Consider the following 68,921-nt stretch of genomic DNA (forward strand, 5'->3'; position numbering starts at 1 on the left):
TACCTGTGGAGCGTTCAAGAGGAACAGGCATACACCTTTCCCCCTAAGTCCCTTCTGCTTTCTTTTTATCAGAGAAGCAAGGTCCTGAGAACCTACATGCTGAACTTTGGGTTCCCTGTACACATGTCTCCTGCCTGGGGACCATGGCCATGACAAGGTACTGAGACCCAAGTAAAAAGCAGCTGCTCTGCATGCACACTGAACATACATGTGCATGCTCCACATACATGTGTGCATGCCCCAGGTGCCACTGCGTGCAGCCATATATGGGTTTGCATGTGAGTGCAGCCCCACACAGAAGCCATGCGTGCACATGCATGTACCCACCACTGCCACAATACCGTGATGCCGTGAACTGAAATGTTGCCCGCTGAAGAGGTGGGGAGAGGGGATCAGATCCCAGGCTGGGAAGTAATTAACAGATGTGACAGGGTCATAATGTCAGGTTGTTTTTGAGAGATGGGGCCTAGTTGGGGGAAGAGGGTAGAAGCATGCTGGAGACATGCCCTGGGAAGGTATCTTCATCCCTGCCTGGCCCCTTTCTGTTGCTTTCTCTGCTTCCAGGTTGCAGTGAAGTAAGCAGCTGTGTGTAATGCATTCCAACCACCTTGCCCGAAGCAGCAGAGCTGTGTAACTATGAAACAATGTAACCATGCAGCCATGTAGCCATGCAACCATGTAACCATGCAACTCTGCAACCATGCAGTCATGTAACCACGTAACCAGGCAGCCATGTAATCATGTAGTAATATAACCATGTAGCCATGCAGCCATGTAACCCTGCAACCATGCAGCCATGTAACCATGCAACTCTGCAAACATGCAGCCATGTAACCCTGCAACCATGCAGCCATGTAACCATGCAGCAGTGCAGCCATGACCACATAACCATGGACTGAATTCTCTGAAACCAGTCTTCCCTCTTCAAGTTGTTTGTATCAGGTCCACTGTTGTAGCAAAACAAAACCAAAAATCAAACAAACAAAAAACAACAAAATACACACGTGCTGCTTGTACACAGTCAAGTAGTTAGACATGTGTACACACTAGCATTTGTATTGCTGCACGTACCTAGATCACATTGCCATGCAGACCCAGGATGGGCCACATGTACACATACTGCAAGTCATTTTCGGTACCACTCTTGGGGCCCTTGCTTCCCTGTGTGCAACAGTGACTGCTCTTGTGGGGAGCAACCGCATGATTAGCCTGACTGGCAGCTCTGAAGCTGCAAACTGCAATTACTTTCCCATTTTATAGATAGGTAGGGACGCTGACACTTCTGGATGTAACCAGGAGAGAAAGCCAATGGTGGGTGGTGGTGTTGGGTGAAAGGGGTCAGAGGAACCATAGGGTCAGGGCTGACGGCAGGATGTCATTATATGAGGTGAAGAGCTGGGCTGAGGATGGAGGCTGATGGAGCTGGGTGGAGCCACACCCACAGCAGATTGCTGAAAACAGAAGGCAAGGGATCAGACTTCAGGGAGCAGAGGAACTGAACCCCCAAAGGCTCCTGGCACTGTCGTCTACCTTGACCTGACTGTAAGAAAGAATTTAAATACCTTCAAGGTCACAGTGAGACTGCCGCAGGTGCCCAGCCCCAGCTCCCTCTCCACAAGGCTGTTCTTGAGGACAGTGTCCAGTGTCCAGGCTTCCAAGTCAGACTCGCAAAGCCCTGGTTGCTGTTCCATTTTGTACCTCAAGTTTGGGAACATCCAGCAGATGCACAGGGTTGGGAGGCTCACAAAGGGCTGAGTGCATTTTGGCCTCTGCAGCAAGCACCTGAGGCTGGGAGGCTCACCAACCACAGACATCCATTGCTCACAGTTTTGGCCTACCCACTCTCCACGGCTTCCACAGGGGAATGATGTCCTAGCTGAGAGAATTAGGTCACATCAAAATACTTTCTATATGTGTATAAAAATATCCTCTTAAAACCCAGTGCAATGAATATACACCTATAGAATTAAAAAAAAGAAATAAAATTCACAGATGGCATCATCCTATACATATAAATTTTTTTACATATAAAATTCTAAGGTGTACACACACACACACATATACCATATAATGGAATAGTATTCAGCCGTTAAAAGGAATGAAGCATTGATATGTGTGTGGCAACATAGACAAACTTTGTAAACCTCACACTCAGTGAAAGGAGCCAGCTACAAAGGGCCACAGAGTGCATAATTACACAGAGAGGAAATGTCCAGAATAAGAAAACCACAGGGGTAGGAAGCAAACCGGTGGTTGCCAGGGGCACCGCGTAATGGGTTTGGGGTTTCCTTTTGAGATGATGAAAATATTTTGGAATTAGAAGAGGTGCTGTCGCAATTCTGTGGGTGTGCTAAGTGTGCTGAGATTGTATGTTCTAAAGAGGTTTAAATTATAGGATTTTCCTCTCTCTCTCTCTCTCTCTCTCTCTCTCTCTCTCTCTCTCTCTCTCTCTCTCTCTCTCTTTTAAGGCAAGAAAGCTTTCATTTGGTGTGTGTTCTCTCCCCTTCTGCCCCCGATCCTCCTCCATGTCTTTGTTTCTCCTTCTCTTGGTCTCTCTGATTCTGCCTCTCTGCCTCTGTCCTGAGTCTCAGAAGCCACAGAAAGAAGTATTGGCCCTGTTCAGAGCCCTCTCTTGCACCTGGTGCTGAGCCAGCCTCACATGGACTTGCATGTGGATGGAACGCACCGCACCGGGAAGCAGAGACAGCCCAGCCCCTGACCCCCGGCAGCAGGAGGTCAACACATGGTAATTATTGCCTTAACCACTACACTTTAGGATAATTTGCTCTTTGCTAGCAGGCTAACCAACACCCAGCCCTCCTGCCGTGTTCTCCTTTCCAAGTCAGCCGAGAAGCACCAAATCCTGCTAGCTGGCATACCTTCCCATCACACTCCAAGCCTCTCCCACCCTAGTCCCCCCCCCCCCACCAGAGGCCCTCCTGAAGCATTGGTTGGGAGGAGGAGGAGGGCTGAAACCCAGCCAGGTGGAGTTTGGAAGGCCTTGTGATGCCCACATAGAGATGATCCTAACTGCCCAGGTTACCTTTGTCCAGAACAGGGCCAAAGATTGCCAGGCTGTTGCTGACGGTAGTGCAGTTCCAACGCCGGCCTCGGAACTGGTGCTGGCACTCCTGAATGCCAGCCTTGACACCTTCAGCCACGCTGGGCATGATTTCCACATAGTTCCTGCAGAAGCGCAGCTGCTTGGGCACCAGGCCTGGGATGCTGGCGCACAGGATGGGCTGAGTGCTCAGGGAGGAGTACTGGGGTCCCACAGCCAAGGACCTGGTGGGAAGACAAGGCGGTTAGTGAGGGCAACAGACACTTGGCCATGTACATACCGTGCTGGGACTGGTGCTGCTTCTACCATGAAGGACACCTGGAGACAAGATGCTGCTGACCGTGTAACTAAGATGGGGATCAGATGTCAAGCTGTCACAGTTTACTGTGTGCAGAAACCAGCCCAGCATTCCTACTCTGTAGAGGTCCAGGGAGCCTGAGCCTGTGGCACTGGAGGATGCAGAGACGGATGAGGATGGTGGCTAAGGGGTCTCAGTGGATCCCAGAGCAGATGGCACTGACTAGTTCAGGGTCTTCCCCAAGGAGGGGAACGGTCAGATCTGGGGCAGGGAAGACACCAGCTTCCAAGGCAAGGTATGAAATTTGCACTAAATGAACTCCTTCCCACTTTGGACTATTCACCCCAAGACATAAAAACAGATGTCCTCAAAATGTGAGTAGGGTATGGGTAGAAGGCTGGAGGTAAAGGCCAGGCAGGCATGAGGTCCTGAGACAGGATTCTTAGCATCCATGTAAAAACCAGATTGGTGCATATCTATAACCATAGCACCAAGGGTGAGGGGGCAGAGAGACAGCCAGTCTAGACAGTCAGCTCTGGGTTCAGTGACAGACCCTGTCTCCAAAACAAGGGTTTAGAGTGACAGAGGAAGACACCCTCCAGCAACCTTTGGCCTACATACACACACACACACACACACACACACACACACACACACACACACGTGTGCACGCACACACACGTGCACTATGCAAGCAGATATTAAGGTCTTTTGTATGAAATAGCACAGTATTTGCACACAGTCTGCACACCCTTCTGTACATGCCAAACCTAGATGACAATGTTCCTAACACAGTGGGGTCACACTATACTGCAGGTTGTTGTGGGAGCTGCGAGGCCAGCCTGGGCTACCCCTACAGCAGGGAATGCCGATGCAGGAAGACCACACACACATTCAGCACACGTGCAGGGATTTCTCCAAATACTTTCTCTTTTTTCCCTGTTTTTGCTTGGTTTTGCTTTGTTTGTTTGTTTTGTTTTTCAAGATAGGGTTTCTCTGGGTAGGCCTGGCTGTTCTGGAACTCACTCCGTAGATCATGCTGTTCTCGAACTCACAGAGATCCACCTGCCTCTGCCTCCTGAATGCTGGGATTGAAGCTGTGGGCCACCACACCCGGCTATCATCACCTCTTTTTAGAAACACTCACTATTAGGACTCATTCTGTAGCTGAGGCTAGCCTGGGACTGGCTATGTAGTCCAGGCTGGAACTTAATGATCCTTAGACTCCTACTGCTGGGATTGTAGGCATCACCACAGCCATCTTTTTTTTTTCTTTTTCTTTTTTTCCTGTCCTAGAACTAGCTCTTGTAAACCAGGCTGGCCTTGAACTCACAGAGATCCACCCACCTCTGCCTCCCAAGTGCTAGAATTAAAGGCGTGCGCCACCACCGCCCAGCTTAGCCATCTTTTTTTGAACCACAAATTAAAACAAAGATTGGTTAGGTCTTTGGGTACTGGTCATGAGAGAAGAGCAGAGTTTTCTCCTAGCTATGGCTTCCCTAAATGATGCTTACATCCCATAAAGTACCTCCAGTCCCAATTCATGGTTTTCATATTCCCAACACATCCATCTCTGGGGTCTACTCCACATAGTGCTGGCCTCTTCTATCTCTGGAAGCACTCAAGGAACCTGTGCAGTCTGTGTCCCTGTGTTCTCCTCATGACAGGGAGGGCCTGCTCTTTGCTCCTTCGTCCTCTCTGTCTTTGGTATGGATAAGGCCTGTGGGCTAGGTGGGTAGGTTTCTTACATGCCCATCTGCTTATGATAGGCATGTTCACAGGAAGGCAGGCCTGGTGCAGGCAGGGACTGTTCTCAGTAGCTTTGAGTCTTATGTATTTAGACTGGTACAAAGGTGTCCCCTTCCCTGCCTAGAGTAGGAATTAGCTTGTATTATCCTCTCGAGGTACAGATCACCATGGCTGTCTGTGTGCCCCAGCTGGCGCTAGATGGACCATATGGGCACCTTTGAGAATGGGGAGAGCAGACACTTGGCAGAACCAAGGGATCACTGTCCAAGGTCCTGGCTTGAGGGTTGCCATGCAGGCATATGGAGTGGACTGGGATCTGTGCTTCTTACCCTCAAGGATGGCAGAGAGAAAGGGCTTGGTCAGGTTTCCAGAGGAGAGAGAGACTAGACCGAGGAGTAAAACCACTGCCAAGCCTTTTCACTGTGCCACTTCTGGCTGAACACCTTAAAGCCAGACGGTCCCAACATGTCTTGTCAGGCCCCTCTGCTTTCCTCCTACTACAGTAGGTCCGGAAGGACTTTGTCTCGCCTTCCACCAGTCCTCGCTGTCCTCCGCACCCGCACTCACCCCGAGTCTCTCCTCTCCTCTCCTCTCCTCTCCTCTCCTCTCCTCTCCTCTCCTCTCCTCTCCCCCTTCCTTCCTTCCTTCCTTCCTTCCTTCCTTCCTTCCTTCCTTCCTTTTTTTGTTTTTTGAGACAGGGTCTCTCTATATATCCCTGACTGTCATGGACCTTGCTATGTACACCAGGCTGACTTAAAACTCACAGAGATCTGTCTGCATCTGCCTCTTGAGTGCTATTTCTTTCTTTTCTTTTTTCTTTTAAAGCATTTATTTTTATTTTATCTTATGGTCTGGGTGCTTTCCCTGTGTGTCTGTGCACCACCACACTTGTTTCTGCAGTACTGTGGATCGAACGTAGGGCTTCATCCATGCTAGGCAGTCTTTCTACCCACTGAGCTGTGGCCATGGCTCCCAGAGAAGGGGTAAGGGCCTCTGCCTATTCTCCCAAAAGAGGGGACATCCTCATTTCCAAATGCAGTTAACTAGGAGACTTAGAGTAGGAGTTTCTTAAATAGCAGAAATCAAGAACCTGGCCAGGCCCGTTTTCACAATGGGAATTGCCCAGGACCAGCGGCCAGTTCCCAAGAGTGGGTAGTCTCCTTTCTTAGATGCCAGATGTCAGGGCTCATTCAGGATGCTGATGTTGTGGGGCTAGGAGATGAGCTAAAGAAGAAGAGGATGCGGCAGAGGCACATAGCCGTGAAACTGCTGCAGGTGGCATGGAGCTGTCAGACAGACCTCAGCCCCCTTCTCACCCCAGGGAAGGCACAGAGGGGACTTCCCAGGTCCATGGCTGCTCCCAGCCCACTTCCTGGGGATGCTGAGTCAGCCTGTTCTACTTCCCCTCCTCTGGGCAGGTCCCTGCTTGCCACCTCTCCTGGTAGGCCAGGGTGTGGGCTTCTCCAGCAGGATCCTCCTGCTTTCCTTCATGGATTTAAGGAGGCAGATGAGAGCCTTCTCTGAACCCAAGGGCTCCTTAAGTCTCTCGAATCATAGCCTGGATCATTTCTTGTTCCCTGAGAGCTAGACCATCAGGAAAGCCCAGGCAAGATTTGTGGGAAGAACACCGAGGGCTGAGCAAGGGGTAGGGTACCTATTGTATGACGGAAAGGCGGGGGCAAAAGAGTCATTAATATCAGGATTTCAACTGGGTTGTGATTTTTTTGATGGTCAATCTAATTTTGTTTTAGTTTGTTTAATTACTTCCTCCTCCCTTCCTCCCTCCCCCTCTCTCTGTTTTTTGTTTTCTGAGACAGGGTCTCATGCATCTCAGACTAACTTCCAATTTGTCAAGTTGCTAAGGGTGACCTTGAAATCTTCATCCTCCTGCCTCCACCTCTTGAGTGCTAAGATCGCAGGTGTGGATTTTATGTGTACCAGCAATCCCTCTACTAACCAAACTACATCCTCGATCTCACCCTGTCGACCAGGCTAGCCTCAGGTTCACAGAGCTCCATCTGCCTCTGCCTCCCAAGTGCTGGGATGAGGGATAGCTGTACAAAGCTAAACATCAATTTACTAATTTATTTTTCTTTGTGCTTTTTTTAAAAAAATATTTATTTATTTATTTATTATGTATACAGTATTTATTCTGTCTGCATGTATGCCTGCAGGCCAGAAGAGAGTATCAGGCCTCATTACAGATGGTTGTGAGCCACCATGTGGTTGCTGGGAATTGAACTCAGGACCTTTGGAAGAGCAGGCAATGCTCTTAACCACTGAGCCATCTCTCCAGCCCTTCTTTGTGCTTTTTGAGACAGGGTCTCATGTATCTCAGAATGGTCTCTAACTCTGTATGTAGCAAAGGATGACCTTAAGCTGCTGATTCTCTCCAGTGCTATTTCAAGTGTCCTCCCAGACATTTGGCCAGCTTACCATTTACTGAGTGTCTCCTCCTTCCCCTTCTTGGCTAATGCCCGGCCAGGCAACTATTACTGAGCAACACGCTCTTGCTAGGTAGCCCAGGCTAGCCTCAAACTCATGATTCTCTAGGCTCAGCCGCCCTAATCTGGGATCCCAAATGTGTACCACCACACCTGATTTATTCTTTCTTAACACTAGCATGAGGGGAGACTGACTACAACGTAAGAGCCAAGAGCACTTCATCTGCTTTATCAGTGGGTAAAGGGGCCTACTGCCAAGTCTGACAAACGTCAATTTGATCCTTAGAATCCACACCATGGAAAGAGAGAACAGACTTCTGACATTATCCTCTGACACCCCATAAGCATGTTGTGGCATGTGCACAAATACAAGTAGACACATACAATAAATACATAAATAAATAAATAGAATAGAATAAAAATTAAAAATTAAAATAGCCCAGATGGAAAAGTGGAGACAATACAACCATGAGGAACCACACCAATTGAGCTACAGGAAGGACAGCAAGTTTGTATTGTGTAGGGTTCATGCTACGATGTGTGCTGGACGTCGATATACTGTACACAGCAAGAGTATCTGTAATTTCTTCTCCAGCTATCATCACCCACCATGAAGGTAGCTCCAGTCCCTCCGTGGTGTTAGAAACCATGGCTGTAAAGGCATCGTGTTGCCCCCACGGCAATCAGCAGAACTGGGAATGAGAACTCCATTTCCCATCCCGTTTGGAATATGAACATGGAGGCCACACTGGAATATGACTCCGGGGTTCGAATGTCCACCAGTCTCTACCACTGTAGACTGAGAGGCTGGACCACTCCACACCCAGAGGAGGTAGATGCTTACTAGGACAAACAGCTTCCTGCTTGAGTCCTCTCTCTCCAGAACTTCTCCAAACCCAGAATCTGGCAGCATCCCAAACTCTGAGGTGTTCCCATAGTTCTGAGGTCCAGAAGTAAGCCTAGAACCTCCTACTGGGACTTTGAAGGCATACACGAAGGTCTGGAGGTCTAAGTTTGTCTAGCCATGTGTGCTTTCAGAAGTTGGGTCTGACGTATGGAGTTTGCCTCAAAGTTTCTGGCTACGAAACTGAGTGGTCCTGTTCCAAGACCATAGAAAGACTGACAGGGGTTGCCCCCAAACCACAGCCAGCAAGTCCTGGAAAACTCAGCCCTATACTGAGTGGTGGCACACACCTTTAATCCCAGCATTCAGGAGGCAGAGGCAGGTGGATCTCTGTGAGTTCAAGGCCAGCCTGGTCTACAGAGCTAGTTTCAGGACAGGCTCCAAAGTTACACAAGGAAAACACCTGTCTCTAAAAAACAAACAAACAAAAACACAGTCCTACAAACATACAAAATGACCCTCTCAACAATGTGAGTGAGGTGAGAAGTGTCGTCCCGTCCTGGGTCTGGCTGACGCCCGTGAACTGCAAAAATTTATTGATTCTGTGGGCATCTGTTCTACTTTGACAAGAATCAAAGAGCACATCACTGTCCTTCTCATTTACACCAGATTCTCCTACCTTACCCTGAATCCTGGCACCCAGCCAAAAGAAAGAAGAAGGAGGATGAGGGGGAGGAGGAAGAAGAAGAAGAGGAAGAAGGAGGAAGAGGAGGAAGAAGGAAAAGGAGGAGGAGGAAGAAAAGGAAGAGGGAGGAGGAAGAAGAAGAGGAAGAGGGAGGAGGAGGGAGAAGAGGAAGAGGGAGGAGGAGGAAGAAGAGGAAGAGGGAGGAGGAGGGAGAAGAAGAGGAAGAAGAAGAGGAGGAGGAGGAGGAGGAGGAGGAGGAAGAAGAAGAAGAAGAAGAAGAAGAAGAAGAAGAAGAAGAAGAAGAAGAAGAAGAAGAAGAAGAAGAAGAAGAAGAAGAAGAAAGATGCCCACATGCCACTACCTCGTTGAGCTAGCCTGTGGACATCTGTTCCTTTCCGCTGCTTCTCAGGACCTTTCTTTGCACAGATCACCTTACAGTGCATTTGCTTTTCATTACTCCTGCCCTGTTTCTGCCTGTGCTCTGCTCCAGGTCTCCTGGGCCCCCTGGGTGGAAGCTCATGGATGATGTCTTTGTAGAGCCTGTGTGTGATTCCCTCCAGCTAGACAAACTAGGACAGGTACAACCCAAGACCCCCTGGGACAAGAAGCCAAGGCCAAGATTTCAGGTTAATATGGCAAAAACAGCAAAGACAGTAGTTCCATTACATTGGCTCCCAAGGGGTCAATCTTGTGCCTTGTATTTTGTTACAGGGCCTCTCATTGGAACTTCTGGCTCACTGACTAGGCTAGGCTGGCTGGTCAGTGAGCCCCAGGGGCCTGCCTGTCTCTGCCTCCTCAATACTCGTATTTCAAAACTATGCCACTATATTCCGTCCACATTTTGTGTGTGTTCCAAGGATCAAACATAGCAGGTTGTATAGCAGGTACCTCAGTTACTGACTCAGCTATCTTCTTGGCCCTAATACACTATGATGCTCTTAAAATGTATTAAGCTCCAATCCAAGCTAAATAACATTTCTGAATGAATCCAATACAAAGACACACATCAAACAGAGTTCATGTGCAGCCACCATAGCACAATGACATAGAATTACAAAGGTGGACTGCTTCCCCTATATAGCAATAGCACCACTTTCACCAAGGGAGATGAGTGTGGTGGCCACAACCATTATGTCTCATCTCACGCACTGTGCTGGTCTAGCCTGATCTGCCCTTTGAGACTCTTGTAGTGTCTGTAGCTGAATGGGAGGTGACTGGGCTAGAGCATGATGGGCCCAGTGCCAGAAACATGTTTTTGTCTGTTTGTTTTGTTTTGTTTTGTTTTTGAGACAAGGTCTCTCTGTGTGGCTGCTCTGGAACTTGCTCTGTAGATCAGGATGTTCTCGAACTCACAGAGATCTGCCTGACTCTGCCTCTCAAGTGCTGGAATTAAAGACACACCACCGCCAGGCTGGAAACATGGCTTTTGAACTGTTTATCGGAGGCTTCTTCCAGCTTGATTGTTCCATGGCTCTAAAGACGCTGCGCAGACAAGGAACCTTCTAAGGCATAAGTTCAAATGCAAAGCATCGGAGCATCTTTGTCGGGTCTGAAAGGCCTTTACCACCTGCTCTTTCTACCCCATTCTCCTCAGAGTTATCAATGGATACAATTTCCCCTAGACTCCTTCATCTGGAATCCCATTGGCCTCTCTGGAGTCCTCGATCCTTCTTAAAGGCCAAGACATATCAGGTCTAAACTCCCAAGAGATACCAGGAGTTGAAGAAGAGACAGGAACCAATGAAACCTGAGCCCTGGCAGTAAGCCAGTCACACTTGCCTGCTCATAAGCCCCTAAGAGATGGCCACAAGCTAAACAGACAAGCTGGTGGTCCTCACCCTGGCCAGCATGAACCTAGTCTTTATTAAGCCCCCCCTAGTGCCCACCCTGAACTCCCAGACCTTTCACGGAGATGCTCCTGATATGTGAAAACCAGTGTCCCAACAAAGACAAAGAGCCCTGTGACCCCATCTTTCACCCAGGAGAGAATTGAGACTAGGATCTCATAATCAGTCCCTCCCAATCCATATTCAGCTCCTCTGGTTGGGAGGTCACTGTAAGGTCTGAACCCTGCCTTGGGGTGACGGAAACAGCTAGGGCAGGAGGGCCCTGCCTGGGCCTGGGGAGAAGTTGGGAGGCCGGCACGCCCTCACTGCACCCATTTCTCTGCACCTGGCCTTGGTGATTCACTACAGGAGGAATTCATTCCATTTCCCCTCTCTCTGCCAACCAGGGTGGAGGACAGCCTCTTGGGAGAAGCCTCCAGTCTCGACTTCCAGATAGAATTTTAACTGTCCAACTGGATGTCACATTACAAAGTCCTCTGGACACCCCCCCCCCAAGTCAGAGGATTCCCCCACCATTCCTATGAGAAGTCTGGCCATATTTCCTCACAAGCCTTCCCTGGGATCTCAGCAGAAGAACTGACAGCCACAGTCAGGCTGAGGACTACAGACCCCATGCAACTGCCAAGGCCACCATCAAAAAGTTCCCAAAATGCAGGTGTTTAAACCAAGCCGTAGGAAGCAGTACTGAAACTTTTTAACTTTGCAAAAGCATGTATCTGTGGGTCAAACAAGAACAACCCACACCAATGAAAATACCTGTGTCATGCCGATCAGATCACAGACTCCTCTTGCCTTTACTTTCATTAACGCTGTTAATTTTTTTTTATTATTACTTAATCATGGTTTGTTTTTAAAGGAGTAGGCATCGCCTTCAACTTGGAGCATGCAGAACTCCGTTTTGGAATAAAGCCCCATCCCTAGACTCAAGGTTTCATCCTGTGGCTGCAGCCACGTGAGCCACGCCTGCAGCCGGCAAACACTAATGGTTTTTCTCCCTCCTCCTTCCCTTGCTCCTGTTGAAAGGCCGGGCACCTGGCCAGGGATATAGCAGAGACGCTGGCTGTGACATGCAGGGGAGGAAGGAGGCTGGTCCAGGACTGTGAGATGGGCAGCAGGCCAGCCTAGCCTGGGCCAGCACTGGCCTCCCTGGGCCAAGGGTCTCCAGCTTCTATTTGATCTCGAGTGAATTTTCCCATCCTTGTGCCATGGCACTGGTTCCATGTTAGCTAGTGTTGAGCCTCCAAGAACAAGCAGGGGACCCACTGCCATTGATGATGGAAACTTGTGGGCAGACACAGAGGGGCTGCGTGAGGAGGCAACTTGGCAAGGGTGCTGATGCTGTTTGCATTTGGACAGGCTTAGGTGAGGGACCCAGGTTACAGTGTTTACGATCCACCCATCCACTTACTTACTATGACACTCTTTCGTGTCCTGGGCCTCAGTTTCCTATCTATCCAACAAGGTGGGCAGACTTTATTTTAAGTGTAACTTTTTTTTTCAAGACAGGGTTTCTCTGTAGCTATGGAGCCTGTCCTGGAACTAGCTCTTGTAGACCAGGCTGGCATCGAACTCACAGAGATCCGCCTGCCTCTGCCTCCTGAATGCTGAGATTATCGGCGTGTGCCAACACTGCCTGGCTTATTTTCACTGTAGCTTTAGAATAGGAGTGGGGCATATAAACTGTCTACTCCAAAGTCTCTATTGCTTTTCTGAATTTAGAGGGACTGAGCCATATCCCAGGGGCAGAGCCTCTGAGGCCTCTCTCCTGGGGTAGCCCCGTACACTGGTGGTCCTGCTACCTGCCTGTCTGGGACCGTCTACCTCTCCCTGCATCTGTATCTGATGCAGGGGGCGCCTCACTTGTCTGACTTCTCTGGTTCTCTGCTGGAATGGAATCAGGTACAGTAAACACTGAGTTGGATCCTGGCAGGTGGGAGTCCCAAGGCTCTGCCCAGGCCTGGAGGGAACAAGGAGGATCATGGGTAGAGAGGACTCTGCTGTTAAGGGTCCTGGGCTAGTAAGTTGTGGGTTGATGGAGTATCCATGCTATTTGGGCCTTTTTCTCTGGAGTACTGAGTCTCTCGGTGACATCACCAGGCTCCCACTCATACCCGAGACCTAGGGTATGAGACTCACTCTCTCACGGACAACCAAAGCACACTCCTTTTTTGAATGAGCTGCCCAGGAATCAACGGGATGGAAAGCTGCCCCCAGGGTACCTGTGTTCCTGAGATTCCTCAAGGATCAGTGATCTTGTCAAAAATGGACAGCATCTCCAGAAAGTAGGAGCCCTCCTTGAGATTCCAGCACTCTCTGAGTTGGGGAGGGGTCCCACGTCCTCACTCCAGGCTGCACAGGGCCCTGCCTGAAGCCTCCCCAGCCAGCGCCTGTCCTGCCCCGCCGGGCCAGCAGGATTACTGACACATACTTTGAGCGAGTCCTGGCAGGCGGGAGGCTCCCGCGCCGGCGGCCATGTGTTTGCCAGCCTCCCTGGGCGGCAGCGGCACGTTCTGCTACCGAAGGAATGTGGAAGCCCCAATGGATCAGACACCTCCAGGGTGTCACCTGAGGAGCCCTGGAGGGAGACCTAGGTCTCAGGGCTGCAGGGCTGTCATGTGGTGGGATGGGGGAAGGTATTAGGAATATTAAAACGTGTCCCTGTGTCCTCTTGTGCTCAGGTGCAGCCTTCGGTTGACACAGGAAGGACTCCGTCCATTCAACACAGCCTTACCGATTGGCTGCAGAGGGCAAAAAGCAAGGCCAGGAAAACCACCCTGACAGCTTGACCAGTGAATCTGCTTGATGGTGTCACAGTCCTGATGGTAGATGTAGGGAGTGTGCTGTTTGCAGAGGAAGAGGAATGCTCCTGGGGACAGGTGGCCTATGTGGCCGAGGCCTCTCTGGTCATGGGCCTGTGCCTCGTTGAGATTTAGTCCCAGGACTCTTCCCAGTATGTGTCCATCAGCTCACCACAAGGACATAGTTCCTTCAGGTGCACATGGTGGAGTTGGGGGCTTTTGTAGACGCTAAGGAGGGCTGCGCCATGCGGCCCTTGCACTATTAGCAGCCTACTGGAAGTTTCGGCCTTTGCAAGTGCAGGAGGGTGGCCAGCTCCCTTCCTCAGCTTCGAATTCTGCAGCTCATCATCTCCCAGATTGCAAGACTGGTGCCAGGTTAAACCCTCGGGAAGCCTTTTCGCACCATGAAGCTATGACAGCCTCCTGTCCGTTAGCTACTCCCTTGGGCGCGGTTACTGGGGCCAGACAGAAGGCAGAACCTCCTTCTCCAGAGGACCATCAGAGATCCACCAAAGCCTCACCAAAGCCTCTCAGCCAAATAGCCTAATTCTTCAGCTTTCCAGAAAAGAAGGCAATGCAGAAACCCCCAAGGCTGGGCCGACAGTCCTCACACCTGGGTCCCCGGAGTAGAGGTGGGGAGAAACTCTGTTCATGAGTGATTTCAGGCTGGCACACAGGGCTAGATGCCTCCTAGAACAACCAGAGGAGACTCGGGCTTGTGGGTGCACTGACACTAAGCTGCTGTGCTATCATGAACCTCTCCCTCCACCACACACACACACACACACGCATACACACACACATGCATGCACACACATGCACGCACACACATGCATACACACATGCATGCACATACGTGCTATCATGAACCTCTCCCTCCACCACACACATGCACACACACATGCATGCATGAGCACACACATGCATACACACATGCATGCACACATATGCATGCACACACATGCATGCACATACGTGCGCGGGCTTCTAATTCCAGGTTCCATTTCTTCACAGACAAGTGGTTGATCTTTCACAGGTAGGCTCTGGTTATACATCAAGAAACACTGATGATATTCTGAGGACCAAGGTGACAAATCTGAGTTTGGTTTCCTGAATTCTGGACCACACCAAAAAGAAGGATGGTTGGGTTGCCAAGGAACTGAAATTTTCTGACCCTCCAGGCTAAAGGTTTATACAAGGGACCAAATGTCTGTTATGTGGGGGATGTTTCCAGGACATTAACAATGGCCTAAGAGTCTACTCACTGCTACTGTATTGACCCACCCTCTGCTCTGGCCACAAAGGTTATCTAGGAAGCTTTATGCAAATGAGATTAAAAGTAATTTTAAATGGACGTGAAGCCTGGTGAAAGAAAGACACCCAGCCTTGGAGACCCCCCCCATAGCATTTGGAGGGTGTCAGAACCAGTGTCTGGAGAAGCTGGGCAAGCTGGGCAAGCTGGGCACTGGAAAGGGCTGACCTTGAATATTTCTTTTGGGATCAATGACGAACGTTTGATGATTGGCAGCTCTGGGGAGACTACACCCAGTCCAGTGCCCTAGGAGCTACAGTACTCGTGGTGGTGGCAATTCGCTTAATGTCTTGCTTTCCCCTGCTTTGTGAGTCTTATGTTAGTTACTGATCAAGAGAGGTGATAGAAGGAAGAAGGGGGAAGGGAAGGAGGGAGAGAGAAAGATAGAGAACCGAGAGACAGAGGTGGGCAGAAGAGGAAGAAGCAAGAAGGTGAAGGAGAAGGCAGGCTTCGTGGGCTGGACTGGGGTGAAGGCTCATAAATAACGTCAGCTCTGGGAATAGAGTCTGCACACCTGCCCGTAACAAGCCAAGAAATTTAGCTTGACTCTTCCTCAGTCTACCTGTCTCAGCCCAGCTAAGCTTTCTCAACTCTTTCTCTGTGCCATCCAGCAGCCTGCTCACCATGGCAACCTAATGATTCTACATGTACCACCCCCCTCATCTGTATCCTTCCCTCTACCTTAGACCCACTCCCAGGGCCACAGTACCCCCTCCCGTTACTCCATCTCTCACCTACCCTGTGTGTTCCACCAGGAAATTTTGTCCCCACAGTGGGGAATACTGCTGGCCAAGGGGGATAGAAAGAGAGCTAAGGGCACTGGCTCCTAGGAGGCTGTCTGCCCAGCAGTGCATGGGAGCGGGGCTGCAGAAGTGTGAAAAGCCAGAGGGACCCATGAGCTGAGGAGAGGAATTAGAGTTGGTCCTAAAGAGATGGGTCTCCCTAAAATGTCCTTGGGACACAGCACACAGCCTCAGAGGTACCCGGGAGAACCTCAGAAAGGACACTGTTAGAAGCTATTGAGGAACTGTGAGAGATCTGGGCACTGGCCCCACCGACTCTGCAGTGTCAGGAGAGGAGCCCCGATGAAGGGAGAAAGAGGAGCTGAGACACAGGCTTTTCCCGCCAGCAGAGGAGCAAGGAGGAGGGAAGCAGCTCCTAAACAGGAAATCTGCGTGGCAGTGAGGGCACGGGGTAAGCGTGGGCTGAGAATTGAGAATGAAGGTAAGAAATGGCCAACGAGGGTGGGAATGCAGAAGAGCGGCTGTGGGGGTAGGGGCGGGCACAGCGGAATTTGTAAGTTTCAATAAAGTCAATTCGCAGCCATGAGATTAGCTCAGAGTCTAGGGAGAAGCCGGGAGCCAGCCACAAGGCTGACCTCTTGGACAGGAGATGGTAAGAGCAGAAGGGGGGGGGGGGACGACATCTTAGAGTTCTTCCAGTGTCTTTGGGGACTATCCTCTGAAAGAATCTACATCTTTTAGCCCTCATGGAATCTCTTCTCTTCCCTTGGGCTTTTTCCAATCAGTGCTAATAATGTGAGAAAAGAAACTAGCAAGATGGATAGGAAAGTCAGAGACCTTCTGTGGGACTTGGTCAAGTCTGCTTGCCTGCCCCTTGCCCCAGCACCTGAAGATCCCAGAAGAGACAGTCTTGGAGGTCATAACTTGATGGGCCTGCCTCTCTGTGGTATCAGGACTGGCATTGGTAAACACACCATCCCCCAAAAGCAGGTCTTGGGGAGGTGGTGGACATTCCTGGTCCCACATGGAGCAGAGCCAGAGCAGAGGGGAGGTTAACTTTCTCCTCTCTCCCTCCTTCCCCCTAAGAGTCACACCAGCTTCAAAAGCCTAGTTACTCCTGATTTGAGATTTCCAGGTATGGTTCCTTCAGGTGAGGAGGTCTCTGTCATTCACTTTCATTTTTCATAGGTGAAGGGAGCTGGGGACCAGAAGAAGTGGGGAGGGAGGCACAGACTAGGTGGAAGGTGAAGTAAACCAATCAATGTTGAGGGTAAATGTAACAAATCATAGGGGGGAGAGAAAGAGAGAGGGGAGAGAGAGAGAGAGAGCCTGCCTCTGTGTGGAGCTCACCAGTAGCCCACTCAGCAGTGACCAAGATGTCCTCCGCCCCCACCACTCCCCCGCTTCTCGGGCTATGTCTCATCTAAACCCAGAGTGTAGGCAGGAGAAAAGAGGAGACACTTAAAACTTGGATAGGTAGAAAACGCAAAGCAACCTTTATTAAAGAGCCAGCTATCACGCTGAATAAAGTGACCGCAGCCACTGCTCCTCTTTAGGGGACCTCCTCTCCATTCTGCAAGCAAGCCCCATACAGCTGACACTTCGAGACTGCCGGGGCGGGGAGGCAGGATGGGAACTCGGTCTTGTTCCCAGGAAGCCAGCATCCCTGAGTGAGGGGGGCTGCTTCTCAGGAAGCAGAATTGTTAAGTGTGAGAATCCTACCGAGAACAAAGTGGGAGTAGGGGTGGGCGGAGAGGTGACTCTTGTCACCCATCTCTATGAATACCAGGTGGACTTCCGCATCACTTTCTGAGGCCAAAGGGCTGCCCCAGTCCTTTGATGGGAGGGGTGAGGAGGCTAGGGACCTCACTTTTTTCACACCCCTCCCCTCTCACCTAGAGAATGCCAGGCGCACCCGAGGGGGGCTAACAGCTCAGGTGAAAAGGAAGCTATGCTTCTCTTGGGCTGGGTGGACCCGACTAGAGACCCCCCACGACCTCAGGGACAAAAATCCCAAGGTAGCCAGCAGGCTGGCGACAAGGCCCTTCTTTATGGGAGTAGAGCGGGGGCGAAGGCGCTTCCTCTTGAGCCCAGGAATTCAGCAGCGGCGGGTTCTAATTAGAAGCCTGATGTACGAGCGGGCAGCCCGCGGGGCTCTCTCGGACGCGCTGCCCCTGGCTCCCAGCGACCGGCGGGACGCGTCCCAAAGTGTCCGCGCTCCTAGACGCGCCGGTCGCAGCCCGCGCTCCAGAAGGCCATAGGGCTCCACAGGTGCGGCTCCGGGTCGTAAAAACTCACGAGAGCCGAGGCTCAGCAAGATCCCCGTAGAGCGCGTCTGCTGCCCCAGCAGCTTCTCCAGCCCCTAGCCGATTCCCGGCTGCTCACCCTCCATGCCTGCAGCGGCGCTGGCCCTGCATCCCCACCCCGGGCTCCTCAGCTCCTCTCCTGAAGCATCTCGAAGAGAAAAATGATTATCGGATTAGATGTACTTCGGCTCGCTGGGTCCCCCCTTCCCCTCGGCGTAATTATTATAATTCCAGGCAAGCTGTCGGAGAGTGTTCCTGGGGGGTGGTGCGCATGTTTGTGGGGAGGCTTCTGTCCAACTGAGTCTCCACCAGCGGCGCGCCCCGGCCCCTTGGCGCCCGCATTCTTCTAGCGCTGTGTTCGAGGGATCTGCACATCTGATCGTGGCCTTAAGTCTGAGCTCCATGCATGGAGGGGGACTGTCACACCCCGAGGAATGGGTGCCCCAACTTATCCTCCTCTCAGGGTATGTGAGGAGGACATGGGGCCTGCGAACCAGGATCTTTCCTTTCCTTAATCTCTCTCCATCCCCAGGCTGAGAAGGGTCTCCTCGTGGTGTGCCCAGTCTGGAGTGGAGGATGCTGTCCAGCTTCTCCAGGACCGGGTGTCACTCCGGGACACTCAAATCCCTTGCTTTACCTACTTCACATCCCTCCCCGCAGCAGCGTTTCCTTGCCAAGCAGATACAGGTTGTGGACAGCAGATGAACCCCTACACCCACCCCGACAGTCACGAAGAAGCGACGGTGACGGCGTTGGGGAAGCGCGCAGGGCTTCCCAGCTGGCCCCGGTGCGCCTTGCCGCAGGCTCCGCGCCACTCCCCGCCCGGTCTCGGACTGTCTTTACGTAACTGCGCTGCCCCGAGCTGTTCGGTCTTGTCTCGCCGACTTTGTTTTAAAGTGTGTGTGTGTGTGTGTGTGTGTGTGTGTGTGTAAGATGCGGTGCCTAAGAAGAGTCTCCCTCTTCATCGCGCTGCCTCCCTTCTACACTCTTTCCTCGACCATCGCCTCGGCATTAGTGTCATGTGCTGACCCGCTTTCTATCGTCCTTGTTCGACGCCAGGGACAGCATGGACCGTCACTGCCCTCCCTCCCCGCCTGCCAGGGGAATCAATGTCCCCGGAAGCTCCGCCACCCGCGTCCCAGCTGCGGCCCGAACAGGTCCAAGTGGCAGCCAAGAAAAACAACCAGCCCGCAGCCTGTGCGCAAAGCAACGGTGGGGGCCCTGCCCCAGGGGGGCGGCTGCCCTAGGGTGACACTGGGGACGGGGCGAACGCAAATAGACTCACTCACCACCAGATCGGGTAGCTGCCCAGCGCCTGCTTCAGGCTGCAGAGCACTAAGAGGTATCCGAGAGGAGCCATCGCGGGCTTGAGCGCGCAGGGCGGAGAGTCCGCCCCGAGAGCGCGGGCGCCGGGGCTGGCCCGGCCCTGGGAAGTGGCGCGGCTGCAGTGGCGCTGGGCCCTCTGTGGCAGCGGGGTGCGCGGGGTTCCCGGGTGTGCACCGGTACGCGGGCTCCGAGGGCGGCGCTGCGCCAGGTGGGCCGGCGGCCGGGCGGCGGGCCGAGGCCCTGGGCGGCGCGGGGCGGCGGGGGCGGGGCAGCGCCGCGGGGGGCGCCCGCCGGGGCTAGGGTTGGGGCCGGGGCGGGGCGGGGCGGGCGGGGGGCGGGCGGGGCCCTGGGGATTTGGAGCCTCGCGGCGCTGGCCCCTCCCGCGGCCGTGGGTGCGCGACGTCCTAGGGTGAATGAGAGCGCGCCCGGCACTGAGGTGTTGAAGGTGTGTGCACTGTGTCAGAGTGCGTTGGTGTTCGTGGAGGGGTACTGGGGTGAGCGCGGGGTGCTGGGTATGTGCCAGTGTACAAAGCGCGCCAGGGTGCCCAGGGTGTTGGATCTGCCCAGGTGTGCATGGGGTGTTCTTGTGCATGGGGTTATTGGCCTTCCAAGGCCGCGCTATGCCAGCGGGGAATCCCATGGCATAGTCCTCGGTCTTGGTTCTTCCTGGATCGCAACCCATCGGGGTCACTCTGCCAGGCTCTGGATCTCCAACCCTGGGCGCCCGGAGCTCACGGCAAGAAAGACACACAGCCACCACTCCAGCGCTTTTTTTAAAAAATTTATTTATTTTTTAATGCTCTGCTACATCATGTCTCTTGTTCTTGGCAGCGTGGAAGCTCCTCTCGTCCATGACTCCTACTCCTCTTCTCAGGAGTAGGAGTCAGTCTGTAGCCACCTGCCCGGATCAGGGACCACTGCGGAACCCTCTGGGCAGGTCGCAGTTAGGGATTCCAAGCCCAAGAACGGATCCCTCAACACTCTCCCTCATATCCAACCAGGGAAGGGAACACAGAAGCCCACTGGAAGGAAGCTGCTGTTCTTGGGCTCAGATTCTGGAACCACCACTTCTAGTTCTGTTCAAGGCAATATCGGCCTATTCAGGAAAAAAAAAAAAAAAAAAAAAGAAAGAAAGAAAAGAAAAGAAAAACCCAAACTGACGATTTTGGCAAGCCTTATTATTTTGTCGACTGGACAGGCAAAGAGAATTTTCCAAAGTCACACACTCTGATTCCTCCTGACTGAGCCGTGTGCAGAATTTTGTAGCCCAGGGAAAGACCCTAAGGAGTTTTGTAATTTGAGAATAAAGTACGAGTTTGGATGCGCCCAGCTTCTCCCTAGGGCACCTGGGGTATGACAGGTAAGAAACCCCTCCCACCAGGCACTTGAGGCTATAAAGGAAGGAAGCTCAGCAGGAATTTCGCGACATTTCAGATTGAAGAAAGAGCCACCACGGCCCAGCAAGTTTCGGGCTTGTTAATGGTGTACTGTCCATTGCTAGAACCCTTGGTATTGAGTTATGACTCACCCTGGGGCTTGGGGTTGGGAGCATAAAGTGGTCTCCAGTGGTGGTGGTGTGGGATGGGGGGGAGCACCCTGTGCAGCGTTGTTTCTCAGAGCGGGAGGTGGCCTGCTATTTCTGTCAGTTTAGTACAGACTGAAGAAACAGGCTGCTCCCCGGGGCCCGCCCACCCAAAGTCCATATTTGGTTACCGTCAGTAAAGGGAGGTCATTATGTTGAGGATGCCATCCACGGTTTTATAGACCCTGGCTCCAGGAGTCACCTGGAGATGGCACCAGGAAACCCAAGTTTATTGTGAGGCCACTTGGTTGAAGTAAGTCTGGCCTCCGTCTACCCTTCCTAGTCTGAGTCACTGCTAGACCCCTATCCTCAGAGGGAAGGAGGGAAGAACTCTGGAATGAGGCAGAAGGAGAGCTGGCTCATCAGTACTTTGAACTGTCCCATTTTCAGTGAAAATCCCACCCAATTATCGAATCGCTGGGAGAATCGCTGTGGATGGTGTGGAAACCTGAGTCTAATCAGAAAACTCCCGGAGCCTCCACCTTCCCAGTGCTGTGGTCTGGGGATTAGAGCATTGGTGAGGAGCGTTCCAGAGGTTGCTGGCTCTCCAGACACAGGGTTACCCTAAGTATCCACCAGCAGGGTGCATCCTTGTTCTCCAGAGAACTTTTTCAGATTCCACCGAAGGAGGCATGTAGGTACTCTTTCCTCAGGCCCCCCTTCTCACTCATGTCTACAAAGGTTTCTCGGCACCTTCTGTAAGAGACCACCTGTGTTCCACCTGTGAAGGGCCAGTACCCCACCTCCTATCAGTACAGGGAGAGCTGGAACTGAGAGCCCATGTGAGGATTGAGCTCCACCCCCTCCAGGGCTTGCAGGTAGGGCTCTGTCCTGCTGGACTTTTGCTGGGGAGCTGAATGATCACACCATGTCTTCAGGACGATGGAGCAGAGCCAGCCAGGGCAGGTGGGAGTTGTTTTGGGACCGGGACATCAAGGGCAGTGCAGGGAGAGGCTCTTCTTGACCCTCTGCAGTAGTGTTGGCCCCTACACAACCAGCTAGAGGGAGGGGGAGAACACCTTGGCTTCCCAGGTAGGGGGAGAAGGACCCCATGCCAGGTTTGCTCAGCTAGTATGCAACCACCAAGATATGAGAGACCCTGCCCTTTTCTGGATCTCATCACTGGGCAGCAGAATGGCAGCCTCAGTGGAGCCTGGGAGATGGCTTCCCGGTTGGTGTGGACCATTGCAGTAGAGGGTTTTTCTACTACACCAGAACCTCTGGGATTCTCTCTTCCACCCCTCCATATCTGCATTCCTCCTTCCCCGGCTCACCACTGCCTTTTCCTTCCTGTCTATCTTCCCTTTTGGGTCTGGAACTCACTATCTAACTCAGTCTGGCCTTGGACTTTTGCCTCAGCCTCTGTTTTGCAGAAGCTCTGTGTCATTACTCCCAGTGTTTCTTGCTTGCTCTTTGACTAGCAGTCTGGCTTTGGGGGCTGTGCAGTCCACAACACACCTGCATTTTGTCTCACTTACTGGATGCACTTGCATTGCCTGTGGTTTCCTTCTTGTCTGGGGGTCAGGGTGTTCCTAGGAGCGCCCTCTGCTGTCTCAGAAGCAGCTATCACTTAACCAGCCAGTATGCTGCCAAACCAAGAAAGTAAGGGGATAGAACAGCATCTGTACCCTGGTCACAAGGGTGGGTACTGGGTGAATACAACATGGTGGATACTGAAAGGTGAGACCAAGTCTCTCTCTCTCTTTTCTTTTGAGCAACCAAAATTTCATCTTTTTATGAAATCTGTAGATTTTTTCTGAAGATAATGCGCACTCGCGGTGTCCAGGCAGGCTCTCTGCTGGCAGGTGTCCTTCACACACATGCTAAGGATTAGCTTCAGGCATTAGTTTAGTGCCTCGGAAAGAATTTTGGAAGCACACACGAGGAGTAGGAACCCTTCCTCTGAAGATACTGTCTGAAGAGTTACCAGCCACTGGCAGGCTCCACGTCACAGGAGATGTTCAAGCCCTTGCCCACATGCGCAGCACTAACTGGACTCAGTGATTACTAATGACAGCTTAAAGAAAAGATGACATGAAGTTGGGAGGCAGACGGGGCACACGGGGGAGAGCGGAAGTGAGGAAGACTGGGTGGGCACGATCAATACATTGTATGAGTGTATGAAACTTTCAACTAGTAAAATCTTTAAAATAAGAACATGAAATGGAACTGGGTGTTCAGGCCTTTAATCCCAGCACGCGGGATACCTGTATCTAATAGAGAGATTCCTCCCTGGAGAGCAGAAACCATTCTACACCACACTGAGAGCTTTCTGGGGCCCACTGGGCTGCCTTGGCACACACTTCAAGGAAGACAGCACTAGAGCAAGCAGGTGGAACTGTGCCCCGGATGCATGGGTAGGTGGGGCTGACGGAAAGGAAGAAAATGATTCAGTCACATCTGCTCCTGGATCTGTCCTTGAAGACTGAACTTTTCTGACCCTAGACTCTGCCTCCCTCTACCCACTTCTACCCTCTGTTAAGTCGCTTAGCCTTTCTGTGTGGATTACTCTGTCCTGTTGATGGTATGTTCTTTTCTTCATAGCTAGTGAGTATCCTGTTCACCGGGGACAGCTTTTTCTTCTTGTCCCTTCTCTCCAAGTCTTTGTCTCTCCCCTGCCCGCTGCATCTTCTCAGGAACCAACAGCATTGCCACTTCCTTGGCCATGTTTGTGGCTATCACTGACATGGACATGTCTTTGCAGGGCATTTGCAGCAAGGCTTCCAGCCCAGGGTGCTCTGTCTATGAGGCTCACTTCACTTGGTCTTCTGTGCGAGGCTGCTTGCACGGTTTATGTCTATTCTATACTTTTCCCCCAGCATGCACTGTGGTTGTTGCCAGCTCATGCAGTGCTCTATTCAGGCTGGACTCTTGCTTGCTGTCTGGTTTTGTGCGGGGCAGGTGCAGCCCTAGCAGCCTTTCCATTTGTGGTGTTGTGCCCACCAGCTTTCTGGGTGTTCTGCTTCCTCAACCATTCCCCTTGCTTTGGCATCTCCTCCTCCTACTTAGTCAGTGTGTTTCTTCTATCAGATTGTCTGTTTCTTACATTGGGCCTGCCCGTCCTTTCTTCCTTCCTTTTTTCCTTCCTTCCTTCCTTCCTTCCTTCCTTCCTTCCTTCCTTCCTTCCTTTTTTCCTTCGTTCGTTCCTTCCTTCCTTTTTTCCTTCCTTCCTTCCTTCCTTCCTTCCTTCCTTCCTTCCTTCCTTCCTTCTTTCCTTCCTTCCTTCCTTTCATTCTCTCTTATTTATTTTGAGACAGGGAGCTCCTGTATCCAAGGCTGATTGTAATGTAGCTATGGATAATAACTTCTTCATGATGCCACTGCCTCCGAGTGCCTTGTTCTCTTCATTTACAGTAATACTTACAGTCACTTCCCTTCAACCTTTATTCAAAGTTTTACTTTCTCTGGTTTCAATCTTACTCAATTAACAACAGTCCAGAAACACTGCGGGGAAAATTCCAGAAATAAGCAATTTATGAGCTTTAAATTTTGCTCCCTTGCGTGCTGTGTGATGAATCTGCCTCGTGTGGAATGGGCATTACCTCGTTACCCCATTGTCCAACACCTCATGCTGTGGACTCTACCCTCTCCTTAAGTCTGTTAGGAGATGGATAGAATCTGTACCAAAGTGCTTCCATTCAAGTGGCCCTTCCTTTCCTCGATAGCCCCAGAGAGGAGTGCTGCTGGGATTCTAGTATGCAGATAGAAGCTAGAAAGTGTTTCCTTTGATTGAAACAGTAAAAGTAATCAATAAGGAAAGAAAAATGATTCTCTGCTGAGGCTGCTCAGAGCCACACAAGACTGAGTCTTCTGTCTTCAGAACCGTGAGGCGGGAAGCAGCTCCAGTCCATTTGAGTTTGGCTGTTTAGCTCCTAGTATGGCTCATTCATAAATTCACCTTCATCACAGGTATGTGAGGGGGAATTCATATATGCAGGATGTGGTTGCTGTTGTTGCTTTCATGCATTCATGGTTTTTTCTTAAAGTGTTCCCCAAGGTTACAGGGAGCGACTGTATATCTCCCTCCTCTAGTTCCGACTCTGCGCTCTCTTGGTTCCTGGGGAAATTCTTAGTGCAAGACAGCCTTGCAGTGAGAAGATTTCTCCAAGGCCCTGGGAGGATGAGCACAGTAACCGCACTGCTGTAGGCCTGGGCCTCTGTCAGGGCTCTGTGGACACGGTGCAGCAGATCTCCCGGTGCCCTGGAGGTTGTCCCCACTTCTCTGAGGGTTACATCCCACCCCTCTAAGGTGGGGATAGAGACTGTTGGGCTCAGAAGATGAGCTGCTGTCTGGGCTGCGTGGTGGGATGTGCCGGGTGGATTACCTCTCCGAGGAGAAGCAGCTGTGGTGATTAGGTTGAGTGCTCAGGAACTAGAGTCACCATGAACACAGATCCCTGGGCACGTCAGTGAGGCAGTTTCTAGGTTAGGTTAACTGAGGTTGAAGGCCCGCCTTAAATGTGAGCAGTGCCATTCCATGGGATGAGGTCCTAGGCTGCTTGGAAAGGAGACATGGAGCTGAGCACTGGGAGCAGTTGCCTCTTCGAGCTCCTGCCATCATGGACCGAAACCTCAAACCGTGAGCCAAGCAAAGAAAACGGTGACTACCACAGCCAATGAGCTGATGCGAGCCCACGCCGTGCATGGCCGCTTTTCTGAGTTGATCCCTGACATACTCATTTCCAAACAAAGATGGCAGATGCAGTGCCATGGCTGCATCCCCACTGCTCTTCCTGGAGAGACTGCAGAGGAGAATTAAGCCTCTCTTTCTCAGTTTTGGCCTCAGCATAGGTTTTTCCCTCTCATGTGCCCATCTCCAAACGGCCCTTTTGAAATACTATTTTAGCCTTTCCAGCTTAGACCCTGTATTGGTCTGTTTTCTGTCATAACATGGTAACACCAGTTGGGTAACCTTGAAAGAAAAGAAAGCTTATAAGGGGTCATTGTTCTGGGGGTTTGCAGCTGAGAGGTGCACCTGGTAATTTTACTTATTTATATTTGTCTCTTCAAGCCTCGCTCTCTAGTCCTATAAGTTCACTGCTATTTGTTCACGGGACTCACTGTGGACAGTATATAACTCTAATCACTCCAAAGGCTGCCAGGCGGTAGTGGCGCATGCCTTTAATCCCAGCATTCGGGAGGCGGAGGCAGAGGCAGGTGGATCTCTGTGAGTTTGAGGCCAGCCTGGTCTACAGAGCTAGTTCCAGGACAGGCTCAAAGCTACAGAGAAACCCTGTCTCAGAAAAAAAAAAAATCACCTCAAAGGCTCCACCTCTGAACATCACAGTCAATTAGATTTCTACCCTCTTAGGACCCCATAATGAAGATTAAATTTCAACCCATGAAATGCATTCATATCATACTGATGCTATCTCAGACTCATGGACGTCACCAGAGGCACCTCCTCCTGTAGGAAAATCAGGCTCACAGTGAGGTGGCAGAGTGAGAGATAGTCTAGATCCTGGTCTGGGGGTCCCTTCTGTCTGCTGGACTGCTGGGTACTTCGCAGCCTTCTTCTCCGAGAGCAAACTCCAAGTTGTCTGGACCCTCCCTGCAGGTGTGTGGCATCGTGAATCTCCACACAGAAGTCAAAATCAGACAGAATCTCAGTTCTACAGGCACAGGACACTCCAGCTTGTCGGCGGAGCTAGCTAGCATCAAATAATCCCTTGTTGTAGGTGGGATGAGCTGTGAGATCCTGGGGCCCAAGCAGCTGGGTAGATGGAACACCTTTGAATCCTGGAATGTTATGATTATTGAAACAAGGACCGTAGTTGGAGCATTACATAATGATTTTTAAAAATGGAAACTGGATTAAGAAAAATCACAGCATGAAGGCTTTCTAGAACCCAGACTTCTGTCCCAGCAGGTCAGAATCTGTAGATTCCTGTCTGGAGTTCTGGTTCCCAGGCTGCAGCAGGAAGTCATGAGACCACTCAGCCTTTCTTAGTGACAGGGTTGTGCTTTTCAGCCAATACCGCCACCCCGTGGAGACGCTCGGGGCAAAGCAGCTTGGAAAGGAGCCTCATTGTCCCTATCCCTTTGCGGTAATCCTTCCCTTTAGGCATGGATGGATTTGGTGGTGTCTCCACTTACTACTCTCAACATTCCCATGGCCCAAGCCAGATTTTGCTTTGTACGGTTGATGCATCTCATGACAGTGGTGACAAAAACGCCTCCCTGCTACGTGCCAGGCTTGTGTGAGCCAGGTTAGTGCCCTAGACTAGCTGTGTGTGTGTGTTTGTGTGTGTGTGAACAAAATGAATCCAATCTGCCAAAGAGGTGTCAGCAAGCTCATGTCCACCACAACACCATTTAACAGTGCTCAAGAAGCAGAAGCAACCCAAGTGGTCATGACTGATGAATGACTAAGAGAAATGTAGTCCTCTCTCCCCTATCTGCTGACTGTAAAAATGGGTGTCTTTTGTGATGGGACTTGGATTACAGGACGGTATATAAAGGAGTTAAACCAGACACAGAAAGACAAGCGCTGTGTACCCTACACGCGATTGGGAAACTAAAAATGTTTCTCTTAAAGCAGGAGTGAAGAACAATGGAAAAGTCCCCTTGTGCTCTGACTTTCTCCTGCCCCACCGTTAATAGGCCAGACCCACCTCGAGGGGCGGCGGCATCAATCAGAGCCTGAGGCCGAGGCGCTCCCATGCAAGTAGATTGTGTGGGCCCTGGTCCTAGAGAACAGGAGTGTGGGGCAAGGGGCAGACAGGGAAAGTCATTGGACTCGCCCGTGGGCTACCATCTGCTTAAGGGAGACTATGGTATCAAGACCCTACCCCTGCATCTTCCGTCTGTGGACCAGCCATTCAAGAGCAGGGAGAAAGCCAGACATACCTTTAGGATGTGAGCTCAGCTTTAAACCCTTCTGTCTCCATGGCCTGGAAGTTGTGGGCCCAGCTTGTTTTGGCCAGAACAAAAACTAAGCTGGGGACCTCACCTGGCCAAGGTAAGCTCAAGCTTCATGAGGGACGGGTACAAGCTAGGGCCTGCAGGGGGCAGTGTTGTCTCTTGTTGCAGTGGAACTGTTCTCGCTCTGTCATTAGGAATATTTCCAGCCCAGAGTTAAACCCAGGAGAAAGATCAAGTCACGGAGGTGGGGGGGACGATACGACATAAAATCCATTCTGCAGAAGGTAGGACGGTGCCATGTGATCGAGACTTCCCCAATACCTCACCGTTAGCGCTGAGGTTTGCATACTACATCCGAGGAAGGCTCCGTTCTTGTCTACTGACATAGCCTCCACCTGACCCCTCCCCGCAACTGCACCCCCACCCCCGCCCCCGCGCGCGCGCGCACGCACGCACACACACACACACACACACACACACACACACACACACACACACACACACACACACACACTGCGGTCTGAACTTGAGCCCTTGGCACCTCCAGACCGTTCACTCCATCTCCTCCCATCCTGTTTCCTTTCTCTGCAATCTGTTTCTCTCTTTGGGGGAGGGCGGCGGGGGAGGGAGGTTATACCTTCTCCATCTTTCCTTTGCTTCTTGAGTTTGTCCATCTTCCCACAGACAACACCAAAGGAAAGAGGTTTAGTTAAGAAACAGGTTGGAAGGCTGAACGTCCCGCACCCAGCAGCCCATCTGGCCTCTGGAGAGGGAAGATGAAATCACGACAGGGGCATGTCTAGGCAGAAGAGATTTTGTTGATAATCAGGAGGCCAGAGAGATTGAGGGATCTAAAAACAAAATCTTGGGTACCAACTAGAACCATAAATATCTCTGCCACTTTAAAGTTTCAATGAATCAGCCACTTTCTACTTTCTTGACCTCACGTTTCAAAAATAAAAAAATTTTTTTGGTTTTGTTTGTTTATTTTTATTTTATTTTTTATTTTTATTTATTTTTTTTTTTTGGCACAGTCTCACTATGTAGCCCGACTGGCCTGGAACTCACTATGTAAACCAGGCTGTTTGCCTCCTGATTGCTGGATTAAAGGTCTGTGCCACCGCGACTGGCAAAACAACAACAAACTCTTTTTTTTTTTTTTTGAGACAGGGTCTCATTCTGTAGCCCAGGCTGGCCCCATATCTTCAGCCTTCCTGCTCCTATCTTCTGATTACTGTTATAAAAGGGATGTTTCCCCGCCGGTTCTTATTTACTTCTCATTTTATGTCACTGAGGTCAGAAAGGACACATGATATGTGCTGGAGTTGCAAGTGCGACTCCTCCCCCAAGCCTTGCTTAGACATCCTTTCTTTTTTCCTCTTAGATGTATTTATTTTATAGATTTATTTATTTTGAAATGTCTGCACACCACATTTGTGCAGTGCCCGCAGAGTCCACAAGAGGGCATCAGCTTTCCTGGAACTGGAGTTAAAGACAGTTACGAGCTGGACTGGGTCCTCTGCAAGGGTAACTGCTGACCCATCTCACCAGCTTCTAGGTAACGCTCTCCAATAACGCTACATAGAGGGTCAAGCTCCCAACGCTTGAACCTGAGAGACACGCTTACCCCCTATCAGAACATCTTTCCAGGGGCCTTCCCTCTCCTCACGTGCTCCTCCTGGACCATCCAAGAGAAGACAGAATGAGCGCAAAGAGGGCTTGGGGAGCTAGCTCAGTCGGTGAAGTATCTGCTGTGCAGGCACAGGGAGCGAGGTCAGCATTCACACAAACGGCCAGGTGGCACAAATGGATAGTCCGGGTGTGGGGGAGACACTAGGGACGGGAAAGGCAGACTGGTAGGGCAAAAGACAGCTGGATGGCTGGGCTGGAGAGATGGTCAACTGGAGAGAGCACCTTTTGCTTTTGCAAAGAACACGGGTTTGGCTCTCTGCATCCACCTGCTGTTTACAACAGTCTGTAAGTCCAGTTCCAGGGCATCTGACACCCTCTTTTGGCCTCCAATGACATCAAACACACACATGCAGGCAAAACACATATACATGGAAAATCAAAATAAATAAATCTTTTAAAAAACCCTCAGGAGGGGGCTGGAGAGATGGCTCAGAGGAAAAGCATTGCCTGCTCTTCCTGCGGTCCTGAGTTCATTCCCAGCAACCACGTGGTGGCTGACAGTCACCCGTAATGAGACCTGGTGCCTTCTTCTGGCCTGAAGGCCTACATGCAGGCAGTACACTGTATACATAATAAATAAATAAATCTTTAAAAAAGTCCTGAAGAATGACACCTGAGAGGAGGATGACTTTGGTCTTCCACAACAGCCAGATCAAGCAGATCAACGCTGGCACTCAAAAGGTGCAGATGTGATTGCCAGGTCACCTCACATCATAGTGTGCTCTTTCCTGTGTCTCTTCCATTGGAAGTTTGCTAAATTTCTTGATTTTTAAAATTTAAAAAAGGTTACTCTTGCCGGGCTGTGGTGGCCCACGCCTTTAATCCCAGCACTTGGGAGGCAGAGGCAGGTGAATCCCTGTGAGTTCGAGGCCAGCCTGTTCTACAAGAGCTAGTTCTAGGACAGCTAGGACTGTTACACAGGGACACCCTGTCTCGAAAAACCAAACAACAACAACAAAAAACTCTTTATCTTCTGAGTGTTTGCCTGTATATATGATTTGCAGTACGCGTGTGCCCGGAGTCCATGGAGAACTAAATTCACAGAGATCCTCCTGCCTCTGCCTCCTGAGTGCTGGGATTAAAGGTGTGCACCACCACCGCCCCACAGTCAGAAACTCTTGGGATGAAGCTGAGAAGAGTGATGCAAAGCTATAATTTCCACATCTGAGGTAAAGGCAAGAGGTTCAGGAGTTCAAGGCCAGCCTGAGATACACAGGACCCTGTTTTTAAAAAAAAACCAACAACAAAGAAGAGGGAGAGGAGGAAGAGGAAGAAGAAGAGATGGGATCTGGAGGGGGTAGAGAAATTCATTGACAGAGTGTTTGCCCAGCATGCCACAAAGCCTTGGATTCAGTGCCTAGAACTGCATATATTGGCACGATGTCCAACTAATCCCAGCATGTGTGAAGAGAGTTGGCAAGATGAAAATTTAAGATCATCCTTAGCTACATAGCAAATTCAAGGCCAGCAAAGCAATAACAACAACAGAAAGGAAGGAAGGAAGGAAGGAAGGAAGGAAGGAAGGAAGGAAGGAAGGAAGGAAGAAAGGAAGGAAGATCATGGAAGGGGTTTTCTGGGTTATAGTGTTCTGTGGGTCGCCAAAGAGGGCAGAGCCAAGGGCTTTGAGGTTGGGATGGGGAAACTCTGAGGACAGAGGCCATGAGGGTTGGCGATCCACAGTGGAGAGCCTATCTTGTCTACACCGCTATCACCGTGTGCTCAGCCAAGTGTTCTGGGCATCAAAGAAGAGCTCATCCTTCTCTGGAGTGCACGATGCCAGACTGAGAAGTTCCTGCCTGGTAACACAAGCATTGTGAAAACAAGCAATGAGACCCCACCTTCACAACAGAAGAGTTGGAAGCCACTTTCTGTGCCCCAGCCAATACCCACAGCAAAACAGAGCCTGGGAGTTGTGTCTGGAGTCTGAACATTGCTTTGTAAAGACAATTTAATAAAAGTCTTACATAAAGGGGGGAAAAAAACAAATTTCTTACACTCGTCTCCCAGAGGATTTAGTGGTGTGGATGAATGTTTTTCTCGACAAGTCTGCCTCTTGCCTGGCATCTGTCCCAAGCCAGGTCTTGGACTGGGTGCTGCCCAGACAGTAGGTATGCACATGCAGGCTGGGATGGTAGCCAGGACATTGGTTGGGACACTGGTCATTCTCTCACTGACCGGCAGAGGGCAGCCTGGCCTTGCAATTTAGCGTCCCATGCTTGGCTGTGGCTGTGTTTCTCTCCCTCTCTCTCCTTCTCTCTCCCTCTCCACCTCTCCCCCCCCATACACACACAGACACACACACACACACACACACACACACCACTGCCACCACCACCACCACCACCACACACTATCACAGCCATGAGCTCATTCTGTCCGTGTCTGGCAATCTGGGTGGGTTCGTTTCTCCTCACACTCTGTCCAGCTTCATTTCAAATGACTCATGCGTGGTTTTGACTTCTCCCCCAGGGAGACCCCTGCCCAACCTTCTCAATTAGGCAGTGTTTCCTGATAAGTGGCCCCTTGCCCCACTCCTCCCAGACCACCCGAGATTGGCTCCCCTGGTTCCAAACGCTAGCGAGTGTACGGGACAGGGACAAATCCCACTCCTTTAACCTCTTCCTGCCTACTGTGGGGCCTGCTGCTGCTGCAACCCTGGTCTGCAGGAATGGCAGCAGGATGCCCGTGGGGTCCACGGACCCCTGTGAAGTGGGTGGAGCTAACTCAGCATTGGCACTTGTCCCTCTCAAGCCTGTATTCGCGACCCTTCAGGTCCCTGGGAATCCATGTGAGTTCAGAAACTGAGCCCAGTAATCTTGAAAATATCTGGTCATTCCCTTTCCCTTTGTGGCTGGTCTCCTTGGAAAATAGCTAGAGGCAGGCTGGGAAGCTAGCGGGGTCCTTTGTCAAGGGAACCTGATCATCCCTTAACTTGGGGGTTCTGGGCCTGTGAGTGAGCTCACGCCAGATGATCCAACAAAGAGTTGTGAACTCAGCTCAGATCTTCAACCAGACTTTTGCTCCTCTCAGTCGTGAACACAGTGGCATCTGGCCCCTGCCCTGTATTTGGATGGCTACATAGGCCCAGGTGGTCACTGAGGGAGCCTTCCAGCCCTGTACCCAAAAGGAAACCAGAGGGCCACTTGGCCATTCACCAGGGCACAGTATTTGGAAGGAGACTGGCCTTCTCCAGCAGGCTGCCCTTCCCACACTCTGCAAAGCCAAGAGATCATCTACCTGGGAAAAGGGAAGAAGGGTAGGAAAGAAAGAGGGCAGAGATGGGAGGGAATTGGAAAGGGAGGAAGCTTCCCTTGCTCGCCTGCTGCACCTTAGGCAGGTGAGTGCTACCAAACTCAGGAGACTCAGTTTCCTACCCAGCAAGGCTCCTTTAGGGATTCACTTTCTACTGCTTCGTGGTTCCTTCAGGCACTGCATTTTGACCGACACCAGAAAAGCGCCAGAATCTTCTATTTCCTGAACCTCTTCACTCTCTTCCTCAGTGGTCCCTCCTTTCTACCTGTCTTCAACAGAGACACTGACATGGGGGGGGGGGGGCAGAATCTCCACAAGGCAGGTGCTCTCTCCACCCTGTCCCGGTGCTGGGCTGACTGGTGGCAGTCTGGGCAGATGTAGAGGGACAGGTAGGCTGGGGTGCTCCTTTGGGGGTGTGTGGGAGGGCAGAGCTCTATATGAAGAAGCACCTCAAAGACCTGTGAGGGACAGAGAAGAGCCACTGTGCCGTGCAGCTATGTTGCGGAGCAAGGCTGCCCTAGCCCTGGGTGAGACAGCACGCAGCTTGAGAGTATGCTGGGGGCACGTGTCTCCCCAAGTTCTGTTGAAGGTGGGACAGCTGTGGTATCTCCACCATCCACTGCTGTCTCCCCATCTATGGGAATAGAAGGTTGGGGTAGCCCTCACTCAGAGCTGGCGTTCTTATGCCGGGCATGCATCCTGCCACCCACATGCCTTGGCCCCCTAGAGGTGGGCCAGGGCTCTGAGTTTGACAGGTCACTCAGAGATAAGCTGCCCCTACCTCCCCTTGTCATGATCCTCAGTATCTAAAAGATAGGTCATCCTTATTAACACCCCATCTTCACAGAGGGCTGAAACCAGGCCTCTCTGTGCTGGGCTGCCTGGCTGCTGCCTCCTTCCTCAGCACTTGCTGGGTGGCCGAGGTGCCAGCTCCACTCTCGCCGAGTCTGTATCGCCTGCAGTGCCTGGCGACACTCGTTTACAATCTCACACATCATTTTTCTTGGAAGCAATCTCGTGCCTTTAAATATGTCATCGCTCGGGGTCTCCAGTCTCCTGCCTCTTCCCAGGAGCAGAAGCCAGGCCTCCAGGTGGAAGTCTCCCTGATGCCGAGGCCCCCAAAGCTGCGGAGGCTGGGGCTGCCTTCTGGGTTCATTTTGCTGCAGAAGCACCACTGGACGGCTAAGTGGGGTGGAGAAGGAAGGGTTCCCAGCAATGGGGGGAGGGTGATGCGAGTCTGCCACACCCATTAGGAAGGCAGAGTACAGGCTACAGCGTGAGTGGAAGACACTGCTCACTAAAGTGGGCCTTTGATGGGAAAACCAAGGCTCAGAGAGGAAGTGATGGGCTCGCTCCACCCCTCACCCAGCCAAACACCCACCACATCTGGAAACTTCTGTCAGGACACAACATATTCGCTTGGGTGGTCCACACCCACAGGAGTAACCTGCTTGGCTCTGGCCCCGGTGGAGGCTGATGTGATTTGTTTCCTCTCATTTCCTCTTTTGGTTCCTTTGGAGCACCCTTCCTGTGACAGGTGACTGAGCCATAGCTGTGCCCAGCTAGACAGCCCAGCCTCTCAGAGGCGCTCCAGTCCTTAGCTGTGGAATTCCGTTCAGCCAGAATCAGTCCCTTAAAGTTCAGAAGGTGCTGGCCCCTAGGGAGGTTTGCCTTCCACCGGAGTGGAGCTTGCCCCTTCAAGCCCAGGTCAGTGAGGCTCACTGGTGTTAGTGGCTCCTGAGGTCCCTGTCTTGCACAGAAGTGCATCTAGAGCATGGAAGGCTGACATATGGTGGGTCCCCAAGGAACCCAACCCCTCAGTCTCGTTCTCCAGCGCTTAGTATGTCCCTGCATAAATCCTACCATCCCCCTTTCAGGGAACTTGTAAGCAGCTTCCTGGGTGCTCTGGGCACTTGTGTTTCTCTGCATCTTAGTTCAGGTCTGACTTATCAGACGATGCAGTCTATGAGGATGAGTCACAGCTCTGGGCTTCACAGACACCAGTCACGGTCAGCAGCAGTCCCCCTTCATCTTCCGCCCTGTTTGGGGGGGGGGGGGATGAGGTCCCCGTGTCAGTGAAATTTGCAGCTGGTCGTGAGAGGGACCCTAAGGACCATATCGCCCCATGTTATCCACAACCCCGCTCTGCAGAAATGCCTCTTTGATCTCCCTCGAGGGGTCGCTTTTCCATTCCTCCAGCCACACACAGCACCCCAGCTTTCAGCAGTGGCTCCCTCCTTGGCACCATCTCCGGCGAGTGGATTTACGCCCCAGCGCTGTAATCCGGTAGCTAAAATCGCCCCCAAGACATCCAGTCACCACCCCTCAAGCACAGTCGTCCAAGTTTCTCCGACTCTCGGATGCCTTTCCCGGCGGCGGCCAACAGCCGGCCCCAACTGTCGGGAGACTCTCCGGAGCTCGCACTTGTGTCCCGGCTGCAGACGCCTAGCCCCGGGGTCTACCCTTGCTCGGCCACCCGGTCCCCGCCCCGCCGCTCCTCCTGGCCCCGTTACTCCGGCCGGGGTTCCCACCGCGCCACGTGCCCAGCCCTCCCCACGGCGCGCCCCAGGCCCGCCCCGCGAGCCGAGCGGCTCGGTGGCGGCGGCGGGCGCGCAGCTCGGGTTTCGGCCCGCCCCCGGCGCCGGCGTGACCCCTCCTCCGGGGCGCGGGCGGGCCAGGCCCAGCTGGCCGGCGCCCCGCCCCGCGGCCGCGGCTGCGGACGCTATAAGAGGGCGGCGGTCGCGGCGCGCCCTGCGCGGAGCCCGGAGCGCGATGGTCAGCCGCCGCGGCGCGGCAAGATGCTGGATGGGTCCCTTCTGGCGCGCTGGCTGGCCGCGGCCTTCGGGCTGACGCTGCTGCTCGCCGCGCTGCGCCCTTCGGCCGCCTACTTCGGGTAGGTGCCCGCGGCGGGCGGCCGCGCGAGGGCGGGCGAGGGCGGCGGGGCCGGACGGGGGCATCGAGTCCGGGGCAGCACCCGCCAGGTGCTCGGCGGGGTGCACGGGTGGCTTGGAATTGTTAGTTGGCAGCGAGCGCGCCTCTCGGTCCTCAGGTCGTTGCCCGCCGTGCGCCCTAGAGGTAGAGGGGCCGGTGTCCCCGACGGGCTTGCGAGGGGCCGCGGTCCACGGTGACTCCCGAGTCGCCGCCGCCGCCTTAGGCCGCGGTATTCCTGCCAAAAGGCTGGAGCCTCCCTGGCCCCTGCCCGCTACCCCCCTTCTCTCCTGGAAAAGTTAATTTAACAACAACAAAAAAACACGTACAAAATCCAGATGTTCCTTGCACTGAGCCCCAAAGGGGAGAAAAAAAACCCTCCAAGCTGGAGAAATTTATTTTTCTTGCGCTTTCTTCTGGCGCCCGCCCGAGCCCGGCTCCGACCTCGGCCCTCGGGAACACGTCTGGAAGACCTGGCCCGGGGGGTGATCGCCGCCGCTGTCCCGCGGGGTCGCCGCCGGTACTTGCTTGTCTATGCGCTAGCAGTTTTGCCGCGTTGTTGGGCGCGTTTCTTCGCCTTTAGTTCCTTTCGTCCCTCCCCCTTCTACTCCTTTCCCAGGTCTGGGATGCCTGAACCCAGCGATCTTTAGAGGGATACCCTCTGCACTTTGAGTTCGCCGAGGTCCTGGGTGGCACCATGAGAGCCAGCGTCCCAGCTTTCTCCGCCCTCCCTGCTTCTTACCCCCGCACTGACCCCCTGGGAGCCCTGGTTGGCCCCTCAGGTCGCAGCCCTGGTCCTAGGTGCCCTGAACTGCTCTTGGGCCGCCGCCCTTCGCCGGTCACCTGTTCCCTCGCCCCTGGCTGCGGTGCCCGCTCGTAGCTTTGTGGCCGGCAGAGGGCCCCGTTGGTCCAGGAATCTGGCACCGGCCAGGGCAGGGAGAGGCGGCTGGGCCGAGAAGCCCTGCAGGTGTATCCTGTTCTCAAAGAAAATAAAATATTTTCATGGGAAAATTTCCCTTTGTGTTTTTCTTTCTCCTCGTTTCTCCTTGTCTATCCATTTCTTCTGGGTTGTCTTCCAGGGTCAGTTCCATGTCTCGGTTCCCAGGGTCTCTCCCACCCTGGCTTCCCTGGCTTCCACTGTGGATCCAGCCCCTGGGCCTTGGCCTGGCACGCCCCTGCACACCATCTGTGCAGCCCTAAGCCTCACCCGCGGGCAAGAGGGAGGGCTGAGGATGGCCGTCTGGCCACAGGTCCGCAGTGAGTCACAGCAGCCCATCAGCCAGCTGTGCCTTCTTCTCTTCTGGCCCAGCCGGGCTCCTGACACGCCCTGGGCTTGCATGGGCGGCCACTTGGCTCCTTCTGGGATCTCTTGCTGCTGGCCTTGTGGCCCCAGGATTCAGAATTTACAGATGATGGGGTTAGGGTCCTGGCTGCACTTCCCCTGGTCAGTGTCTCTTTCTCATCCTCTTCTTGTTGTCTCTAGACCTTGTGCCTTGGTGAAGTCTTCTGGCTAGGCTGCTGTAAGGGTCTTGGCACCCTTTGATTCAATGGCAGGGTTTAAGCACAGGGCAGCTGGCTCCCAAGCAGGTAGGTACTGAAGACATCAGTATTGCTATGGCTTGGGTCAACCTCTTCCTACCTCTCTGCCCCAAAGGACTCCTCAAGGAAAGCCGAGTGCTCTTCTCCGGCAGCTGCCATAGAGACCCACTTTCTTGGTTTGGAGGAAGAACTCTAATAGACCAAAGATGAGCAGAGTGGATACCTGTTGAACCAAGAGCCTGGGAGGATGGCTAGCTGACTTGGGCCTCTCTCAAGCTGACCTCTGAGGGAGTATGTATAGTGTTGCTCTTTGGATGTTGTTGTATGTATGTATTGTTGGGGGCACAAGGTGTGTCCTAGGCTGTTCTGTGTCCAGGGGGGCCCACCCCTGCCTCAGTCAAGGAAGGAGATGAGTCTGGAAACCCTGAAAGGCCTGGCGGCCTGGAGCTGGAGGGGGAGCCTGTGGGTGCGACCGTGAGAATGTGCTGTGCTTCCCAACTAGAGAGGGAGTAGAGAGTAGGGAGAAGGAGTTGGAATCTGGGGCTCTCCTCTCCCTTCCCCCTCTCCAAAGCTCTGCCTGGCACGGAGGCTCCCAGGCAGGAACACGGCTCCAGTTACAGCCCAGGAACCCAGAGAGGAGAGGCTGGCCCGGGGGAGGGTCACGTGGCTACAGGAGCCCTCCCCACCCCCTCCCAGAGCTGCAACCCAACCCTACAGCGCTGGCTGCCCTTCCCTTCTAGAGGCCTCTGGCCACCCTGCTGCTGGACCCCTCCAGGCTGGCCACCAGCCATGGGGAAGGGGCTCCCCTCTCTTCTTCCCTTGGCTCAGCTTTGCATCCCAGTCGGTTGAGCTGATCAGCAGGTGGCAGTTCCAGTAGTTTCTTCCAGAGCTGCTGCCTGCTGCAGGCCTGTGTTCCAGAGGCTGGTCGGAGGTCACATGTGGGTTGGGGACACAGACACAGACCCTCTGGAGGCTTTGCTTCGTTCACCCTCTACCCCTCTCTGGAAATCGACCAGTTAGAGGCTTGGTGTGAGCCGCAGGGGTCAGGAACAGACCCGGGACTCTGTTTCCCACTAAACTGCCCTGGCATCTAGAAAGGAGGCCCCAGACTAAGTGGAGGTAGGGATTCAGAGCTCCTGCAGAGGCTTCTGGGAGCTTGGAGACTTTCACACTGTTTTCTTGTAAAGAACTAGGAAGGTGCGTTATAAGCCTTAAGACTCGCTTCATTTCTCTGTTCTGGCCATGTGCATCGATTTCTCCCAGGGAATGCCTGTATGGCCCCTTCTGAAAGGCACCCTCACTTGGGATCACTAGGGACTCTGGGGCTGTGTGGGATCAGAGCCTACGAAGGCCCCCTTTTTGTTATTGAATATAACTCACATCCCGAGAAACTCCCCCAGCTCAGTGGTTTAGGGTATATTCACAAAACTGTCAGCCGTCACCACTGTCTAATTCCAGAACATTTTCCTCACCCCAGAAACCTCATACCCACTCAGCAGTCACTCCCTGCTCCCCTCCCTCCAGCCCCTGGCAACCACTAATCTTTCTGTCTCCATGGATTTTCCTACTCTGGACTCCTTGTAGAAGTGGGACCATGCGCTCCGTGGCCTTTTGTGTCTGGCTTCTTTCATCCGGTGGCGTGTTTTTGGAGGCTCATCCATGTTGTAGCATGAATCAGTGTTTCACTTCTTTTTATGGCCGAATTGATTATACAACAGTTAAAAAAGCGAACCTGTTTGTCAGTTGATGGCTCTTTGGGTCGTTTCCACCATTTGGTTATTTCTAGTGATGTCGCTGTGACTGTGGATGTACCCCCCAACACATCTGTGTTTTCAGTTCTTGGGGAGTTCCTATCTAGAAGTGGAATTGCCAGGTCCTCAGGCAATTCTGCTTTATACTTCTTGAGGAACTGCCAAAATGTTTTCCCAAGTAGTTACAATATTTTATATCCCTCCCATAAAAGTACAGGGGTCCAGTTTCTCCATGTCATCACCGCACACATTCTGTTTTTTTCATTGTTGTTTTTAATTCTAGCCATCCCAGTGGGTGTGAAGCGTGTCTCCTTGTGGCTTTGATGGCTGACGACACTGGTTGCCTTTTGTAGGCTTCATGTTTGGTTGGCTGGGTTTTTGTTGTGTTTTTTTTTCTTTTCTTTCTTTTTTTTTTCTTTTTCTTTTTTTTTCTTTTTAGACGGGGTCTCTTCATTATTTAGCCCTGGCTGTCCTCGAACTCACTAACTAGTATAAACCAGGCTGGCTTCCAACTCAGAGAGATCTGCCTGACTGTTCTGGAGTGCTGAAATTAAAGGGATTAAGGGCCATGGCTTTTGCAGGCTTCTTTGCATCCCTCCTTTGGAGAACCATCTGTTCAGTTCTTTTGCCCTTTTAAAAGTTGGGTTATTTGGTTTGTTGTTGAACATGAGAGTTCTTTACATATTCTGGATCTCTCCTAGATAGAGAAGTTTTATTTTTTGACTGGAGAGCAAATGGGTTCTTTCATCCCATACACAGAGGTGGTGGCAATCCTTACCTGCCGTTCTTGTGCATGCCCCAGCCTGACTGTAAGGGTAAAGGCGGCATCCTTTATTCAGAGGAATTCTGGGTGTTCAGGAAACTAGAAAAGAAAGATCCCCTCAGGTCAGAAGGGCAGAAGCCTGGAGCCTGGATGGGAGTACCCTATGGCCACCTGCCCAAACCTGATGGCTCCCGGTAGCTCCTAGAGTCAGGGAAGGCTGGGAAGGGTTCCAGACAGGATGCTGTGCCTGAGAGCGCAGACTCCCGGAGCTATATGGAGCCTTCACTGTATGTGTTGAGGCGAGAAAGAGGTTACAAAGAAGCCAGGGGTCTGGGTCCTGCCAGGAGTCGAGTAGGCATAAATTGAGGAATCCATGGAGGCTTGGGGGCAGATTGGAAGGTCAGGCCTAGGTCAAGGTTGGCAGTTGTACTTGGGGTCAGGTGTATCCACGGAGCTGCTGGGCTCAGAACACTCCAGGATGCTCACAGGTCTTTGGAAGGTCAGCAAAGTGTGGCACCCAGGCAGTGGGGCTTTGCAGGGCAACAATGGGAGCAGAGAGGCTGGCCTTGGAGGCCTCTGCCAAGGGGCTCTGTGGGTGAGACCTTTTGGCAGAGGATTAGGAGGAACCAAGAGGTGGATGAGGAGAGAAGAGCTCCCTGTGGCCTGCTGAGGTGGAGGTGGAACCGGCATTCCTTTGCAGCTCCCTGAACAACACCCTGCGCCCCCCCCCCCCCCGTACCAAGTGGGCAGCTGAAGTTGGAGTTGCCTGGCTTCCCAGCTAGGCTGTGTGGCAGGTGTGGCATTAGCCCAGGTAGGAGCTGGTTGCCTTTATTCTGCCTTAGCAATCCCTTACACCCTCCCACTCCAGTTGCCCAGGAGTCTCCCATCTGCATGTTCTTGGAATTGGGGGGGGGGCGGTTTGCCTTCACACTGGTCGAGCTCAGACCCCCGGGCTAGTGTGCGCAGTGTCCCTCGTGTGCCTTGAGGGAATGGGAAATGGTGTTCAGCAGCAATGTGGTGGGATTTAAGGTGAGGCCAGCCCGGGGCCACCTGGCCCCCCTCAGCTGTGTGAGCAGATGTCCTACTCACAGCCGGCAGCCGTCTGGATGGGGAGACAGCTGGCCTAATCTTACTCCTGTCCTCACCATACGCTCTGCCTCCTGCCTTTGTGGCTCGGGGTGCCTGTCCTTGGCAGGACCTGGTAGGTGCCGGGCAGCATTTAGGTGGCCTAAGGCCCCAGGCACCTTCTGCCTGAGCCTTTGCCTCTCTGCCAACTCCCAGGTTTGGCCATCATGGGTAAGGTGTGCAGGTAATTTGTACCCTAGGAAAGAATGTACAAGGATAGATTCCTCCAGGGGAGGCCCTGAACCCTGGAGTGTGATGAGCTGATAAGGGGTAGGTGGAGGCGGGGTAGCCAAGCCTGCCTGGCTCCTTGCTGGAAAGACGACACCTGTTGACAGGCTCCCTGCACTTGCCCTCTGAGTCCAGCCTGCCGGGCACCCGCTGCCTTTGTGTATTGTGCCGTGTGGCGGGTGCCCTACTGGTGCCCGGCTGGCTGCAGCAGGCTCTGGGCAAGGCACAGTTGTCTGTGTAGTTAGGGAAGCTTCTGGCATGAGCCTTAGGTGCCTGTAAATGAAGCCAGGCCCCCTGAAGCACATAAGTGGACTGTTGGGGGGCGGGGAGATTCTTGCTAGGAAGTTGTGGTGAAATCAGCTTTTGCTTAGTTTACTGTTTCCATGACAGACCAGATGCATTGCTCTTTGCCTGATTCAGCTCTGGAGCATACAGGAGGGTCTCCTATGAGTCTCTTCTTAGCTGTTCACCGTATCCCCTAGGTTCTAAGGCCAGTGGAGGACCCTCTGTTCCCTTGGGGGTGTCTGCCTTTCTTATTGATCTCATAGTCTAGCCTGGTCTCCTACCCTGACTAGAGTCCTGACTTCACCTACTAGATGCATCTTAGAAGAGGTGTAGCTGCCTGCTCCAAGCTCATGGCTCCCCAGCTGGCATGCCACCCTACCTTCTGGCATGTCTGAGGTCATTATGAGGAAGTGGCCTGGGCATGTGGATGAACACTCGTGGGTAGCCATGCTCTGTGAGGCCATCTGGGAAAATCAGAACGTACACCTATGGCTGACTGCCCCCATGGCAGGTGTCAGGGGATAGGCTCACTATCCTCGCCGATCTGGGTGGCTGCAGACTGCCCTGCCCCTGTGACCCACAGGCCTGGCCCCTCTGGCAAGGTCCCTGCTGGCCCTATGCCCCTACCCACAGGAGGAAACCCAGCTGCCCAGCTGGCAGCCTAAGTACCTTGGGTCAGGCAGCCGGACGAGGCGATGGAAAAGGCAAGCCGCAAGTTCTGCGTTTGTTTTTCATCTCAATACCTGAGGTCGGAGCAGCTAGGGGAAGTGGGCTGGAGGTCTGGCCCGGGACAAGATGCTTGCTAGGAGCTCCCAGAGCCTGAGGATATTGGGGCCATCTGCGTCCTGGCAGATGGGGATATGGAGATTGGAGCACCCTAGTCACAAGGCTGGGAAGCTAGGGGTATAAAGCTCCAGGGAGAACTGCTGTGTAAGGTCATGGCTGCTGAGGGGCGCACAGATCTCCTGCTTTCACTGCCTAAGGCCTATGGCTGGCCTTTCTGAAGGCTGTTGCTGGCCACAGAGGTAGCTGTTCTGGGAAGTTCTGCTCCTATCTTCTTCCCAGGGGTCCAGCACAGCACTGGGGCCCAACAACATGCTTGCCTGTGATGGATGGGGTCTGCTGGACAGCACCTTGGATCCCCGGGGTGGTAGCTGGATGGTGCTTGTCTACCCCACAGTCCCCAGGAGCTTGGCTCCTCCAGGGCAGTGGGCAGTGAGGGAGGGAGACTGGATGGTTGCCCATTTGCAGCCTTCGACCAGTGTCTCTGTGGAAAACATCTCTGGCCTTGTCCTGGGCGCATTGCCACCCCCAGGGACTTGGAGGTACTTGGGCTGGAAGCTGGGCTGCGGGAGGGCGGAGGGTTAATCTCAGTTCCGTCTCTCAGTGCTGGAATTTGTTTTGATTTTGTTTCACACAGAAATTAAACGCTGTCTGGCGGAGCTGAGGTTTCCTCGGCTGGGCGCTGTGGCTTCTGGAACTGTACCCTTGGCTCCCTCCACCCTGGCCCGGGAGAGAGCTGGTTCCCTGGCAGGGTGGCCCAGGGGTGGCCTGGCTTGTTGGTGGGATGGATGACTGTGGGAGCAACTCTGGGGGCTTGCTGTCATAAGGGGGACTGCCCATCTGTCTGCCCTGCTCCTGTTTGGGGGAACAGATTGGGCTTCAGAATTGAGATGCACTTCCATCTTGAGCTATCCTCAGCTCTTGATCACCAGCTCGTGCTCCACGGAGGCTCCTAGGCCCTTCAGCTATCACAGCCTCAGGCCCGTCCAGGACTCAGGAGCAGTCACTGACTATGAGCTCTCTAAAGAGCTATAAGGGTCTCCGCTAAGTTCCTGCAAACCAGTGAGGGGCGGGTTCTTGGTAGCCCACCTTTCAGCACCCTCGGGGATCAACAGTCTTAACGTGGGTTCTACTCCGTGGGACTTTGTGGGTTGGATTGGCAGTTCCGTCTCATGTGGTTCAGTGTGCTACAAAAGTCTTCCTTCTTTCAAGCTGATCTTATATCTTATATGGCTGCCACTTGAATGATGGAGAAGGCAGGAGAGCCAGGTTGGGATGGCTTGGGTTACTGGGGTTGTGTGGACATACCCTGGAGACCATGTTGGGCTTCTTGCCAAGGAAGCAATCTTAAGTCAGGTCTGTTTGTGGCTAGGTTGGGAGCTGCTGTTGGATCCCGGTCTTATCTGGCTTCTACTTCTAGACAGTGCGTCTTGGCCACATTACTTTAGCCTCTGTCCTATAGAGTCACTGTGTATGCAGTGAACACACCTACCAGCCCATCAAAATGAGAACATCTGTGGGCAAAAGTACCTTAGTTGCAGCAACTGAGATGGACCACACCATCTTGCTGAAACCAGCTGAAGCTGGATTTGTGTGTGTGTGTAAGTGTGTGTGTGTGTTGTGCACATGTATGCCTGTGGGCATGTGTAAAAGTGTGTGAACAAGTGTGTTTATTTGTAAATGCATTTGTGATGTATGTGTACGAGTGCACCTGTATGCATGTTTCAGTAGGGTTGCCCGTGTATATTGGTGTGTATGTGCATATACATGTATGAGGATGGTTAATGTCGAAACTGTCAAAGGCCAATAAGGTGAAGCCCATAGATATAGACCCAGAGAGATAAAACAGTGTTGGTTTGGAGCCTCTCACAGGGGAAAGGACAGACCAGGCCAGTGCCTGCTACAGCAGGGAACACTCAATGCAGACTTCCCAACAAGCACTAGGGCCCCGAAGCTTGTAGGACACCTGATGATGACCTGAGTCTCCAACACAGCCCAGGGTCCAGCCTTGTTTGGACTTAACTTATTATGAGCCTGAGACTATCATGGCTACAGCGGCCTGACTACCTGACACGGGAAACATTTCTGCAGGCTGTTGTTGGATTCCAGTCTGTATAAGTGACTACACACCAGCGTGGTGTGTTAATGCAGCAAGAATTTGTTCTTTGTCAGTTCTGGAGACTAGAGGTCTGAACTCAAGGTATTGGCTCTTCCCTAAGGCGCCTTTGCAAATCCTTCCTGTCTCCTCTGGGGACCCTCACTGTTTTCTTTTGTATGGCGTGTCTTTGCGCATGTGCACAGTAGATGCATGCGTACATGCGAATGTGCATGTAGAGGTCAGATGTCCACACCAGATGCCTTCCTCCAAACTGTGTTTTGAGACAGGATCTCCTGCTGAACCTGAAGCTCGTCAGTTAAGCTAGATTGGCCATCAGGACCTAGGGATCCACCTAGGTCGGCCACACCACCTCAGCACTGGCATTGGAGATGCATGCCACCATGCCGGGCCTTCACATGGGTGCTGCAGTTCTGAACTTAGGTACTTGCACTTGTACAGCAAGCCTTTGACCCACTGAGTCATCTCTCCGGCACTGCTTACAAGGACGCCATCTGCTCATTTCGGGTGCCTGGACTTCAGGACTCTGACCTTCATGATAGCCGCAGATTCCAGATGGCTCCTTGAGGCTCTGGGTAGATGTCTGTCTTGTGGGGTCACCATTTACCCCCATCTCCATGTTTTATACTTCATTTCACATTGTTCATGTCAAAGACAGCAACCAGCACACAGCCAGGGTAACCAGGCACGCGTGGAGAGGCAGCCACAGCCACACCAGGCTCTAGAGCACCGCACTCTTGCTTGCTGTGCTTTAAGTAGAGGGTGGGGGAATTGTGATGAAAGCAGATAGGCTAGGAATCTCTGTACAAAGAGAACCCACAAAAAAACTGACCCAGCAGTTTGGAAACACCAAACAACCAGGGGGGAAAGTGCCAGTGACAGATGGATTGAGAAGCAGATTCAAAACAGCTGAAGGGAATTAGCACACTGGGAGCCGGTCAGAAGAAATTACCCAGAGCTGGTGGAGAGGCAGACAGATGTGGGACAGGGGCGCTACCTCCCTGCTGGGAAGGTCCAGAGCAGAGGAGAGAGCTGAGCGGGACAGGGCTGGTGTTCTGAGGGAAAATAAAGCCATGCAGAAGAAACAGTGGACGGGTAAAACCCAGACAGAGAAGAAGAGTGAATTTCACAGGATTTTATTCAATTATGGCACATCTGTGAATACTGAGGACAGTTGTGGAAGAGCCAGAGAGAACAAGGCACACATGACATGATGTTCATGGGAGCCAAGGGGCTGACACTCACATTGGCGGCTCTCCCACCCCATCCCTAGAAGTACAGAGAGAATGGCCTCTGTGAAGTGACAGGGGAGACAATGCTGACTGGAGCCTGATGGCTCCTTGGCCCTGAGCTGTACCTAAAGTACAGAATAGCATATCCTCGGTGGCAAGGATGTGAACAGGTGACCTACATTTGCATTGGGCTTGAATGAGTGACAACCTTCTGTCAAGGAGAGCTGAGAAAATGGGGGGGGGTATTAACTACTAAACTGCAAATGAAAAGAGGGGAAGTTGTGGGGGGAGTCCCTAAAATGAATAAAGAGAAGGTTTAAAGCGGACAGGTGTGGTCCACACCTGGATGAAAGAAAGCAGCAAGCCAAGACCGTGACCTTATTAGGGTCAGCACTCCACGGCTAGGCTGAGCAAACAGCGAGTGAGCCAGTACAGTGTGACGAAGGCTTCTAGTGAGACACTCATCAAAACATGAGGATGTGGGAGTTGAGAGCATGAGCGGAAACACACCAACTCGGGCACAGACAGCGCGGGAATCTAGAGAGACAAAAAACGGACCAGTCTATCAGGCACAGCCTTGAATTGGGAGGCAGAGTCTGTGTGAAAACCCAAGACTGTGACTTGGCCCTGTATAGCTGTCTGAACTGGTGATGTGGGCTCTGTAGGATGAACTCAGGTTATGAGTTGGATTCGGTGTTGATCCATGTATGCTTCTGACTCAGGCTCTGTATGGTCTAAGGCTGTGACCCGGGCTCTGTATTGGTCCATGGTGCTGTGACGTGGGCTCTATGTGGCCTGCTGGGGCTGGAGATGAAGCTGCAGGTTAGCCATGACTGGAATGGTGACCGTTGATGCCTTCTGTGCTTGAGTTTGAGGTGGAGCAAGGCTTGGAAGCTCTGAGCGGAAGTCCGCCAGGAGGAGTGAGAACCTTTTAAGCAAATACAAAGTCGTGGGAAGACAACTGACAGTGGCAGAGTCGCACTCCTGGAGGCAGAGTGTGGCCGTGGCTGCACCCGGATGAAGGGCCAGGAGAACTCAGAAACCCTGTCTGATGATGTCAAGTGGCGCAGCTGCTTTGGAGAACACGCTGACAGTTCCTGGAAGGTCCCTGGCCCAGCAATCCCAGGGACACACCCATGAGCAACAAAACAGGTCTGCAGGTTCTCTAAAAGGCAGGAACAATCCCAGCGCCCATTCATCAGTGCATAAACAAGCAGCATGTCCTTCCACACAAGGGAATGTTTCCTACTAAAGTAAAGGACTCTCAATATTCTTTATCATGAGTGAGCCAGGAGAACGTGACCGAGTGAAATAAACCAGCCACAAAGGACAGCCGTGTCCTGGCTCCATTCATGTGAAGCATTCAGTTGGGGAAGTGCTTCCCGTGCAAGCACAGGGCCCTGGATCCCCTAGGACCTGTGTAAAAATACAGGCATGAAGGTGTGTGTGTGTGTGTGTGTGTGTGTGTGTGTGTGTGTGTGTACCTGTTACCCCAGAGTTGGGGACACAGACTGGAAGGTTCCTAGGGCTTGCAGGCTAGGCATCCTGCCCTCCTTGGCAAGCTCTAGATTTAGTGAGAGACCCTGTCTCAAAACATAAGGTAGAGGGCTGGCAAGATGGCTCACCAGGTAAGGGTGCTGGCTGCCAAACCTGGTGGACTGGGTTTGAACCCCAAGACCCACATAGTGGAAGGAAGAAACCAACTTCTGCGAGTTGTCCTCTGACCTCCACACATGCCCTGTAGCACACAGACACCACCACCACTCCACACAAAGAAATTAAAATTTTTAATGTTTTTATTTTATGTCAATACTGTTTTGTCTGCATGTGTATATGTGTCCCACGTACATAAAAGTATCCATGGAGGCTAGAAGAGGGAGTCAGATCCCCTGAAACTGGAGCTACAGACAGTTGTGAGCTGCCATGCAGGTGCTGGGAACTAAGCCTGGGTTATGTGTAAGAACAATAATTCCTTTTAACTACAGAGCCAACTCTCCAGCCCCTAAATAAATATATGTTTATCTAAGTAAATGTTTCTGTTTGTTTGCTTGTTTGTTTATTTTGAGATAGGATTTAACACTGTAGCCTTGGCTGTCCTAGAACTAGACCTATTGTCCAGGCTGGCCTTGAACTCAGGGATCTGCCAGCCTCTTGTTTCCCAAACCCTGGAATTAAAGGTGTGCACCACCACACTCAGTTATGGAGGAAATCCTGAATTTGATGCTATTATTACACGTATCTGTAAATGATACATCAACAGTCCTTAGTGTGTGGATTTAGTGGGAGGTGATTTATATCCCAGTGTGAGTGTGACAGGTGACAAGAGAAGAGGTGGCAAAGTGGAGTGCGAACTCTTCCAAAGAACTGGCTCAAGCCCATCTTAAATTCTTCCATCGGATGTCAGCTCTTCCAGGGCATATCAACAGAAGGTTCACTAAGAACTGAGACTCAACAGAAAGAGCGTGGAAGAGAAGGGCACACAGGTGAGGCCCCCAGACAGAGTCTAGTCATGCAGAAGGTAGAGCCACCCTGACCAAGGCAAGTTCTCTGGGCTTTGCTTCAGAATAGAGGCACCGCCAAAGCTGTGGCCTTCTGTGCCTCCCCTCTGCAGATAAGGGGGGTGTTCACTCCCCAAAAGATGCAAGCAACTCTTGATTATGCGTGGCTTTCACTGACGAGTCTGGAAGGAGACCCAGAGAGCTGTTCCACCCTGTTCAATGTGTCTGGTCCCGTCATGAATGGTATGATGTCAAGAGCTGGCCTTTGATGTTCCGGAGTGACACAGACTGTCTGGTTCAGCCTCGTAGACACTGGGAAGATGCTAGCTGCCTCATTTCCTTCATGAAGTGGTCCAAAGTCTGGGCACATGTGTGGGTACCTGTCCCAGCTCTTGCCTCTCTGTTCTCTAATGTCTTTGGGGCCATTCTTGTGTCAGGTTGGCTGCATCTGGATGACAGATTTGTGATGTTGATTTGACTGTATTTCTGTCAGCTCTTAGAGGGCTTGGCTGTATGTTTTTATATCTGCTGCAGGGGCCCAGATCAACTCTTTGCTAGCCAAAGACCACAATGATATGGGCTGGGAGGCTGAGTGTGGGATACAGTCAGCTGATGCCGTGACACTATGCTGAGGGCTCTCACCGCTATATGGAAGCAAAGGGGAAAAAATGGCATTGGGGTGGAAAAGATATCCTTGCACAGTTAGTGGGAGCATAAAATAGTTAAACCATTCCTGAGGAAATTAAAAATAGAACCAGCCCTCTCCCTTCTGGAGGTCTCAAGGCAGTAAACTCACTGTGTTCAAGAGCCTGTATTCCCACATGCTCTATGAGGGTGGGCACTGTCCAGCTTCTGTTCTGTGCTGACCTCACTGGCTCTGCACAGACTGCTCCAGTAGTCACCCTGCAGTAGATAGGTCTCGAGCTTCCTCCTCCTTCTTCATTGAGATTTTGTATCTTTTTTTACCTGCTTCCTGCCCAGCACACCTAGTAGCCACTGTCCACTATTCTGTATTGGGCTTTCTCTTCTTGCTCTTTTGAGTGCACTTGTCTTTCTGTACTTGACTAACTCCACTAACATATGATCTTCAGTTCCTAAATGAATTCCATAAATAAACATAAATGACATCAATGACATGATCTCCTGCACGATGCGGGTGTGCTGCGCTCTTGCTGTCTGTGGAGAAGTTATGGACACCAAGGATGCTTCCATTTGTCTGTTCTTGTGACAGTGCAGTCAGCAGAGATGTAGGCGTCTTCGACGTAGTGAGTCCATTTCCCTTAGATGTATGTCCAGTAGGGTAGCTGGAGCGGTGGCTGGAATGAGCTTAACCCTTAGGGTCATATGTTTGAATATTCAGTCCACACTTGGAACTGTTTGGGGAGGATTAGGAGCCATGGCCCTGTTGCAAGTGGGTGTATCACTGGGCTTGGAGGCTTCAGAACCCCATGCTGTTTCCAGTTACCGCTCTGCCTCATGGTTGTGTCTCAGCCTCAGCTACTGCTCCAACACCATGCCTGTCTGCCTGCTGCTATGTTCCCTGCCATTAATGATCATGGAGTCACCCTCTGGAACTGTGAGCCGCCAATAAACTCTATGAATTGCCTTGGTCATGGTGTTGTATCATAGCCCTAGAAGAGTAACAAAGACAGGATCTTAGGATAGTACTAGTTTGGTTTTTGTCTTTAGGGACCTCCCTGCTTTCTTTCACAATGGCTGTACTAATTTCCATCCTTCCCAGTGGTTCTTATTGAGGTTTTGATTGACATTTTCCTAATCATGAGGATCTAGGAATGTTTTCCTTGTATGAGGTCTGTTTTGGAGTAATCTCCTTGGCTAGTTGCTGTTGTTGTTTTTGTTTTTTGTTTTTTATGTGTACTGGTGTTTTGCCTGCAAGTGTGCTTGTGGACCGTGACCATACAACACCCACAGAGGCCTGAAGAGAGCATTGGGTTCCTAGAGATGAGTTACAGACAGCTGTTAGCTGCCATGTGGATGCTGGGAATTGAACCCAGGTCGTCCGGAGGAGCAGAGTGCTCTCAATCACTGAACCGTCTCTTCAGCCCACCTTGTGTAGTTTTCAAGGGGTTATTTCTTGTTACTAAATTGGACATTAGCTCCTTAAAGTGTTTCCTCCTGCTCTGCTGGTGTCTCTTTCCCTGTGGATTGCTTCCTTGTCCTGTAGAAGCATCGTGCCTTGATGCGGTCCTGTTTTCTGTTGTTACTTCCATTTGGTGTGCTTGTAGGGCCGTGTGAAGACAACAAACAAAACTACCAAGATTAGTCATTGCCCTTGTATTTTTATTAGTTAGTTTAGACTAGGATTTAGGTAATTGTAATTCACTTTTGGTCTTCGTCATCTTCTAGGTTCATTTATTTTATTTTATGTGTTTGAGTGTTTTGTCTGCATGAGGGTATGTATACCACACACATGTCTATTGCCCATGGAGGTCAGAGGAGGGTGTCAGATCCCCTGGATTTATGGATGATTGTAAGTCACCATATGCATTCTGGGAATTGAAACCCAGTCCTCTGCAAGAGTAACAAGTGCTCTAAACCATTGAACCGTCTCTTCTGAGACAGGGTCTCTGTCACTCAGACAAGCCTCAGTCCCACTTTGTAGCCAAGGGTGACCTTGAGTTCTGATCCTCCTGCCTCCACTGCCCAAGTGCTGGAATTACAGATGTGTGCTCTCATGCCCGATCTATAGAACCCATGGGTTTGTATGCCAGACAGGCACTCTGCCAGTGAAGCTGCAACCTCAGCCCCCTGTGTAACCCACTGTAATTGGTGTGTGTGTGTCTGTCTGTCTGTCTGTCTGATCAGAATGAGGGACCTATGTGTAGACAGATACAGAATCATAGACAGACATGGTATGTATGGACTTTAGTTACCAGAAAGACCATGTAGAAAGAGAAACCCACACCCCTGCCTGGAAAGATGTGTGTGCCCAGCTGGGTGACTGTGCTGAGCTGTGCAGCTGGCTCTGTCTGCCATGTTAGGCCAGACACCACTAGGGCTGGGCGGCAGCTGCATTGAGCCTGGCAGCAGGTGCTCTGTGTGTGGCAGGCAGCTGGTCCGGTGGGTAGGGCCTATGCCATGCCAGGACAGGATACAGGGGATGCTGTCTGGGCTCCAGGGCCACAACCTCTGGGTAGACAGCCATAGAGGCAGGCACTTGCCACGTGTTTGCAAAAAAGCCATCTGTGCCCAGGGACACACACAGCTGTGCGGGAAAGAATGTGCTCCCCCTCCCCAGGTGGCCTGTCCTGAGTGTTTCCCTCTGTCTCCAAGCCCGTCTGCAGGCTGCTGGGCATGCCATCTGTGGGGCGTTGGGTGGGCTCCGTGTTGGCACAGGGCTGCTGCTCACACCAGGGCACAGTGGATGAGGCAGATCCAGCCCTTCCCTACTTCCTTCTTGCACACCCTTCCAGCACTGCATTCTGTCGTGTGTGAGGGCCATGCGGCACAGTGACTTAATACCTTAATATCTTATGTCCCGAGAAACCTATGGCATGTTATTAGTCCAAAATGCATGGAATGTACCCACCCTCCCAGCGTCCCAGCTCAGGCCAGCACACACTGGAGCCTAGTTTAGTGGGTCAGAATCAACACCAAGTCTGTTTCATCGTAAGCTGACCTCCTATGTCACTTCTGAGCATTGGTGTTCCTCTTAGGATCCTGGGCCAGCTGCAAGGAGCTTTGTGCCACACAGTGAGTGCACAGGAAAAGCAGAAAGCAAATCCACAGTACCATCTTTCCTGGATTCCTGTCACTTTTGTGCCATTGTAAAGTCAAACTTTTCTAAGTGGGGACCTTGTCTTGGTTAGGGCTACTATTGCTGTGGTGGAACATCATGACCAAAGCAATTTGGAAAGAAGAGGGCTTATTAGGCTTATTTCTCATCACCGTGTATCAGGAAGTCAGGACAGGAACTCAGACAGCAGGACCCTGGAGGCAGGAGCTGCTGCAGAGGCCATGGAAGGGTGCTGCTTACTGGCTTGCTCCCCATGGCTTGCTCAGACTGCTTTCTTATAGAACCCAGGACCCCAGCCCAGGGGTGGCCCCACCCACAATGGGCTGGCCCTCCCCCATCAATCACTAATTGAGAAAATGCTCTACGGGCTTGCCTATAGTTGATCTTATGGAGGCATTTTCTCTGCTGAGGTCCCTCCTCTCCAGCGATCCTAGCTTGTGTCAAGTTGACATAAAACTGGCCAGCACAGACCTTCTGGAGCTCAAATCTCTCCTCTCCTCTCCTCTCCTCTCCTCTCCTCTCCTCTCCTCTCCTCTCCTCTCCTCTCCTCTCTTCATCTCCTTTCTGTTTTTCTGTCTGGGTCACGTTTTTTGGCCCAGGATGACATCGAACTCGTAATACTCCTCCCTCAACCTCCTAAGTGGTTGGGATATTTGGGATCTGCCTGTGCCATCATGTGTTGGCTTTTTTTTTTTTCAGTGAAAATGAACACCTGTGATCTAAGAGCAGTTGTAGTTTATTTTTTTTAAAGTGTTGGTGTGTTGGAGGTGGGGAGCACACATGTGTGCCACAGAATGCGTGTGGGTGTCTCATGACAACTCTCAGGAATTGGTTCTCTCCCTCCACCATGTGGGTTCTGGTATCAGACTTAGGCTGGCAGGCTTGGCAGCAAGTGCCTTAACCTGCTGAGCCATCTCATTGACCCCTGTACCAGTCCTCTCTTGTAAAAAATTTTTTTTACAAGTTCTTTCTGTGTAGCACTGGCTATCCTGGAACTTGATCTGTAGACCAGGCTAGCCTTGAACTCACAGAGATTTGCCTGCCTCTGCCTCTTGAGTGCTAGGAATAAAAGCATGCGCCACCACTGCCCAACTATTTTATTATTTTTCAACTAATACATAAAAAAATTGTGTCAACTAAGGGGGAGTCAGTGATGCTTTCATATTGCAGGTATTGTTTGGTTTTGAAGACTAAGCAGTCTACTAAAATACCTTAGTTCTTCCATTTTCAAAATCTTTCTAGCTTTTTGGGACACAGTGCATTACTGCCATCTGTTATGTTGGTGATGCTTGCATCCCAGTGTCTGAAATACCCAACAGGAACAACTGAAGGGAGAATGTGTTCAGGCTCACTGTGTCAGAGGGTTTCGGTCCGTCCGTCGTGGTGGGTGAGGCGTGGTGAAACAGCGTGGCCAAGGATGTGAGCCTCGCCATCCAAGGCCACCCCTACGGCCTACATCAACCAGCCATGCCACACTTCCTGGAGCTGCGGAAGGCTCCCAAAACAGTGCCACCTGCAGGAGACCAAAGCATGAGCCCAGGGCATTTTACACACGGAGCATAATGCAGTCACTCTCAGAGAGCGCCGCACTAGGAAGGTTACTTCTGTCTGCTTTCTGTGATTATCCACACATGTGCACACACACACACTCACACACAGTCATAGAGTTAGGTTTATTCTGGGAAATAAGTTGCAAACAGCTTTCAAGATTGTCTGTTGTCCTTTTATTTCTGGGCCCTTTGCAACACCCCAAAAGTTTTTAGTTCTTTTAGGTATTCAGATACATCCACCCCTTACACTCACACTCAGTCTCAGGGAAGGACACACTTCATCTTAGTGATCTTATGACCCTTCATCTTTTCTTCCAGCGCTCACGTGGGCTATTTTTGTGTTCGATGTTGGTCTCCTAGCAACCTTGCCCTGAGTAGGTGGTCCCCGCCTCCTTCCAAGCCCTCTCACCCAGACACTCCAAGCCCCCAAATCCTAGCCCTGTTTCTGTGCCCCTGAATGTTGTCATTCTGATGACATGCCTTCCAGATATCTGCACTGAGTCCATCCAGAGTCAAAAAAAGGGTTCTGAGAGAAAGTCAGGCCCAGCAGGACAGTAGAGGGGCAGGCTGGCCCAGACAGGGACCCTGGTCTCTTCAAGTCCCTGTTTAAATGGTGGAATTCAGGGGCACCCTGTCTTCAGTCCCCTCAGGCAGAGCATGAACTGATGCTGTCTGAACATGTCCAGGCTCTCCAGGCATCAGGGGATACTACACAGTCTCTTTCAGCATTCGTTCCTATCCCTTTTTTTCCTTTCTGTTTTTGCTTCTTGTTCATTGTTCCCCTCTACCTGTCTAAAAGCTAGTTCTCCACATAACCCTTAGGTGCCGCTAACAGTGAAGGTTTGGGGCTTGCTTCTCCAGGGGCCAGTGTGCCCACGGTCCTGAGGCCGAGAGACCACCATAGTCGGATCACGTGGCGTCCAGACAGGCTTCAGGGGGTCAGGGAGAAGAAGGGAGTCCAGGACACGCTGGCTGGTAATAGCACAGGGGAGGAGGGCAGTATGGACATAGCCTGGGGTCCTGGCCCCTCTCCCACCATAGTCCTGCGTTTCCACTCGAGCCCTACACTGCTGTGCTCTCAAGAGAGTGACTGGGGACTGGTCTTTCTCCGTCCATGCTGGAGTCAACCGGAACTGTCGGGACAACTGCAAAGCTGTTAGAGACCACGCCTGGGCACCAGGAGGGCCTTGGGTTCCACGGGGGTCCCTTAGGCGTTCTGTAGGGGACAGGGCAGTGCTGATAGGTGTGAGAGCAGGCAGCTTCAGGGAAGGTCTCTATGCACTACCTGATTGGCTGAGTGTACTGGTTCCTCTGTTCCTGGGAAGACAGCCCAGACAGTCCTCCCCCACTGTGACGGATACTCACTCTCTCCTCTCTGTCCCTAGACTAACAGGCAGTGAACCCCTGACTATCCTCCCCCTGACGCTGGAGGCTGAGGCTGCAGCCCAAGCACATTACAAGGCCTGTGACAGGCTGAAGCTGGAGCGCAAGCAGCGTCGCATGTGCCGCAGGGACCCGGGTGTAGCCGAGACGCTGGTGGAGGCCGTGAGCATGAGTGCCCTGGAGTGCCAGTACCAGTTCCGCTTTGAGCGCTGGAACTGCACCCTGGAGGGCCGCTACCGAGCCAGCCTGCTCAAGCGAGGTAAGTCTCGCTGGCTCCCCTTCAGCCATACCCTCCAATCTCTCCCTGGCACGGGTGTGCAGGTGGCAGCTTACCATCAGCTTTGACGGAAAGCCTCGGGCCTCAGGCAAATCCTCCTCCTTGCCCCTTCTTCCACTGGGCACAGGAGCTCGTGGGAGTCTCTTCATAAAAACTGGAGACCTGAGGGAATAGGAGTTGATTCAGTGGTAGAGTACTTGCCTGTATATGATAGATGATTGATAATAAATAGATGATATATAGACATGGTAGGTAATAGGAAATATATAAATAAATGATTGATAGTAGATGATGCTGAAGATAGGTAGATGGATGGATGGATGGATGGATGGATGGATGGATGGATGGATGGACAAAAGATGATACACAGGTTAATAGAGACCTAAGGTCTAAGGCTGGATTTGTCAAGGACCCCAGGGACAGGCCAAGACTTTGGGGACCTGGTTGAGATCCGTGACCACCAGGCTAGAGGTACCACAGTAGGCACTGAAGCCTTACCCACTCCCTAACCTGTCCTACACTACTGAAACCTCGGCATTTCTCTCCAGGTGCCTACCAAAGGCCCTCAAAGGCACATGCCCCAACCCCTAACCTAGCCAGCACACATGTGACACTGGGCTGTGGGTTGCAAAGCCGCTGTGCCTGCCTGTCCACTGGGCCTCACTAACTCAACTGCTGTCCCCAGGCTTCAAGGAGACTGCCTTCCTCTATGCCATCTCCTCTGCGGGCCTGACGCACGCACTGGCCAAGGCGTGCAGCGCAGGGCGCATGGAGCGCTGTACCTGTGACGAGGCCCCTGACCTGGAAAACCGGGAGGCCTGGCAGTGGGGTGGCTGCGGAGACAACCTCAAGTACAGCAGCAAGTTTGTCAAGGAGTTCCTGGGCCGGCGCTCAAGCAAGGATCTGCGAGCCCGAGTGGACTTCCACAACAACCTCGTGGGTGTGAAGGCAAGCTGGGTGGGGCGCAGGGCAGGATGGGGGGGGGCATTGTCAGGTCTGAGAGGAGCTGGGCCTCAGTGAGTATTTTAGCGCCAGGCACTAAGTAGACCTCCATAGGGCAGGTGAGCGCGGCTGCGTCCAGGGAGGCGGGGCACGGAGTGGATGAAGAGCCGGTGACTAGCTGGGGGAGTGTAGAGTGAGGGGAGGAGGCAGGAGCTGGCTCTTTTAGCCCTGCAGTTCCAGCCAGGCAGGGTCCTGGAATCCTGCTGAGCTACGGGACAGATGGGGTCACTGGTCATGGAGGTGCCTAGTGGTGGTCGAGGGAAGGGTCTTCTTCACTCTCTGCTCCTGTTCCTGGCAAGGCAAGGGCCTGGGATTGTCTCTCTGGACAGGCTGCCACAGAAGCTGGTGGTATGTATCCTACCGGCTAAATTGACTTACAGAGTCACCACAGAAGTAGAAGGTAGCCACAGTCTAGTAGATGGGAGGTTCCAAGGAAGAGCTAAGGGTACAGGACCATTTGCCCAGGGTGTGTAGCCAAGACTCTGTTCTGAAAGTTGGAGACCCCACTCTGAAAACAGGCAAAAAGGGGATTTTAGTAGCTCTCTAGAAGGCCTTTGGGGAGCATGGCCAAACTCTGGAGTTGCTTGGCCTCTTGAATGTCTTGGATATCACGGCCCTGAAGCTCCTGGTTTACCTTTGCTGAATGGGAACAAGATAGAACCCCAAGCACCCCCACCTCATCTTTGAATGACCCAAATGTTAAACTCTAGCCTGTGCTTGGGAAAACAGGGTCCATACCCTCCTCGGGAGCTGGGGGCCTTTCCTCCTCCCCTTGCCTGGCTCTGCATCTCCAGTCTAAGAAGGACAGCAAGGTAATTAGAGCCCGTCCTGCCCTGAGCTCCTTGTTATTGAGTAATCGGAGTTCTGAATCCCCCACTTATTAAAGGATTGGTCTGCCTCCTTTGCAGCCAGGGCCTTCTCAGGGCTAGGCTAGTGGGGAGGGAAGCCCGGGAGGGCAGATTCAATCTTCAAGGCCGAGCTGTTCTTTTCTTTCCTGCTGGACCATCCCTCCCCACCTTACCCTTTTGAGCTATTAATGAAAAGTCAGAATGTGTGAACGTGCTCCCTCAGCTTACTGCTCCCAGGCAGCCGCGCTTTAATTAAATCTGCCCTGCTTTCTCAGGAAAGCGTGCTTAAGTGGGACTCTGGTTGCCTGGCAGGAAAGTGAGGAAGTAGCTCCATTTCTTAATCCCTCTCCAATGGACGCTCCTGGGGGCCGGCTTGGGAGCTCAGCTTTGGCTTAGGGTCCACCTAGGAAGAGGTTCCCCCCTCCCTGACATTCTTCTGCCCCACAACTCTCTGAGATTTGAAACAGAATTTGGAAGGACCCTGGGCATGAGAGGCCAGGCAGAAGATCCCTCAGGCAGAGCCCTGAGAAGGGAAGGGCCTAGCCAGGGTTCCCTGGCAGCTTACCCAGACCTGGAATTTTGGTGTTCAACCATGCCTGCTCCTACCTATGGCCATGGGGCACGGGGTGCAGCCTCTCCTGGGAAGTCAGCCCTAGAGGTTCTCCTAGGAGCAGCATTTCCTTAAGAAGTGACCTTTCTTGAAGCATACTTTCCCCCCTTCCTGTGCATCCGCATCCACCCCTCATAGGCTGACCCTCAAGGGGGTAGGGCTTGAGTTTGTATGTCCTTGTGGAGCTGGGTACTGAGGAGGGTTGTGGTCAGCCTAGACAGCCCCGAGGGAGCCTTGTCTTCACCGGCCCAATGAGCCACTGCTAAGATCAGAAGTAGGAGTCGCTGGCAAGGCTGGAATTATTGATGGCAGGGCAGGGATGGTTATAAGGTTAGCCAGGAAGTGTCTCAAAGGGGTGTGGGCCAGCCTGTGCTCATAGAGGCGTAGAGGTCCGTCCTGGAAGTCAAGGCACTGGCATTAAGGCCTCTGTCTCCTGGCAGTCCTGACTGGAGGGAAAGAGCCAGCCTGTGATCCTGGCTGCTGGGCTTCCTGTGTGCTGCACAGTGCTGACCCCTGCTGGCCAAGGTTTGCGCGGTGGGCAATAAAGGTAGGCAGAGGTTGGGGCCTCTCTGATGTTTCTGGGCCTTCCTGGCAAGCTCCTCATTCTTCCACTCCCCACTGCAGGTGATAAAGGCCGGAGTAGAGACCACCTGCAAATGCCATGGCGTGTCTGGCTCCTGCACGGTGCGGACCTGTTGGCGGCAGCTGGCGCCCTTCCACGAAGTGGGCAAGCACCTGAAACACAAATATGAGACGGCGCTCAAAGTGGGCAGCACTACCAATGAAGCCACGGGCGAGGCCGGAGCCATCTCCCCACCACGGGGCCGGGCCTCTGGGTCAGGAGGTGGTGACCCACTGCCCCGAACGCCGGAGCTGGTCCACCTGGACGACTCACCCAGCTTCTGCCTGGCTGGCCGCTTTTCCCCTGGCACTGCAGGCCGCAGGTGCCACCGTGAGAAGAACTGCGAGAGTATCTGTTGTGGCCGTGGCCACAACACCCAGAGCCGTGTGGTAACGAGGCCCTGCCAATGCCAAGTGCGCTGGTGCTGCTACGTGGAGTGCAGGCAGTGTACACAGAGGGAGGAAGTCTACACCTGCAAGGGCTGACCTCAGGCCCCGTGGCCCTGCCACGAGGGGCATGGGCTTTGTACACAGCACCAGAAGAATTCTCCACCTGCAGGAGCTGACCCTGGCCTCTGCCAGCCTTTCTGCAGGGGCTGTAGTCACTGCACACAGTGCATGGGATCTTAACCTGCAGAGAGTGAGCCCTGCAGGGCCAACCTATCCTGCTGCGTGGGGCACAGGTGTCACAAACAACACAGAAGGTCTGCAAGGAAGGAGAGGTGCCCCTAGCACACTTGGGCCCTGGTATGCCGACAGCTGGTTGGCTGTCTTCCTTCTCAAAGGCCCAGAGGGCGGGGCTGGCCCCTGTCTGGCCTCCTCAACCCTTTTGCTTATGCCTTCCTCCCCTTGACGCGAGAGCGTTGCAGTAATGCTTTCTCAGTTGCCTCCGTCCCTGACACACCAGTCCCTAGAGTACAGCCCTTGTCAGGGACCAGTGTGTCGACTGCCCCCTCCCTGCCTCTTGGCTTCCTCTGAGGCTTGGAGGGCAGGTGCACCGTCATAATCACATGGCTGCCCTTCTGGGCCAGCAGCCTGGTGCCAGCACTGTCTTCAGAGAGCCAAACCACTAGGAGAGGGCAGCCACTCCGTCTCCAGGGCCCAGCCTCTGGCCCTCTGACCCTGAGCACTTCCTTGGAGTATCAGAGACTTTTAAATTATTATTATTTAACTAATATAGTAATTATTATTTTCTCTATCCCCTTGCCTCCTAATCTGTGGCTCTTTCCTCTGACCTGCCCCAGGCCCAACCAAGCCAGTCTGGGAAGCCCCGCCTTCCGTCCCTCTGTACTGTCCCTGCTTGCTCTAGTTTGAAACCACTAAATCAGTGTCATGTTTGGAAAGAAATGAAGCAATGGGCCTAACCATGGCCCTCAGGGCTTTTGGGAGCCTCCCCCCATCCTACCTTACCTGGGGTTCAGAGGCTCTTGGTGTGGTTCTGTACCCTGCAGGTGTAGTGACCAGGTTGCTGGATATGGATTGTGGGGTCTAGGGTGCTGGAGGCATGGGCGTGGTGACAGAGGCAGGATTAGCTTTTAGAATGTCCATCTCAGGAAGCCACGCTTGCTCTGTGTCACCAAGGGAGGTATGGCGGGACAGACACACTTGCTGTCACCAGGTCTTGCTGATGTCTACACTGAGCTGGTGTTGGGTGTGCGTGCATGGGTTGTGTGAGAATGTGAGTATATGTACTCTGACCTGTCGTGACCAGCATCCATTTGGCCTGTGCCCTCTGCAATATGGTGACTCCCTGGCTCCCAGGAAGCCCAGCTTTAGGTTTGTGTGGGAATCCCATGGCTACGTGGGCTAGAGTGTGGGTAGTGAGGCAGGAACTACTGAGGAAGGGGTGGCTCCCCTGGAGCTCCAGGGGTCCAGAATGCCCAAGCCTGGGGTGGTGGTAAGACTGTGTCTTAAAAGGAAAACTATTTATGTGGATGAGGGACTCTGGTCCCTCTTGGATGTGTAAATAGCAAAGTTTATTCTCCTGTGGTTTATGATAGCCCACCGATGAATGCCACGTTCCCAGGATGAGAATCTGAGTGGCATCCGCAGTGACTGGTGGGTGGGGAGGGCACCCCGCACTTCTTAGAAGTCTGTACCCAGTCACGCTGTCACTACCGTCTGGAGCTTCATCCCTGTAAGCTCTGGAGAAAGGAGCCTGCCAGTTCAGAGGAAGAATATTTTTATCGAATACCACATTTAGCTCTATGTCCTCAATATTCAGAAAAGTATTTTTTAAAACAAGGCAGAATGAAAATGTCTGCCAGCTGGTTTGTTTCTGTATAAATATATACTAGAATGTCTTTCTGGATGAAGCAACTCCCACAGGCCAGAGCCTCTTGGATCTTCTTCTCTTCTGTGGGCAGTCGGGTGAGCAACTGCCCCGCTCCCGCTGGCCACCCAGCGTATGCTGGCTCCGAGGCCTGCTGCCGGCCTCCCTGGCAGGGCGACGGACACACAAGGGAGCGCGGTCTGTGTGTGGAGTCCTGTGCAGCCTGTGATTTCTCTACCTCATCTGTGTGGCGAGTAGGTGTGAACCTGAGTGACTGCAGAGAATGTATTTATTTAACAGCTTTGTGTAACAAAACCAGAAACAAATGGAAACACTAAATAAATGTATTTTAAATTATAGACAACCTGAGTCTGCTGTTTTCATAGAGGTCGTGGGGGAACCTGCGAGGACAGGGAAGAAGGAGATGTGGGAAAGGCCTGGGGGGTGTGGGAGGAGGAGGAAAGGGAGGCCTGGGGGTGCGGGAGGAGGAAAGGGAGGCCTGGAGGTGGGGAGGAGGGTTCAGACTGAAAGAGAATATGGGAGGAGGAAGAAAAGAAGGAAAAAGTATCTTTCTGTCAGGAGGACCCAGGGTGAAGAGACTTGCTAACCGTGAAGGACTGATCACCCTAGTCTGTGTGGCCATCCCAGATGCCAGTCTCTGTCTCCTGTGCTGAGGCTGGGTGGGAGTTGAGGCTCTTCAAGGAAGCCTTCTCTAATCCTGTGACCTAGGAAGGGACCCTCCTAGGTCTATGAACTAGGTCTAAGGGACTATGGAGCATCTACTTGATCAAGATGTTCAGATCTGTATCCTTGCCTCCAAGACAATGAGGCCCATGCCCATGCTGGCCCTTCACTGAACCTCTGATCACAGACTGAAGCCCACCAGCTGTGTTCCCCTTCAGATCCTCAGAACCCTGTAACTGACAGACAGCAGGGGTAAGGAGGTCATGGTTCCTTCCTGGGGTTTTGGGGGGCTTCATGGGGTCATTTTTCTGGGTAGGTACTGTGAGTGCTGGCTGAACCCATCTGTGCAAAGTTGTTGGACAGGCAGGACCAGCCATCAGGTCAGTCTGATCTGATTGTCCACCCCCAGGGGGTCCTGGTCATTCTCTTGGAGTCTTGGCTGCCAGCTATTATTATTTATGCATATTTAGGCCATATCATTTATGCACAATGTCCCTTAGTTAGGCATCTAGCTATTCTTTCAGGATAAATGAGCATGACCCTGTGAGTGTGAGTATGCCTATGTGTGTATGCCTAGGTCTGTGTGTCCACAGATGTCTATACGTGTTCAGAGGGGCTGTATCAGTAGATCTGTCTGTATGTGTTTCTGCATGTACACATAGGAGCCATGTCCCATGTCTGTGTCCGTATATCTCTTTAACTTGTGACTGCACATGGCACCCATAAGCCTGTCCTTTCATGTATATATGTGTATAGATATGTGTGTGGCACATGGTGTCTGCATGTATGGCGTGTCTGCATGCATATTTGTTTGTGTACATATGGTTGCAAAAGGGGTACAGTGCAGACTGTAGCTCACCTCCTAGCCCCTACACAGTCTTTGCCTTGCACAGCCGTTCACCACAGTGAGGTTTAGATCCACCTCCATCTGATTTTCTCAGTGGCTGGGCTCCCATTGGCCACTGAGGCAGGAAGGCAGGAAGAAAGACCTCTCCCATTGAGTACAGCCCCAAGTGGACAAGACACCCTTGAATCCTGAAAGGGACTTCATACTCTTGGTTGGAGAAGAGGTTCCCCAGCAATTCTTAGAGGGCAGGGTATCCAACCATGAGTGCTAGCCAGTGAGCACAGACAAGGGGTGGATCCCAAGAGATGATTCTTCAATGGTATGGCCCCAGGGTCCTTCATAGGTAGGGACACAGGCCCAGAGCCTGCAGGTGCTAGGGGCCAACCAGAGACCAACCAGGCAACTCCCTGGGCTGGGACCAGGACCGGGGCAGGCATCTGGCTCTCCTCCCAGCGGGGTTGGCTGGTGTGGGAGATGGCTGGGGGATTAGGTAAGGAGGCACTTAGGTAATGTCTCAGAAAGGCTTGAGTGTGCAGCAGTGGAAGGTATTGGGTTGGATCCCGTCTTGTCTATAAGGCTGACTTCAGACACCAAGGATGAAGGTAGAGAGGAGGAGGGACTGCGAGGAAGAAATGAAGGAGGAGGGAAGAGAGAAAGGGAAGATGTGGGGAGGAAGAGAGAGAAGGGGGAGAAAGGGAGGAGGGGAGGAGGAGGAATAAGACAAGGTAGATAAAGGACAGGCTGGGAGAAGGGAAAGGAGGAGGCTGGACCCTGGAGCCCGTATAACCTGCAGTGAGCCTTTGGTTACCCTGGATGTGTTGAGGAACATGAGGACCCCAGTTCCTGGCCCAGGAACTCCCACAGGATGTCAGGGTGAGGATATCAGGGCGGGAGTGCTAACAGTGGAAAATTATGAACAAGTTGAGTTGGGGCTAGGGTCTAGTCTGCCCATATGTGCACACTCAAGCCCTGTGTGCCCCTGCTCCCAGCTTACTGGAGACTGAGTTAACCTGGTCTGACCTGGGAGAGCCCCTCCATGATCCCTCAGCACACAAGAGAACCTAGAAGAGACTTGCTGCTCACTTTGTGGGACTGGGGCTGGGGTGGAGGCACATGTGCAGGGGCTTTCTGGTACCCTGGACCCTGGAGCTGCTTGGAGACTAGCCACACTGGGGCACTGTTCTGCCCCATCCTTCATCCGCTGCCTGCTAGGGATGATGGGGCTCTGTTCCTGGAAGGTTGGAGCTGACCCCAACCTGTTGTCCCAGAGAGATGCTGTCACCCAGGGACAGCAGGTGGAGCTTTAGGGTGCTCCTCAGCCCTGGGCAGGGTTGGTCTTGCCTCCATTTTCCAATCTCTATCTCTAGAAGTGGGGTTAAGGGTTACAGGTCCTTTCTGGCAGCTCAGAATTATGGCCCCGGGGTCTCAGCACAGCAAGGTCTGGCCTGCAAAAGGGCAGTGGTCCTATTCACAGTTTTGCCGGCCTGCTTGGGGATGGGAGTGGGGGAGGGGTCCAGCAAGTTGCCAGGGAAACAAGACCAAACAAACACTTCTTCCCCTCACAGGCCTACTGGCCTGCTGGGGGGCCTGTGGCAATGACCTCATCTGCCCACCCAACCCTACTCCCAAGGCCAGGCTGAAGGTGGGGGGTCCTGGGCTGTTTGTATTGGGCCCAGATCCATGGAAACGGCGGGGGCTAGGGGTGCAGGGCTGTTCCTGCTGCAGTCTGTCAGTAGGTGGCAGGAATAAGGACAGGAGCGGGAAGGAAAATGAGAGGGCAGAGAAAAGAGGAAACGGAGAGAGGGGAGAGAGGAAGGGAAGCAGAAGAGGAGGACATTCCAGGGAGGAGCAGAGAGAGGAGGTGGGGAGGGCAGAGAGGTCGGGGCAGGGGTGTGGAGAGCCATTGGGCTTGTGGAGTGGGGGCACAGAGAGGGTCTCTAGAAGATATGCCCTGGGGTATAAGAAGAGTCCTGTAGAAGCTGAGGGTAGTCGGATTGGGGTGAGGCAAGGGTGTGGTAGGGCAGCAACTCCTGAGAGTCTCCTCCAACTTCCTTTTGGTTTGTTTGTTTTTTGTTTTTCAAGACAGGGTTTCTCTGTGTATGTCTGCTGCCCTAACTCACTCTGTAGACCTGGCTGGCCTCAAACTCAGAGCTCCACCTGCCTCTGCCTCCCGATTGGGATTAAGGGGTGCACACCACCGCCCAGCTCCTCCAATTTTCTAAACCAAGATCTTCCCTGTGGGAGAAGACGACAAATGATGGCAACAGTCCACGGAGGAGCAGCCTTTCCAGGACCAGACCCTCCAGCCGGGCCCACAGTCAGGTCTTCTCTGCCTCAGAACACACACATCTATTGTTTTCCTGTCCATCTTGAAGTTGACGATCTAGGCGCTCTGTTCCCGCTTGCTCCTCTTCTATGGTACAGGGCCAGAAGCACACTGACTGTAACAAGGGTAAATGTCATGTTCCCCTTGTTCTTCACTTGTTCCTTGATGGAGGACATGATAAGGAACCCCCTCTCCTCTGGGGCCTTCTGCTAGAAACGGTTACGTCATGCACTAGTAAGCCCAATTCTGTCATCTCCAGGACCAGGTGCCGTTGTGCGAGGACTCTGTGTGTTTGCGGTTTTTAGCGTCACTAATGGTCGGCGTTCAGTATGCTGCGCAGAGCACTCCTCACCTGGAGAGCTTGGGACCAAAGGGCTATTCAGAAATTAGATGTGTTTTGGAGTAGAGGACATTTGACAGATGGGGTAAACATCCCTAATCTGAACATTCCAACCCCAGAGATCAGAGGCACTCCCAAAGCCAAAACTTTTAATCATATAGCCGGTTACAAAGTTTCCAACACCAAGATGGCTCAGCAAGTAGCACTTGCCACCAAGCCTGATCTGAATTTCCCCAAGTTGTCCTTTGGCATCTATACATGAGCCATGGTGGGAGTGCGCGCGTGCGCGCACACACACACACACACACACACACACACACACACACAAAGAACATTAAAGAAATCAAGCGAAAAACAACCAGGTCAGCTTCTCTTGGCTACCTGCCAGCCTCGTGACCACCTGACACCTTTCTGAGCGAGGGATGACAAGTCTGAAAGTCCCTCCTCTGATGAGCAGACAAAGACCAGATGCTGAGAGGTCGCCCTTATGTGGAACGCTTCACCCTTCACCCACTTTCTGCCTGGAACACGAGATCTGGTGGCAAAGTCACAGCAGCTATCTTGAGCTCACGAGTAGGGAAGCCACATGCTGAAGCTGATGGAGGAAAGCTAGAGAAAGCGTGGGCTCCAGCGCTACTCTTTGTTTCTGTTGCACATGTGACTTACAACAAACGAACACTGGCTGGAGGTGTGGATCAGGGACAGAACACCCACTTAGCATGTGCAAGACAATCTCCAACCCTAAAATAAATAAATAAATAAATAAGGTTGTGTGTGGGTTTTTCTGTTTGTTTGTTTACTTGTTTGTTTTTTGAGCCAGGGTTTCGCTGAAGTTTTGGAGCCTGTCCTGGAACTAGCTCTTGTAGACCAGGCTGGCCTCGAACTCACAGAGATCCACCTGCCTCTGTCTCCCGAGTGCTGGGATTAAAGGTGTGTGCCACCACTGCCTGGCCTATAAACAGATTTTTAAAATTTAAAAAGATTATCTGTTTGAATAGATTTAGTTGGGAAAAACAAAACCACGTTTTTCTGTGATGGCCACACGAAGCTCTGGGGGTCGAGCACGTTGTGCAAATTAAATCTCAGGTGCAGCTAAGCTTGAAGTCAGGTTGATGGCACAGGCCTGTGATCCCAGCTACTACAGACACTGAGGCAGGAAGATCAAGAGTTCAAGGCTGACCCGGGCAATTTAGTGAGACCTTGTCTCAAAATAAGGCTGAGATGTAGCTCGGTTGCACAGTGCTTGCTTGGCTTGTGTGAGGCTCTGAGTTCAATCCCCCATACCAAAACAAACCTAGACAGTCCAAGGAACAGGCATTTCCAGCCCAGATATCCACACCTACCAAGACAGCTTTTTATAAAGCAGAAATCAACATAAATTGTGTATTGATAGGTACAAAGTGTGCACATTAATAGGTCGTTGTGCTATGCTCATCCCACACAGACATTGCATGATGCCCAAGTCAGGGCGAGTTGTCTCCTCCAGTGTCAGTCTCTGACTTTCACATGGACATGCACACACATATATGAGCACTATCATACATGTATATTCCTATATGAGAACACACACATGCCACACACACGCATACATGGGAAAATAGCTCTGCGTGGTGAACAGAAGGCTGGTGGAGCTGGGAGCCTGAGGCCATGTATGTGCAGATCTGACAGAGCTGCGGTTGGGGAGTTGGGACAGATGGTGCTGAGTCCTTGCTGATCCTCTTCCTAGAGATGGCTGGGGCTCAGCCGCTGAAACTCCTGTGCCCAGGAGACACCCTTACCCCCTTCTCACTCCTCTGTCTCACTTTCCTTTCTCTCCTTGGCCTTTTCCCTACATTTCATTTCTTCCCTCTTCTTCCTTTTCCTTTTTTAAGATTTGTCTTTATTTTATACATATGAGTGTTTTGCCATATATGTATATGTGCCCTGTGTGTGCCTGTGGAGGGCAGGTGAGGGTATCTGGAGTTGCAGACGGTTTGTGAGCCACTCTGAATGCTGGGAATTGAACCTGGATCCTCTGCAAGAGCAGCAGGTGTTTTTAACCACGCAGCCCTCTCTCTAGCTCACTTCTTTTTAAAAATGTACTTTCATTTTATGTGCACGGGATGCTTGTGTGCACTCTGCGTGTGCCTGGAGCTTGCAGAAGCAGAAGAAGGAATCGGATCCCCTAGAACTGGAGTTACAGCTGGTTGTGAGTTACCATGTGGGTGCTGGGAATCAAATCCAGGGCTCTGCCAGGGCAACAAGTGCTCTTAAACATTGAGCTACCTCTCCAGCCCCTTCTCCCTCTTTTTCATTTGAGTGATAGACTCTGCCCGAAAAAGTGTATGTAGTGTATGTATGTGCTGCGTGTCTGTGCACAGATGTGGTTGTCCGTGCAGAGTGTGTGTGCTGCGTGTCTGTGCACAGATGTGGTTGTCCGTGCAGAGTGTGTCGAGACCAGAGGTCAGCGTCTGGTGTCTTTCTCCAGGGCTTTCCACCCCACTTTTTTGAGACAGGGTCTCTCAGTGAACGTGGAGCTCTCTGATTCAGCTAGGCTGACGGGGCAATCAGCAGGCAACTCATCAGGATGACTTGAGCCATCCTCCCATCCCTTCTTGTTCTCTTTCTTCCTTTTCTGTTTTTTTTTTAAATATGTCTCTTTTTCTCCTTTCTCTTATTTTTCTCACCTTTCCTCTTCTTTCCTATTTATTTTCTCTTTTTATTTTTCCTTCTTTTCTCTTCATCCCTCCACCCATCTATCCAGTAAGCACTTATCAAGAGCCTTGCTTATTCTCCTGCTGCAAATACTGAGATTAAGGATGTCAGTATTAGCTCTTAAGGGTATGCCTTCATGAAGGGAAGTGCGTCCTACAGGAGGAACATGTCCCCAAACATCTTCACACAAGCCACTTGGTCTTTAAGTGAGCTTTACTGGCCTCGATCCCATCACCACAATCACATGAAGAGAAGAGGCTCTGTGAGGCTCACACATGGAGCCCCTGCCATGGCAGGGAGACACACTAAGTCATGGACATGTCAGAGCGACAGACCATGGATCAGCTCAGAACGGCACAGGCCTGGGGAGCTGCTGATAGGACGGATACTAGGTATCTACCATATTGGCCAGGCTTGGCCAGCATGAGGTCACCAGAGTGGCCATAGGGTGACTAGTGCGAGAAGGATCGTAACTTCATCCCAACACAGTGTCTGGCTTCAACAAACTGGGATCCTATGAAAACATCCCTGATTCATTCCAAAGGGAGGACCCCAGTGACTCAACCACTTCCCGCTGGGATCATCCAGGTCCTACCTCTTACCATCAGGATCCTGAGGAGTCAGTTCCTTGGTGGACAAATCACAACAAAGCACAATAGCACAAAAGATCCCGTCCACCTGCAGAGTTAGGAGGCAGCAAGAAAGCAATGACGAGATGCTCCGGCACATGCCTTTAATCCCAGCACCCGAACTTCTGAGTTCGAGACCAACCTGGTCTACAGCGTGAGTTCCAGGACAGCCAGGGATACACTGAAAAACCCTGTCTTGAAAAACAAAAACAAATACACAAAAATAAACCCTATCCAAGGTAAATAAGAAAGAGAGTAAGAGGTGACAAGCGATGGCGTGAGAGGTGGTTCCCCAGGAGAGCCATCTAGGGCACAAGCGCAGAGAGCAGGGGGCCACTCTCGCTGCAGAGGAATCCTGGAATGGAGGCAGGACAAGGATGGGGAAGGGGCTGGCAGGGGACAAGGTCTGGTCTCCTGATGCAGTGACAGGATTTTCTAGCCGAGAACCTAATTGTGGTGAGGTTTGGCCTGGGGATCCAGCCAGAGCATTAAGGTTATGGCCACGTGCATAGTACAGCCAAGGAGCCACCGACTGACCAAGGAGGAGAAGGAAGACTATGCGGGAGGGGGGGAGGGGTCAGAGCCTCATGTTAGAGGGGTTCATCCCAGGGTAGAGCCAGGGGGACTCCTGGAGGCTTCTATTCCTCCCACTGGTGGGGGTCCTTATCTGGAGGCAAGCTCACCCCCAGAGGCACACCCCTGCATCTAAGAGACAAGCTGAAGAACAGGGATTTACACAAACATTGCTCTGCAGGGAAACTGGCTGAGATGTGGCCCTCTGGACTCCCGTGGAAGCATGTCAGAACACGTTAGACTCCTGTGTACTGCTAGCAATGGGAGCTTCACACTGCTTGCACAACTGGCCAGGGTGTCCTTCTGATGTGGGATTCCCCTCTGTATGCTGTGAATGTTTTATTACCATTGGTTAATGAATAAAGTTGTTTGGGCCAACTCTGCTTAGCAGAGTAAAGCCAGGCGGAAAACCAGGAGAGAGAGGGAGAGGGAGAGGGAGATGGAGAGGGAGAGGGAG

General features: G+C 52.2%; 2 protein-coding genes across 3 annotated transcripts in view; one reads left to right on the forward strand and one right to left on the reverse strand.

Annotated features, from left to right (window-relative positions):
* The window catches only part of Wnt3a (Wnt family member 3A), a 45,049-nt gene extending 25,407 nt beyond the window's left edge, over positions 1–19,642 (reverse strand). Inside the window, exons 1-2 of the mRNA XM_050163782.1 lie at positions 19,377–19,642; positions 3,044–3,285 (exon numbers count right to left, since the gene is read on the reverse strand). Of these exons, the coding sequence (XP_050019739.1) occupies positions 3,044–3,285; positions 19,377–19,447 (313 nt within the window). The 5' untranslated portion in view covers positions 19,448–19,642. The remainder of the gene's footprint in view (positions 1–3,043; positions 3,286–19,376) is intronic.
* Positions 19,643–35,518: 15,876 nt separating this feature from the next.
* Positions 35,519–60,718, forward strand: Wnt9a (Wnt family member 9A). 2 transcript variants are annotated; one of them, XM_050163785.1, is made up of 4 exons: positions 35,519–35,696; positions 54,744–55,000; positions 55,704–55,954; positions 58,103–60,718. In XM_050163785.1, the coding sequence occupies exons 1-4, from the start codon at positions 35,602–35,604 to the stop codon at positions 58,583–58,585; spliced, it is 1,086 nt and encodes a 361-aa protein (XP_050019742.1). In that variant the 5' UTR covers positions 35,519–35,601; the 3' UTR covers positions 58,586–60,718. The 2 variants fall into 2 exon arrangements, with proteins under 2 accessions (XP_050019742.1, XP_050019741.1); XM_050163784.1 differs by having other exon boundaries at positions 35,521–35,696; positions 55,704–55,966.
* The last annotated feature ends 8,203 nt before the right edge of the window (positions 60,719–68,921 follow it).

The sequence above is a fragment of the Alexandromys fortis genome, unplaced genomic scaffold (assembly GCF_014885135.2).
Source record: "Alexandromys fortis isolate MF-2015 unplaced genomic scaffold, M_Fortis_MF-2015_v1.1 scaffold_149, whole genome shotgun sequence".
Taxonomy (NCBI): Eukaryota; Metazoa; Chordata; class Mammalia; order Rodentia; family Cricetidae; genus Alexandromys; species Alexandromys fortis.

Bases quoted from the DNA above. Each gene is read 5' to 3' on its own strand.
- Wnt9a (XM_050163784.1), top strand. From the start codon at position 35,602: ATGCTGGATGGGTCCCTTCTGGCGCGCTGGCTGGCCGCGGCCTTCGGG. The intron at 35,697-54,743 runs GTAGGTGCCCGC...CTCTGTCCCTAG, and splicing joins CCTTCGGCCGCCTACTTCGG to ACTAACAGGCAGTGAACCCC. The intron at 55,001-55,703 runs GTAAGTCTCGCT...TGCTGTCCCCAG, and splicing joins AGCCAGCCTGCTCAAGCGAG to GCTTCAAGGAGACTGCCTTC.